This window comes from Triticum urartu, chromosome 4 (genome assembly GCF_003073215.2).
Source record: "Triticum urartu cultivar G1812 chromosome 4, Tu2.1, whole genome shotgun sequence".
NCBI classification, from domain to species: Eukaryota; Viridiplantae; Streptophyta; class Magnoliopsida; order Poales; family Poaceae; genus Triticum; species Triticum urartu.
In genome coordinates this window covers 180,187,468-180,259,556 of record NC_053025.1, presented here as the reverse complement: position 1 = coordinate 180,259,556, position 72,089 = coordinate 180,187,468, and the positions used below count along the sequence as shown (strand labels likewise).

General features: G+C 46.8%; 2 protein-coding genes across 2 annotated transcripts; one reads left to right on the top strand and one right to left on the bottom strand.

Moving 5' to 3' along the window:
- The first annotated feature begins 50,666 nt into the window (after positions 1–50,666).
- On the top strand, positions 50,667–61,015 carry LOC125551244. The gene is made up of 28 exons (XM_048714399.1): positions 50,667–50,932; positions 51,014–51,191; positions 51,290–51,441; positions 51,963–52,082; positions 52,179–52,310; positions 52,482–52,668; positions 52,745–52,922; positions 53,266–53,387; positions 53,491–53,582; positions 53,803–53,839; positions 53,999–54,059; positions 54,332–54,480; positions 54,627–54,697; positions 54,782–54,952; positions 55,058–55,126; positions 56,330–56,428; positions 56,516–56,605; positions 57,115–57,190; positions 57,271–57,376; positions 57,474–57,549; positions 57,965–58,144; positions 58,823–58,945; positions 59,037–59,120; positions 59,249–59,433; positions 59,526–59,664; positions 59,746–59,805; positions 60,219–60,323; positions 60,468–61,015. Exons 1-28 carry the CDS (start codon positions 50,789–50,791, stop codon positions 60,579–60,581), a joined length of 3,300 nt encoding a protein of 1,099 aa, XP_048570356.1. The 5' UTR covers positions 50,667–50,788; the 3' UTR covers positions 60,582–61,015.
- A 1,655-nt stretch (positions 61,016–62,670) lies between these two features.
- Positions 62,671–63,811, bottom strand: LOC125551245 (protein LURP-one-related 11-like). Its single transcript, XM_048714401.1, has one exon. The coding sequence runs from the start codon at positions 63,637–63,639 to the stop codon at positions 62,908–62,910; it is 732 nt and encodes a 243-aa protein (XP_048570358.1). The 5' UTR covers positions 63,640–63,811; the 3' UTR covers positions 62,671–62,907.
- Between the last annotated feature and the right edge of the window lie 8,278 nt (positions 63,812–72,089).

The window sequence follows — 72,089 nt, the reverse complement described above, 5'->3', positions numbered from 1 at the left end:
GGCAAGCTTTACATCGACGATGCAGGCTGGAGCCCCGAGGCCGGCTCAGTTGAGTACGGGTACCGGGTCCCCTTTGGTGGCATACACGTTTTCATCGGCAAGATCGGAGAACCGGGCCCTGAGCCAGATATCTGCACCGACCTCGTCGAAACGGCTCAGCGTGCGTGATCTGCCCAGGTTATACCGGCCATGAAGCGTGCCTTCGTGGGAGTCATCCATGGAGGAGGTCATGAGGATGGATCGGGATCTGGCGGCGAGACCGTCATTTACTCCGGCGATGAGTCATCAACCGGAGAAACCGAATCTCTATATCAGCTACAAGATGGCCGGATTGGGGGCTGTTCCAACGGCGACAGTATTCCGGACCCCTCTGATCTGCCCAACCGAGTTGGAATATTCATGGCCGGCACACAAGCAGCGCTTCATTCTTCGACCGCTGCGGCAACAACCTCCGATTCAGCAGCGGCGACGACTGCCGGGGCAGGAGGCCCTGTGCGCCCACCGGCTCAAGTTCTATCAGAGCTATTTGATGCATTGGCTGTGCTTATGGCGAAAGCTCATCTGGCGGATCAGGACGTCCACAATGCGGAGATTGCAAAGGTAAGGGAACAGATCACCCAGGCCAAGGCGGACCTGGAAGCTGAGGATACCAGGATGGCCATAGAGCGGGCCGCTCTAGACGCACAAGCCTACAGGCTCATGTTGGACCAGAACGCGTCGCATGAAGTCATGAGGAGGAAGTACCGATCCCGTTTGCCTCCGGTTTTCGAGGCCATAGACCTTTTCAACAGCCCGGGAGCAGGAACCAGTAATCCGCTGGAGGGAAACCGGGCGGAAGCTCCTGGGACCGGTGCGCCGGTTCAGCCTCGTCGGATGGATCCGCCTCGTCAAAACACCGTTATACCTCAGGCTGTTTCAACACCTCCGGGTCACTACTCCAACCCAATGGACAATCTCGTCACCGCTGCTGCATGGATGGAGGCCATTCCAATTGAAGGTGACTCACCGCAGGCGATAGAGACGCGACGGGTCAAGGAGCTTCTTAGGACAGCTTTGGACCAACAGGAAGCATACTCGTATAGCCGTGACCGAATCAACTCGACCCCTCTCCCAAGCCGGAGCTATAGCAGGCGTATGGAGGAACCGGAAGTGTCAAGTAATGAACGACGTGGAGCACCCCGCGGCAACAACCCGGCGGGTGGTGCTGATAATGCTCAGGAAGTGGTGGACCGGGACCGAGCACGCAGGGAGGCCGAGTTAGCCGCATAATATCAGGCTCGGCAGCTTACGCCGGTTTGTCCAACTATTTTGGTCGAACCCGGTGTTACTTCTAGCTCTTTGGGGGTGCCTTGCCTTGTCCCCGCTTTACGCAATGTGCGCCTACCCAAGGATTTCAAGGGCCCGCGCAAGGTACCAAATTACACGGCGGATCAACCCCCAGAGACATGGGTGGAGAGCTATGAGATGGCCATGGAGATGCTGGAGGCATGTGTGAAATACTTCACCATGATGCTTGAAGGAACGGCCCGCACTTGGTTAAAAAGCGTACCGGCCAATTCTATCAGTTCATGGGCCCAATTACGAACCCGGTTTATCAATAATTTCAAGGATACATGTAAGCAGCCCATGTCGATAGTAGACTTAGCTGCCTGTGTCCAGGAGGAAGGAGAACCGATGACTCATTGGGTGCGCCGGGTCTCACAAGTGTTGCATTCATCAGACCGCATCAACGCTGACACCGCAGTCTTAACCATAGAAGGCAACTGTCTGTTTGGGCCCCTAAAGCTGAAGTTGGGACGGATGAAGCGCCATTGCACTGACATTGGGACCCTCATGGCTGCTTTGGTAAAGTATGCTGATTCTGATAGTACCAAGGATCCTGAATCTGATGATGACAAGGCAGGGAAGGGAAAGAGGAACAGCAACTCCAAAGGTCAGCAGCATCACTGGGCAGGCAATGGTGGTGGAGGCAAGCGTAAAGCGGATGGTAACATGGACTTTGTGGCTAATACCAGCGCGCAGGACAATGGCCAGCGACACAAGGGTAAACCGAAAAATCGCAGTGGGGCACCCAACCCTAACCCGGACCGCCTAAATTATCTACTGAGCCAGCCTTGTCCAAGACATGGGACGAAGGAGGTGCCAGCAAACCACCTTTGGAAGGATTGCTTCATTATGCAGGAGTTCAAGAATTCTAATGATTTCCGGTATGATCACGGCTCCGGCGGTGGCTCAGGATCCGGGCCGGGTTACGGTGGAGGAAATTCCGGTTCAGGATTTAATGGTAATCTGGGCGGACATAACAGTCAAAATAATCAGAACAACCAGGGTGGTTACAACCAGCAGCAGCAACAGTCAGGTTACCAGAGCAACCCAAAGCAATTGAATAGTGGGCAGTACCATGTCTTTACCACTAGCTTGGACAAGCGAGACCGGAAGGTTCACAGGCGGGCAGTCAACTCTGTTGAACCGGCCATGCCCCGTTATCTACGCTGGTCTGAACAGCCAATCATATGGAGCAGAGAGGATCACCCTCCCCAGGTTGATAATCCGGGTCAGTTGGCTCTGGTGGTGGCGCCTCGGGTGGGAGGTTACAAGTTCACCAAAGTGCTCATGGATGGAGGGAGCAGCATTAATATCTTGTACTATGAGACCTTCCGTCGTATGGGACTAACAGATAAAAATCTCAAACCGTCTAATACGGTGTTCCACGGTGTGGTACCTGGCAAGTCAGCATATCATGTTGGTAAGATAGCTCTGGAAGTGGCCTTTGGAGACGATCATGATTCCAGGTCAGAAACATTGACGTTTGAAGTGGTGAAAATCCAAAGTCCATATCACGCCCTGTTTGGGCGACCGGCCTACGCCAAGTTTATGGCACGGCCCTGTTATGTGTATTTGCAGCTCAAGATGCCGGGTCACAAGGGGACAATAACGGTTCACGAAAGCCGTAAAATTGCTTTGGAGTGCGAGGAAGGAGATGCGGCCTACGCAGAGTCGGTTTGTGCCACCGAGGAGCTGAAGCATTATAAGGACAATGTTGATCCGGCGGACATGACTCCATTAAAGAAGCCAACTACGGAGCATGATCCGGCCTTGAAGTTCAAATCGGCAGCAGAAACTAAGCTTGTTGACTTCGTACCTGGCGATTCGTCCAAGCAGTTCAGCATCAGTGCCAACTTGTATCCGAAATAGGAAAGCGCGCTCATCGAGTTCATCCATGAGAATCGGGACATTTTTGCATGGAAGCCCTCTAACATGCCAGGTGTACCGAGGCAACTCGCTGAGCACACCCTTAATGTCGATCCTAAATACAAACCGGTGAAATAGTTCCTCCACCGGTTTAACAAAGAAAGACGCAAGGCGATTGGAGAAGAGGTAGCCAGGCTCTTAGCAGCTGGTTTTATTGTTGAAGTTTTTCACCCTGAGTGGCTTGCCAATCCGGTGCTAGTCCTTAAGAAAAACGGCACCTGGCGCATGTGTGTGGATTACACGGATCTTAATAAGGCTTGTCCAGCAGATCCTTTTGCCCTCCCCCATATTGATCAAATCATTGATGCTACGGCGGGTTGTGAGCATTTAAGTTTTTTGGATGCATATTCTGGCTATCATCAGATCAAAATGGCAGTTAAGGACCAGGAGAAGACGGCATTCATAACTCCCTTTGGAGCCTTCTGCTATGTGTCTATGCCCTTTGGGCTCAAAAGTGCCCAGGCAACTTATCAACGGTGTGTACAAAATTGTCTTCACAAGCAGATTGGCCGTAATGTACATGCTTACATGGATGATATCGTGGTTCAGTCCAGGGAGAAGGAGACTCTGGTTGATGATTTGAAGGAAACCTTTGATAACCTAAGGACGTACAAGATGATGCTTAATCCGGACAAGTGTGTCTTTGGTGTACCGGCAGGCAAGTTATTGGGTTTTCTGGTGTCCAACAGGGGAATTGAGGCTAATCCGGAGAAGATCACAGCCATCACCTCCCTGGCTAAACCGAAGTGTATCAATGATGTTCAACGCCTGGCAGGCCGGATTGCCGTGTTAAGCCGGTTTATCAGCCGCCTTGGTGAGAAGGCAATCCCTTTGTATCAGATGTTGAAGAAGACGGATCAGTTCGTCTGGAGTTCTGCTGTTGATGAAGCATTTGAGGACTTAAAGAGGCAATTGGCCAATCCGCCTGTGCTCGCCGCTCCCATTGACAAGGAGCTGTTACTGCTATATGTTGCTGCTAATGCTCATGCGGTCAGCGTGGCTATTGTGGTGGAGCGAAAGGAGGCAGGTAAGGAGCATCCGGTTCAACGTCCGGTCTATTATATCAGCGAGGTACTCATTGAGTCCAAGCAAAGGTATCCGCATTGGCAGAAGCTGGTGTACGGAGTTTTTATGGCAAGACGGAAGCTTAAGCAATACTTCCAAGGGCACCCAATTACGATGGTCAGTTCTGCTCCTTTGGGGGATATCATCCAGAACCGGGAAGCGACTAGCCGGATTGCCAAGTGGGCTATAGAGCTTGGGCCGCACGGATTGAAGTATGTGCCTCGGACAGCGGTGAAGTCTCAAGCACTGGTTGATTTCATCAATGATTGGACGGAAATGCAAGCACCTGAGGAAAAGCCAGATCACACATATTGGACCATCCATTTTGACGGATCCAGGCAATTGGAAGGCTCGGGGGCTGGAGTCGTATTAACTTCCCCACGAGGTGATAAGTTTTGTTACGTTCTCCGCTTAATGTTTCCTTGTACTAACAATGCAGCTGAGTATGAAGCCTTGCTCCATGGTCTCCGGATGGCTAAGGAGATGAACCTAAGTCGAGTTAAGTGCTTCAGTGACTCGGACCTCGTGGCTCAACAAGTGTCTGGCACTTGGGACTCCAAGGACCCACTCATGGCAGCATATCTTCGTGAGGTGGATATTGTTGCAGGTCATTTTAAAGGATATTAGGTGGACCACGTGGACTGACGGAAGAATGAAGCGGCGGACGCTTTAAGCCGGCTGGGCTCTCAGCGCAAACCGGTCCCGCCCAATGTTTTTCTGGATGTGCTGCACAACCCGTCAGTCAAGCTCCCTGGTGAAGCGGATTTGGCTATTCCTGATCCAGAGGCTCAATTGGTGGCAGCTCTTCATGTCATTCCGGATTGGAAGCTTCCTTACCTGGCGTACATGAACCGGGGCGAGTTACCAGAGGATGAGATTCTGGCCCGACAGATCGTAAGGCGGTCCAAGTCCATGACTATTGTCAATGGCGAGTTGCATCATTGCAGTATATCAGGGGCGTTTCAACGCTGTGTGTCTCCTGAAGAAGGCTGTGAAATTTTGCGTGAGATCCACGAAGGAGATTGTGGTCACCACGCCGGTTCAAAATCTTTGGTAGCTAAAGCGTTTCGCCATGGCTTCTATTGGTTAACTGCTCATGCTGATGCGGAGGATCTGGTCAGACGATGTGACGGTTGCCAAAAGTTTTCAAGACGTGCTCATGTGCCGGCTCAAGAATTGAGACTGATTCCAATTACTTGGCTGTTTGCGACTTGGGGGCTGGATATGGTTGGGCCTTTCAAAAGGTCCAAAGATAAGAAGACCCACCTCCTGGTGGCGGTTGACAAGTTCACAAAGTGGGTGGAGGCAGAACTGGTTAGCAACTGTGATGCGGCCACGGCGGTTCAGTTTATCAAAAAGGTGATTTTCCGATTTGGCTTTCCACACAGTATCATCACAATGGTACCAATTTGTCCAAGGGTTCCATGAAGGAGTTCTGCGAACGGGAGCACATCCAGCTTGACGTTTCATCAGTGGCACACCCACAGTCCAATGGTCAAGCAGAAAGGGCTAATCAAGAGATCTTGAGAGGCATCAAGCCCCGGCTCATGGTTCCTTTGCAGAGAACGCCGGGTTGTTGGGTAGAATAAAGTCAACCTCTCCCTGGATCTGACCGGGGTGGAACCGGTTCGACGCAGAGGAGATCGGGCGGCGTCGGCGGCACCTCCAGTGAGCTCGTCGCCAGCGAGGACGGCGCGGAGGAGCGCGGAGACAGGCGGAGGCGGGCGGCTGCGCGCGGCCTCGGGGAAGGTGCGGCGTCTTCGGTCGCCGGTGCCCCGGGTCCGGCGAGGCGCGGGGTCGCGTGAGGGGTGGGAGGAGCAGCAGCTCCGGCGGATGGCAGCGGTGAACTCCGGCGAAGGTGCTCACGGCGAGGAGAGGCGCGGGCAGGCGGCGACCTTTCTCGGGCGGCGATGTTCAGATCCGGGCCGGACGGGCCCCTCCTGGGCTCCGCGAGCCGGCGCGGACGCGGTGCAGAGGTGGTGGTCACTGGTTGGGCGAGGGCGGCGGCCGGCTGACGTGGCACACCATGATTGGTTGGAGTGAGGTGGCTGCGGGCGGCGGACATGTCCGGCCGGTGGCGGAGATGCGTCCGGTGGCGCGAGGTAGAGGAGGACTAGGGTTTCGTCCGCGAATTTGGAAGGGTTGCACATATATATATAGGTAGAGGGAGCTAGGAGAGTCCAAATGAGGTGCGGTTTTTGGCCACGCGATCGTGATCGAACGCTCTAGATGATGGAGAGGGTTTTGGGCCACTTTGTAAGGGTGTTGGGCTGCAACACACACGAGGCCTTTTTGGTCCCTCGGTTAACCGTTGGAGCATCAAACGAAGTCCAAATGGTACGAAACTTGACAAGCAGTCTACGGTAGTAAACCAAGGCCGCTTGGCAAGTCTCGGTCCAATCCGGAAATGTTTAATCCCCACACACGAGAAGAAGGTAGAAATGACCATCGGAGGAGAACGGAGCGCCGGAATGCAAAACGGACAACGGGGAAAATGCTCGGATGCATGAGACGAACACGTATGCAAATGAAATGCACATGATGACATGATATGCAATGCATGACACGCAAGCAAAGACAAGGCAACAACAGCGAATAACTGGAGAACACCCGGCACATCGGTCTCGGGGCGTTACATATGCTATGAGTTACTCTGGTATCCGAATACTTACGACTTCGCCAGGGGCTTGGCCCTGAGCAGCCACTCGTCTTCGCCATCGGCGGCGGTGGTGGTGCAGTCCGGAAGGAGAGTCCTTCCATTTTCGGACCCTTCGGCCTCCCCGGTTGGGGCGGCCTTCCTTTTCTTGTCTCCCCCGGCTAGAGGGGGAGAATCTTCATCTTCCTTCTCCTCGTTTTCACGGGAGGAGTGCGTCTCGGAGTTATCGGACGATGTGTCCGATACCACCTGGCGCCGGGAACTCTTTTGGGTTCTCGTGGCCTTCTTCTTGGTCTTCTCCAGCACCTCATAAGGAGCCGGAGTCCGCATCTCCGTCAGGAGAGCGTCTGCAGGGTCTTCGGGCAGAGGGGCCGGACAGTTAATCTGCTCCGATGTCTCCACCCAGTCCTGTCAAAGGCATGGGAGCTCAGACCCCGCACATGGTTAAGCTATGGGAAATAAATACCCTACCCGGTGTACAGAGCTTACCGGATTCGCAGCACGCTTCGCGCTTAACCCACGGTCCTCGGTAAGAGAAGGGGGGACCTCGGCGCCTTTGAACAGCACCTTCCAGACGTCCTTATGCATCGTGTCGAAGAGCTCGTGCAGAGTCTGGTGCTGGGCCGGGTCGAACTCCCATAAGTTGAAAGCCCATTGTTGACACGAGAGGATTCGGCGGAAGAGCATGACCTGGACTATGTTGACAAGCTTAAGTTTCTTGCTTGTCATGTTCCGGATACACTTCTGGAGTTCGTCCAGCTCCACCGATGAGCCCCAAGACAGGCCCTTCTCCTTCCAGGAAGTGAGCCACGTGGGGATTCCAGATCGAAACTCGGGGGCCGCCACCCAGTTGGTGTCGCGCGGCTCGGTGATGTAGAACCACCCCGATTGCCACCCCTTTATGGTCTCCACAAAGGAGCCCTCGAGCCATGTAACGTTGGGCATTTTTCCCACCATGGCTCCGCCGCATTCCGCTTGTTGGCCGCCTACTACCTTCGGCTTGATATTGAAGGTATTCAGCCATAGGCCGAAGTGGGGCCGGATGCGGAGGAAAGCCTCGCACACGACAATGAACGCTGAGATGTTGAGGATGAAATTCGGGGCCAGATCATGAAAGTCCAGCCCATAATAGAACATAAGGCCGTGGACTAATGGATGGAGGGGAAACCCCAGTCCGCGGACAAAGTGGGGGAGGAAAACCACCCTTTCGTGAGGTTCCGGGGTAGGGACGATCTGCCCCGCGGCTGGCAGCCGGTGCACGATATCCGTGGCTAAGTATCCGGCTCCATGTAGTTTTTGATGTGTCCCTCCGTAACGGAGGAGGCCATCCACTTGCCTCCCGCTCCGGACATGTTTGGAGAGAGTTGAGGAAAAGGATGTGGACTTGGGCGCTGGAGCTCGAGTGCGCGAGAATGGATGGGCAAGGAGGAAGAAGGCGTGGGTAGAAAAAGGTGAGACCTTATCCCTTTATAAGGGTGGACAAAACTATGCGCCCCCACCAGCCTGGTAAAACTTGCTTATCCCCCAAGCATCGTAATTGATGGCGCGGTTGGGCTACCCACGTCCGTCTTAATGGGAATCCCGTAATAAGGGGACACGATCTCTGCTTCGACAAGACGTGCCAAGGAAACCGCCTCACGAAACATGCTGAGACAGGTCATGAAAAATGATTCGAATAAAGACCTGGCTGTGGTGTGATGTCACACTACGGGGAATGTCAGCAGATTAGACTTGTGTAAATATTATTCCCTCTACGGTGGTATGTGGAACTTAATTTGCAGAGCCGGACACGATCCTCATGTTCAAAATCTTCTATGAAGTATTCGGAGGAGGAACCCGCCTTGCAATGTCGAAGACAATCTGCGCGCCGGACTCATCGTCATTGAAGCCTGGTTCAGGGGCTACTGAGGGAGTCCTGGATTAGGGGGTATCCGGAGAGCCGAATTATATCCTTTGGCCGGACTGTTGGACTACGGAGATACAAGATTGAAGACTTCGTCCCGTGTCCGGATGGGACTCTCCTTGGCGTGGAAGGCAAGCTTGGCAATACGGATATGTAGATCTCCTTCCTTGTAACCGACTCTGTGTAACCCTAGCCCCCTCCGGTGTCTATATAAACCGGAGGGTTTTAGTCCGTAGGACAACATACAATCATACCATAGGCTAGCTTCTAGGGTTTAGCCTCTCTGCTCTCGTGGTAGATCAACTCTTGTACTACTCATATTATCAAGAATAATCAAGTAGGACGTAGGGTTTTACCTCCATCAAGAGGGCCCGAACCTGGGTAAAACATCGTGTCCCCTGCCTCCTGTTACCATCCGCCTTAGACGCATAGTTCACGACCCCCTACCCGAGATCCGCCGGTTTTGACACCGACAAGTTGGCTTACAATCGCCACTTCACACAATACATAAATATAGCATTACATCATCCAGAATACAATCAAGGTCCAACTACGAAACCAAATAAAGAAAGAAAACCCTAAATGCATAGATCCCCGATCGCCCCGAGTGGGCTCCACTACTGATCAACTAGAAACGAAACAACACAACGAACACGGCCTCCATCTAGCTCCCATCTGAGCTCAGTTGCGTCACCTGCACTGGTATCATCGGCACCTGCAACTGTTTGGAAGCATCTATGAGCCACGAGGACTCAGCAATCTCACACCCTCGCGATCAAGACTATTTAAGCTTAAAGGTAGGAAAGGGTAGTGAGGTGGAGCTGCAGCAAGCACTAAGCATATATGGTGGCTAACTTACGCAAATCAGAGCGAGAAGAGAAGTGAAGCAACGGTCGTGAACTAGAAGTGATCAAGAAGTGATCCTGAAACTACTTACGTTCAAACATAACTCCAAAACCGTGTTCACTTCCCGGACTCCCCCGGAAAGAGACCATCACGGCTACACACGCGGTAGATTCATTTTAGTTAAGTTAAGTTTCAAGTTATCTACAACCGGACATTAACAAATTCCCATCTTCCCATAACCGCGGGCACGGCTTTCGAAAGTTCAAAACCCTACAGGGGTGTCCCAACTTAGCCCATCACAAGCTCTCACGGTCAACGAAGGATATTCCTTCTCCCAGGAAGACCCGATCAGACTCGGAATCTCGGTTACAAGACATTTCGACAATGGTAAAACAAGACCAGCAAAGCCGCCCGAATGTGTCGACAAATCTCGATAGCAGCTGCACATATCTCGTTCTCAGGGCACACCGGATTGTCCAAGATTCCGGTAGGCCAACCCAAAGTTTCCCCTAGTGGCCACCAGCTGCTGACAGGTTGGACCAACACTCAGACGAGCACTGGCCCGGGGGTTTAAAATAAAGATGACCCTTGAGTCTGCAGAACCCAAGGGAAAAAGGCTTAGGTGGCAAATGGTAAAACCAAGGTTGGGCCTTGCTGGAGGAGTTTTATTCAAGGCAAACTGTCAAGGGGTTCCCATTATAACCCAACCGCGTAAGGAACGCAAAATCAAGGAACATAACACCGGTATGACGGAAACTAGGGCGGCAAGAGTGGAACAAAACACCAGGCATAAGGCCGAGCCTTCCGCCCTTTACCAAGTATATAGGTGCATTAAAGTAAACAAGATATAATAATGATATCCCGACAATAATCATGTTCCAACATGGAACAAACTCCATCTTCACCTGCAACTAGCAACGCTATAAGAGGGGCTGAGCAAAAGCGGTAACATAGCCAAACAACGGTTTGCTAAGAAAGGTGGGTTAGAGGCTTGACATGGAAAAATGGGAGGCATGATATAGCAAGTGGTAGGTATTGCGGCATAGCAATAGAGCGAGCAACTAGTAAGCAAAGATAGAAGTGATTTCGAGGGTATGGTCATCTTTCCTGAGATCCTGCAAGGAAGAAGAACGAGTCCATGAAGAAGACAAATAGACGTAGTCGAACGGATCCTCACAACTCCGGAACGGAACCGAAGCTAATGAGAGAAGCAACCCAGAAAGAAGCAAACAACATAGTAAACAACCATCACATAAACATGACATGATGCACAGTCAAGTATGATGCATGTCCGGTTTAATGAGGCATGGCATGGCAAAGTGCACAAACAACACTACAAGTTAAGTGGAGCTCAATATGCAACGAGTTGCATATTGACGGAACACCACATTCAAGTTATTTAGTTCGATCTCGTTTATGTACCCAACAATATTAAATGTTGTTACACATGGTAAGAGGTGAAGCAAATGAAAACTACCTATCTAGGCAAGTTTAAATGAGGCCGGAACAACAAGCAACAAGTCCGGAAACTCCTCATGTGCATATATTAGGTTTGGTACTGTTCTGCCCTAAACATAATTTTAGAGTTGTTAAACATGCAAAGTAATGCCACCAAGATAATCTATTCATTTTTCTACCCCATTTACATATAAAGTTTATTAAATTTGGATCTACGGTTATTTAGTTATGAAATAAATCATTTTAACATGGCAATATGGCAAATTAATGCAAACAGCAATTTAGACATTTTAAACATGCATGAAAGTTGCAAATTATTAATCTACACAAAATTATAAGCATTTTACATATATAACTCATTTTAAAAAGATGCACGGTTCGTGAGTTATTAAATGCATGATGTATGAGGGCTTTTCTGAAAAACAACAAACTCCTGGATTATTAGCAAAATCACCTAGAGGAAAAAAAAGATAACACGGGCCAAAACTGAGATCTGGCCCAACATGCACAAGGGGCTGGAGGGGGATCTGCTCACCCATGGGCCATGGCCCGTTCGGAGGTGAGGGGAGGCCGGAAGGGTTGCTGGGCCTGGCGCGGCCGACGCGCTGGCGCGGGTCAACGGGAGCGGGGCAGCGCTGCGAGCATCTCAGACGAGGGCGACACAGGGAGCAGATTGGGTCGGCCGATGGCGGAGCTGGTCGGGGAGATGCCAGGCGATGAGGCAGGGACATGGAGGTCCAGATCCGGCGGCAGAGGAGCCTGGCAGCGCCGGCAGTGGAGCTTGGACGAGGCGCGGACGCGGTCACCGATGAAGGAGAGCTCGACACCGGCGTTCCTGGCGGCAGCGACTTGCTGCGAGGTAGAGAGAGAGCCAGTGAGAGGAAGGAAAATGGGAAGGGAGAGAGAGGGAGGCGAGGGCGGCACTGGCCTGCTGTCGAGGTGGCTGGCGCGAGCATGCTCCGGCGGGCTTGCCGGCAGCGAGGAGATGGTGCGGCGGGGGTAGACTCCCTCGATCCAGGCCGGGATCGAGGAGGCTGCGGGAGGCCGGGCTCGCGCGGGCGCGCATGGGCTGCGGCGGATGGGCTCCGCGGGCCCCTCTCGGGCCTGGTGGGCCGGCGGCGGTGGGAGGCGCTAGGAGATGAGGTGGCGCACGGGGATTGGGTGAGGAGGCGGCTGGCGGCGGCGCTGACTAGTGGGGATGCGCCAAGTGGCGTTGGAGGGGTGGATCTCACCAGAATTTGAGAAGGGGGGGGGTTGGCTGTGGCTGGAGGCGGCAGATCCGAGGAGGAGTGGGTCTAGGGGTAGGGGAAGACTAGGGTAGCCCATTTTGGAAGGGGATGTCTATATATATACATGAGATAGGGTTAGGGGGTTTGGGGGGCTTTCAGAGCCCTCCGATCGAGATCCGAAGGTTCCGGACAAAGGGGAACTAGACAGGCTGTAGGTGGGTTGTGCAGAGTGCGATGGGCTGAGAAGAGAGAAGATAAGGCAGCCCGGCAACGGTTTCTGGAGACCGAAAACGTCCGACGAAAAGACCGGCTACTATTGCCGCTATATTTATCCGTTGGGGCATGAAACGATCTCTGAATGCGAAGAAATTTGACAGGCGGTCTATCTACACTATAATAAGATTGCAAGCCAACTTTCAACCCATTCTAAGAACATTTTCCGGCCACTTATAAAATACTATTTCGGACATGTCGCGGGCGCGTGCGAGTGTGTCTGAGCTCAGAACGGACAACGGAAAGAACGGGGAGACCCGGACGGATGCAAGTGTTGAAAACATGATGATGCAATGCACATGATGACATGATGAAATGCAACACGCAAGCAAATGACAAGGCAACAACAACGAATAACTAGAAGACACCTAGCGCATCGGTCTTGGGGCGTCACACAAATGCTGCACTTTCTCCGTTTGAGCTGAAACCTTATGCACCTTGGATTATGAGATTCCTCAGGACAAGGTCTTCACTCAACTACAAGGCTGATTTTCAGAATTACCTTAGCTATCTGCCCCCAATTGAAGTCCTCAAGCAGGCTTTTACTTCAACTGATGAAAAGGGTAGGGCTCCTACAGTCATTGATGAAGGCATTCGTCTATTTGATGGTTAGTTTCGCAAAGCTGCATCTTATTCCACCAATGATGACTCTGCCACATATGACTCTGCTGCCAATGCACCCAAGTCTACTTCTCAAGCCACTGCTCCTCGTGTGGTGACTGACCGTGAGCTTATGCTTAGTCTTCACCAGAAGGTGGATCAAAACCATAAATGGGTTAAGCGCCAGTTTGGTTCATTTCTTCACAACATGACTGCTACACGCAATGCAGTGAAGAAAAACCATTACTACCTCCATGAAGTCTTCTGTCGCACCTGGGCCATTCTATCACATCTGTATGGTGAAGAAGATCTCAAGAAAATGGATCTCAAGGAAGATTTTGACTGGTTTGCACCTCCACCGAAGAAATTCAAGAAGGTCAAGGTTCCTTCTTTGGTGTCCAGCTCATATTCTTCATCACGTGATACCGACGAGTATGAAGACTTGGATGACACTGCGACAGGCCCTTCCACGACAAACGACCCCAACAACGCTGGTGCTCCTTCATCAACTTGATATTCTTCAGGGGCGTTAGTCCTCATTTTCGATCCTTTTGGTCATTCGATGACAAAGGGGGAGAATTTTGAGTTAGTCTTCAAGCGGGTCTGTATATATGGGCGTTTTTTGCTAAGTTACAACTCTCGTTCTTCTGAAACTTTATTGGATCAACTTGTAAACTTACACCCGATGGTGCTCTGATACTTTTGATGTGTTTTTCTGCATGTTTATTCCTCATATATGTTAATGCACGCATGCTGAATTACATCAGTCACCATATTTCATCATGCATTTCAAATTCCTCATTATGATATGTCAAATGCGTGTATGAATTACAAGAAATAGGTGGGTATCTCCGTGATTCTACTCTTCAAGTGTGCAATGCTTCAAAAGCAAATTCCTCATCATGCACATCTTCACGGGAGTTCTTCTATATCTTGCAATCAAATTCCTCAATATCAGTATTTACACTTCATATGTTTATCCCCGTTGAAAACTTAACCTATATTGTCATCAATCACCAAAAAGGGGGAGATTGTAAGTGCCTCTAGTGCCCCTTAGTGATTTTGATGTATTGAAGACTTATAGGTTAAGGGACTAATGTGTTTTTGAGTTTACAGAGGTCTATAAGTCTATGAGGAGTTTGATATTTACAGAGAAAGTCGACCCCGAAAAATGAGGTTCTTTGACTGAAGACTTTGGATTTCTGAAGACTTTGAAAGTGAAGAAATTGGTGCAATCCTGAAGACTTGGTATTCATTCGAGGAACATGAAGCATGAAGACTTTTGTTTTCGTAGTTTCATTTTCTCTTTCTTGAGTCATAGGAAACACCGTACTGTTAAAGGGGGTCGAGGAAATACTAAGGAAAACTTTCCATGTGATGCTCAACTCAAAACCCTACACCTACCAATCCCTTCGAGTGAAGCCATTGGAAATCTCATACAGTTCAGTCATATTCTTCAGTGATAGAGACGAAGTTCTTCTGGCCTCTGAGGAATTTGTTCTGACTAAGGAGTTAGCAATTCACCAGTGCGGATTGCCTACACAGTGAGGAACATGATATCCCTGAGGATTTTGCTACTCAAAATTCCGACCGTTGCTGTGCTATGCGCCAGCTGTCCCAAAATATCTACTCACCTAACGGTCATATCATTGAAGGGCATTTATGTCTTATCATGTCGGGCTGCTTCCTAGGCTATAAATAGCCGCCCCCTACAACCACTAGCTGGTTGGTTGCTCCAAGAGAAACCGACACTTGTCATTTGAGAGCATCCCATCCTTCGAGGACTTTGAGCAAAAATCATCAAGTGAGGAAAACCCAAACCCAAACACCTACAAACCCCAAGTGATTGAGAATCACTGAAGAGATTGATCCTGCGTGGATCCGACGCTTATTACCTTTGAAGACTGTGCTTCTTCCAGACGGTTAGGCGTCAAGGTCTAGAGCATCCAAGAGGAATTGTGGATCACCGAGTGACAAAGTTTGTGAAGGTTCGGAAGTCACCTGAAGACTTACCACGAGTGATTGGGTGAGGTCTGTGTGACCTAGCTCAAGGAGAATATGGTGAGGACTGTGTGTCCGGAACTGTGTGTCCTCAGGTTTAAATACCTAGCCGCTCCAACCAGATGTACAACTGAGACAGCAGTTGGAACTGGTCTACCAAATCATTATCTTCACCAAGCTCACTGGTTCTATTTCCTCAACTCTTTCATTTCCTCATAACTGTGTTGAGTGCTTGTTCGTATCTGTGTTTGAAGACTTTGACTGAAGACTTTCTCAATTTCCTCAGTTCAATTTCTTCAGTCTGTTTGTCTTCATCCTGTGTTATCCTATGTTTACGCTTTCTGTACTCTATGCTTGTCTTCATTTTATCATGATGACTATGCTTGTGTTCTGTTATGTTTATTTTTGAGTACTTATTCCGCTGCTAGTAGTTCTTCGCTAAGGAATTTCCTCACCAGCAAATTCCTCAATGAAGAATTTATAAAAATTGATATAACGCACTTTCAATATTTTGAAGCATGGAGCTGGAGGACTTCAAAACAGGCCCAAACTTGCCATAGCAAAATATGCATCTTTCATTAATTGTAAATAAGAAATTCAATTCACCGTTATCTCTCTGAGGTAGTGGTAACCTTCTCATTTTCCAATCAGATATATAATACGCCATCATCTCTTGGAGTATGTGAGGACATTTTCATGTATCTCAAATCATATGAATAGTAATAGGAAAAAAGATGCCCTTTCATTCATATTATTGGATTTTTTCCATTAAGTCTAAGTTAATATTATTTTCATATGAAATGTGAAGGATAGGAAGATTTTGTCCATATGAATATGATTCTATTCTTACAAACCAAAAGACTTTAAATATATTTTTCTATAAAAATCCTATCCTATAGAATTCCTACAAATTTTCTTCAAATCAAAGGAGACCTCAAAGGCCCGTAGCAACGCACGGGCATTGTACTAGTAGTACTAGAAGAACGCCCGTGCGTTACAACGGGGTCACATTAACTTTAAGAGTTCAATATCAATTATGTTAATATTACATTTAATATTCTCATACATATTAAGTGACATTGATGACCTTTTTACCATCAAATTCTCACACACACACACTCTCCCTCCCTCTTCCTCCTCTCTCCCCCTCTCCCTCTCTCTCTCTAACACACACACATATCCATCTTATTGGGTACGGGACCATAATTCATCTATTTCACATGCACACGCACTAGTGCATAACATATTGGATTATGTGTATTATATTTGCCACCACAACTGAGGGAATTAATTTCATGTAATCGGCAGCCACGGCTCCATGACAAACAATACATCTAAATTCCCAGCGTTATTTTTATGTAACATTGGCGAGAGGTAAACGATGGTGGTTGTTTCCTTTGTTTGGAGATTGATTACCATCTGTGAGTTAAGCTGGGTACTAAAGAAGAATCTGATTGTGATACATGAATTGATTGTTGCCTTATACGTTTGGTTTTCGTATTTGAAGATTGATTACCAGCCGTTAGTTGGGTTACCAAAGAAGAAATCAATCACCATATGTAGAAAAAGGAACTACATTGCACATGCTTACAACTCATCTACTCGTGAGAATATATAGAATTGGAGCAAACAAAATAAGTGCAGACGAGAGATAAAACATCAATGAGGATCCCTAATGTCTTGACTAATATGTTGTCCTCCAGCTTGAGAAGCACCTACAAGAAATTGGGAGGTGGGAGGGAGGACGAAAAAAACCAGGGGAGGTGGAACGAAAATAAACCCGGAACAGAGACTACCAACTGAGACATTAGGAGTAGAGATCATTTAGTTGATAAGAATAAATAGAAAATGGTGTTAAAAAGAAGAAACAGATTAGAATACATTGAAAAGCCAAAAGGACGATGTAAAAGGGAATTTGCCTTGCCCCCCGGGCCTTGCCACCGAACCGGCTCAGCGGTCCATCCAGTCCCCGCGCCTCGAGCCGCGTCGCTACAGAGACGGGCTCCCGCCCGACCACCTCGCTGGCATCGAAGGGGAATGGATAAGGGTGACGCCTTGCCTTACCTGCCCCCATGGCCTCACTCCTCCTCGACGCCCCCTCCCAAATCCACTTCTCCTCCTTGCTCGCTCGATCCCGTTGATCCGGACGAAGTCAGACGCCACAACCACCATGACCGACCCCATCCACACGGCCACTGCCCTCCCTGCAGGCTAGGAGCTTGTCGAGGAGCTCCGAACGCCTTCGCTACTTCGTCTGCGCTAACGAGATCAAGTCCAGCACCCCCGCATTGACGTCATTGCCGTCTTCCTCAACTTTGGGCCACCGCGACATTGTCGTTCGATCCGCGTCGCCCCGAGCTCCCATGTCTTCCCCTAGGGCGCCATTGACACCACCATGATCTCCTCTTGCCTTTTCCCTGTTTTCCCTCTCGTTTGCTCTTGTTAGATATTTCACCGTGGCCGAGAACCGCCGTCCGCCATGGCCATTGCAGGGGTAGCCACCGAGATCCTCGGATTGACCCCGTGGCACATGCCCGCTCCTATGCACGCACATGCCCGAGCCTGCCGCTCTTCTTCCGCGCCCGCGGGGCCACTCCCTCTCCATGCCCACGCCCGTGCTACACCGCGTCGATCGCGCCCGCCGCAGCCACCGCACTACTGTGCCCCGCGCGAGACACACCCTGGCCGCGCGCCACACTCTCACTGGATGCGCTCGCCCTGTCTGCTGCCGCCTATCCTTCGCTCGCACCGCTGTCGCGCCCCTGTCTCGTGCCGCCTCCAGTCGTGGCCATCTTCTGCCGGCCGCCCCCTCAAACACGCCGGCCGCATCTCTGCCGCCCATCGTCGGCCGCTCGCCTCGCCTGCTGCGTGCTGCTTCCTGCTGCTATGCACTGCTCTACCGCTGGTACGTTGTTGCGCCATGCCCTCGACACCGCGGTGAACAAATGTGGCGGAGGGATTGTTAATGGAGTACGAGAAGGAGGTGGCGGAGAAGGTGTGGAGAGGTAGGAGGTCTGGGGTGGTGTCACCTGGTTGTGGTGGAGGTGTTTATGCGAGAAGGAGCCGGAGTGGAAGGAGAGGTCACAATTGGAAAGAATCGCAAAAAAAATCATAACCCGGAGATCTCATTCCAAAAAAAATGCTAATATCGATGGAGGGGTGATTTCCTTTAATAGGTGAAAAACATAGGAAAATATTGGTTGTTATCAAGGAAAGGGAAAAATTTAGGAAATTCAGATTTTTCAAAACTGATTTCTATGCAAATGGGGTTTTATTGTTTGGTAACGTGATATCAGTACCTGCCCGTTTGTGACGTGTCTGATTAGGAAAGTTTGCAAATGTTAAGAAACTATTTATTGGGAGGAAAGTTGTAACGTGTCTGTTATTTGTTTTCTAAAACAAATTCACTAATAATAGAAATCGATTGATTTAGATAAGTTAGGAAAGTTAGATAAAAATGTATTATTTGTTTCCTAAAAATCTGTTATTTGTTTCCTAAGACAATTGAATCAATAAAAGGAATCGATTGATTTGCATAATTTAAGAAAGTTAGATCCGTGATTTGTTATACGTTAGGAAAGTTCTGGTTGTAATAAAGAGTGGAAAGAAGTTCACCCGCAAAAAAAGAAAAGTGGAAAGAAAAATAAACCGATGGACCAGGGTAGGAGGGGTGGTGGGAGGAGAGACAAAAACCCATCAAAAATGAACTGCGGAGACTATTCCGAGGTTCGTTCCAAAAAAAAGCAAAGAGAGCCGAGGTCAACGTCCGTAAACGGGCAGGGTGCCAAAACGAGAGCCCCTAAAACCAAACCGAATTGAATCGAATCACTTAACTTTCCCGTTCTAACATTAGAAACCCCCTTCCCCTAAAAACCGGAAATGTTAACGCCCACACGTGTGGGCGTTTACCATCCCGACCACACGCAAGCATCTCCGTTGGCAACTTTGTGCACGAATCTTGGAACAAACCGGCCGGTTTTCTGCGCCACGTAGGACGAGGCGTGTGTGCGGTGTGCGAGTCAGTTCGCCCACACGTTGGTTGCCATCCCGTGGTCAGCGGTTGCCACTCGGAGGCTTGCGGTGGAACTGCTATGCGCCCGCACGCCACGCTCCGACCGCGGTTGACGTCAAACACGTCGCACACCTCTGCCCCCTCTCCCTCATGGTTCCATTTACTCACCCGCACCGCAGTTACTGGCACAACCCACTCGCATTTCAAACCATTGGAGGAGAAGGCAAGGGGAGAAGGCGACGGAGGAGGCGGAAGAATCGACGGTGTTCGCGGCCGTCGGTGGTGCTCGCTGGAACGGAGCGGCTTCGCCGGAGCGCCTGCGGGTTGAAGGTAATGCTCGCTACAACTCTCGCAATCCCTTCCTGCATTTTCCCCCCTTCCCTCCCTGTTCGATTCCTCGATCGAGATTCATAGAGATTAAGGCGATTCGGCGATGCGTCGGCGTTCCAGCCGGCGCCGAAGTCGTCTGCTAGCCATTTTTGGTGGCACTGGGCAGTTTCATCGCGGCCGCGGCCGCGGCATCGTCGGTGTGGTTATGCCTGTTCGGAGGCACGCACTGGTCTTGCCTATGGATTGGGAAGGTGTCTCTCGGTTTGTTTGATACGCATTGGTTCGAATTTGTGTTTGCAGTCAGTTCGTGGGAGAATTTTGAGGGTGAATTTGAAGTCGCGGTAGTTGCCATTGAACCCTAGATCTAGTTAGTTGGGTTTTGAAACTGTAGTATGAGGCGAACTTGATAGTTTCATTAACTATCATGATTGTGTGGCAACTAACTCCTTGAACAAATGTGATAGTTGCCACAAACGTGTTTCCCCTTGCGGCAACAAATTACTGAAATGACTGTGTTAGTTGCCACATATAAGCTTTCGCATGGGGCAACTATTTTTATTGAATGACTATGATAGTTGCCACACACACGCTCTTCCATGTGGCAACTAAATTTGCTGAATTACTGTGATAGTAGCCACAAACATGCTTTTTCATTGTGGAATATATTTTTCTGAATGATTTGTGATAGTTACCACACTGTGATAGTTGCCACAATCGGTAGTCAATGCAGTTTCAGGAGCCAACTGCACTGGACGGCAACTAATGTGCACATCAAGTGTGCCTGTTGCCACTTGGATAGTATATTCATGTGGCAAATAGAATGTGAACACACTGTCTGTTGCCATTCTGCCGATAAGACAGTGTGGCAAATTGGCTGCATAATGTGGCAACCAAATTTGCATATCAATTGTGTCTGTCGTGGAATTGTCACGGCAGATGTCCTTTTGCAAGGACTTAGTCATGGAGCCATCGCAACTAGGAAGCTTAAAGGGGTTAATCGGGACAAGGACACGCGAGGTTTATACTAGTTCAGCCCCTTACGGTGAAGGAAGGCCTACGTCTAGTTGGGTTGAAATTGCTTGAGGTTTCGATGACCAGGGAGCGAGATACGCTATGCCTGGCTCTCGATCAGTTATTTCTTGCCCTAAGCCGCTGGCGGGTCGTCCCCTTATATACACGGGTTGATGCCCTGCGGCCTACAGAGTCTCGGCCGGCTCATAAACAGTGTCCGGCTCGGCGACTAGTTACTTCTACCTTACAGTACAAGTTATACCATCATGGCGGTTTATCTTTACGGGCCTCAGAGTCGCCTGTGGGCCTTTAAGCCTTTTAGTGAACCGCCATCTTCATGCCTTGGTCTTGGGCTTCTGATGAACCTCTATTTGCGTAACCCGGCCCCTCCTGGATGGCTTACACAAATAGTCATATCCCCAACATTAGGCCCCAGATTGATTTGAACCAGTTCATGTCAATCTTTGAAAACCTTATGAACTGGCCTTTAGTCTTCTGTCTTGCGTGAAAATTGTAACCCGCGGTGACGTCATCCTCTGGCTCTGGGTTAAATCATCGTGACGTCATCTTCAATAAAACTTATATTTTAATTCATCATATCTTCAACGGATCTTTGCCTTTACTGACCCTCCCGAAATCGAGGCGTCGGGGCCGCTAGATAATGATGTCTTGGTCTCCTCATTTCTCGCGCCGTCTCAGTCGGTCCTCCTTATAAATAGGCGCGACCTAGGTCTTTTTCATTTCCTCCGGTCGTCTTCTTCCTCACACTCCCTCTTCTGCTGCTCGAGCTCCGCCGCCGCCACCGTCGGAAACCTCGTCTTCACCAACTCAGGACGCTGCATCACCCTGTTTTTTGACCAGAGAACAACGGCAACTGTAGGATCGAAAGTATGTCTAGAGGGGGGTGATTAGACTACTTGACCAAATAAAAACTTAACCTTTTCCCAATTTTAGTTCTTGGCAGATTTTAGCTATTTTGGAACAAGTCAAGCAATCATCACACAATTCAAGCAAGAATGCAAAGAGTTTATGGGCAGCGGAAAGTAAAGCATGCAACTTGCGAGAATATAAAGGGAAGGGTTTGGAGAATTCAAACGCTATTGGAGACACGGATGTTTTTCCCGTGGTTCGGATAGGTGGTGCTATCCTACATCCACGTTGATGGAGACTTCAACCCACGAAGGGTAACGGTTGCGCGAGTCCACACAGGGCTCCACCCAAGGGCAACGGTTGCGCGAGTCCACAAAGGGCTCCACCCACAAAGGGTCCACGAAGAAGCAACCACCCACAAAGGGTCCACGAAGAAGCAACCTTGTCTATCCCACCATGGCCATCGCCCACGAAGGACTTGCCTCACTAGCGGTAGATCTTCACGAAGTAGGCGATCTCCTTGCCCTTACAAACTCCTTGGTTCAACTCCACAATCTTGTCGGAGGCTCCCAAGTGACACCTAGCCAATATAGGAGACACCACTCTCCAAGAAGTAACAAATGGTGTGTAGATAATGAACTCCTTGCTCTTGTGCTTCAAATGATAGTCTCCCCAACACTCAACTCTCTCTCATAGGATTTGGATTTGGTGGAAAGAAGATTTGAGTGGAAAGCAACTTGGGAAGGCTAGAGATCAAGATTCATATGGTAGGACTGGAATGTCTTGGTCTCAACACATGAGTAGGTGGTTCTCTCTCAGAACAAATGAGTTGGAATGATGTGTGTGTTCTGGTGGCTCTCTCATCAATTGAGAAGGAGGTGGAGGGGTATATATAGCCTCCACACAAAATCCAACCGTTACACAGTTTTCCAATCTCGGTGGGACCGAATCAATAAACTCGGTCGGACCGAAAATGTAAACCTAGTGACCGTTAGGAATTTCGGTGGGACTGACATGCAACTCGGTAGGACCGATTCGGTTAGGGTTTGGGCATAACGTAATCTCGGTGAGACCGATTACACAAACTCGGTGAGACCGAGTTTGGTAATTAGCTAACCAGAGAGTTGGTCAGGCAAACTCGGTGGGACCGATTTGATCTTTCGGTGGGACCGAGTGGAACTCGGTGAGACTGAAAAGTTACGAAGGGGAAACACTGAGTTTACATTGCAATCTCGGTGGGACCGATTCGCTCTTTCGGTGGGACCGAAAAGTTACGAAAGGGAAACAGAGAGTTTGCAACCCCATCTCGGTGGGACCGAGATCCTTATCGGTAGAACCGAATTGCTAGGGTTTGGCAGTGGCTAATGACAATTGAAACTCGGTGGCGCCGGATAGGAAGAATTGGTAGGACCGAGTTTGGCTTAGAGTTTAGGTCATATGTGGATATGGGAAAGTAGTTGAGGGTTTTGGAGCATATCATTAAGCACATGAAGCAAGAGGCTCATTAAGCAACACCTCATCCCTCCTTGATAGTATTGGCTTTTCCTATGGACTCAATGTGATCTTGGATCACTAAAATATAAAATGAAGAGTCTTGAGCTTTTGAGCTTGAGCCAATCCTTTGTCCTTAACATTTTGAGGGTTCCACTTTCACATCCATGCCATGCCAATCATTGAGCTTTCCTGAAATAATCATCTTGGAATAGCATTAGCTCAATGAGTTATATGTTGTTATGAATTACCAAAACCACCTAGGGATAGTTGCACTTTCAGCAACCCTCCGCAGTTCTTCCACATCGGTGAGTTCTCTTTCCCCCTTTTCTCAGATCTGCATTAGTACTGTCTTGAGTTCTTCGACGTTCATCGTCGCCCGACGCAACCTCCATTAGTTCTTACCTCTAATACCTTGTTCAGATCGTAAAAACCACATAGAACTGCCGTGGAGGATGTTGTGTGCTTATTCTATATGAAAACAGATCTCATTTCCTTGTTTTGGAAGCCCTCCTTGAGTATATGAACTTCCCTGTACTGTTTTAGGTCTAGAAATTTTTCCTTTCCAGAGCATCCTTTGATCCAAAATAATAATTGCAATTTGTCAAACCTGTTTGCTCCACACTTAGCCAAAAACTGTGTCTGTTGACTCTGTTTCAGCCATAGTAGTCCGTGTAACCGGTTTAAGATAATACCGGCTGTCGGCACCGCTTGCCTCTGGCGACTTAAGAAAACCTTAATCATCTTTAATACTTGCAGTTGTTAAACATTATCACATAGTTACCTGTATGTCATTAGGCCCCTTCTTAAGCCGCCATCTTAAATAACCCAATAATGTTTATTCTCCGGGTTATAATAAACCGGAAAATTTCCTTTATCTTGTTGTAGGCTTCAATTTACCCAATGGCACCCAAAGCTGCTAAACCTCCGGTTACCTGCAACTGGGTTCCATCCATTGTTACAGAGAGCAAACTGTCCGAGTTTGTAAAGTCTGGCCATCTGCCCAAGAAGGATGTCATGTCTTATCGTTCTCCTGACCCGTCTGAAGAGAAACCTCAACCCAAGGAAGGGGAGGTGATCATTTTTACCGATCACATGAGCCGGGGATTTGCTCCTCCCGGTTCAAAATTCTTTAGAGACGTTTTGCACTTCTTTGACTTAAGACCTCAAGACATCAGGCCCAATTCCGTGTCAAATATCTGCAACTTCCAAGTTTTCTGTGAGGTCTACCTTGGAGAAGAACCCAACCTACTTTTGTTCAGGGAATTGTTCTATTTGAACCGGCAGAATGAGCGGGCCAATGGGCCCAGTCTGGAGCTTGGTGGCATATCGATTCAAAGGCGGAGAGACTGCCTGTTCCCTTATGCTGAATTGCCGAGTCATCCAAAGGACTGGAACCAGACATGGTTCTACTGCCAAGATACTTCTCCGGCTGGTGAAAACCCGCTGCCCGGCTTCCGTGCATTGCGCCTTGAACCTACTCACCCGCTGCCGGATAAGTTGACTGCTATTGAACGTCTGCCACTCACCCCCAAGATCAAGAAGATTAAAGCTCTTTTAGGGAACGGCTTAGATGGCATTGACCTGGTCCGAGTCTGGGTTGCTTGGAGAATAATTCCATTAAGCCGCCGCCCCGGCTTAATGTGTAATTATTCAGGCGAGAAAGATGACCCTCAGCGTCATAGTCCTGACGACTTACCAGATGACGTAGTGGAAGCTACAACTCAGTCTTTGTTGAAAGAGGGCACAGCGGATAGTAACGCTTTCGGCTTACTACCTTTTTGCAAGAAGAAACCGGCCCCTACAGTAAGTTTCCAGCAGTCGGGTTATTTTTTATCATGTTATACTGTATTCTTACGCATAACCCTTTATAACCTTTTACATGCAAATGATAACTTCTGGAAAATCCAATATGATCATGAGGCGGCCAAGAAAGCCAGGGCGGCCAAGAGAGCCGAAAGGAAAACCGCCAAGCCCACCACTTCAAGGAAAAGGAAGCCAAGCGCTTCTGAGCTGTTTCAGCTTGATGATTCTGATGAAAATGAGGAAGAGGTAACTTTTTAATTTCCCTTCCTCCTTTATCACTACCTTACTGATATTAATCTTCTTTCAGGAAGAAACGGGCAACAGCCAACCCGTCGAGGAAGAGGTAACTATAATCTCCTCCGACTCCGAGCTTCGGCCGCGTCAGAAAATTCAAAGAGTAACCCGGAAAGTAAGATTTTCACACCCTTTGGCTTACCAAGATCCTGACTTTCTTTTGAAGCAACAGCAATTTGAAAACGGAGGCAGACCCAGACCAGCAAGGATGCAGAGCTATCCTCCGGCTTGCCTGACACAACCCGGAAGCGTCGGACTGAGGTTATCTCCAACTTATACCCTTTTTACCTTTGGCGGGTCTAATCCGTCAACCTCTCAATTCCTCTGACTCCAATTACCAGGATACCTCTCCTTCATTCGGCGAGTCCATGCAATCAAACATGTCGGCTTTTAAGACTGCCCCTGGGTAATATCAATTTATTCACCTTATGTTTTTCTTTATTCATGTTTCTTTACTTATTTCTCTACTTTGCCCACAGCGTGCAGGTTAAGCCCAGGAAGAAAACCAAGAAGGATAAACCGGCCCAAACCCCTGTGGTGACTGAACCGGAACAGGGTATAGCTGCTCCCGACTCTTCCACACATCAACCGCCGCCTGAGCCGGCTCAAGACATTGCAGCACCAACTTCTGACCCGCCTGCTGAAGATATTCTTGATGGTTCTGTTAACCCGGAGGCACCTAGCCCAGTCAAAACGGCTGACCCAGAAGTGGAATTTCTCAAGGCTCAATTCGTTGAGCCGGCCAGGCCCACCATCCTTGCCAAATGCTCGGCTAAAGAGGAGTTGCTAGAATGCCGTAAGGCCAAGATGGATATCACCGACTATACTCATTTGAGTATTGGAGAGATCGTCTTGGGCTATATCAACCAGGTGCAAAGCAGCCGTGACCTGGAAATTGACATGGTGAAGCAAATATAGCAAAAATTTGAGGTATGACTTATGCTTCCTTACTTTCAATCATACTTACTATACCATCCCCCAAGTCTATTGCTTATGAATAAATATGTTGTAGACTTAGAAAAATTGTTAGAACTGCTTGCCCGGCTTAAAGAAAAATATTTAAACCGGATGTAACACAATACCTTTAACTTGCGATACACATTAGCCCCCAAGTGCCAAGTATCTTTGCTTGCAAAGTATTTGGGACTTAATATCCAGGACCGTCTTAATAATTTAGAAATCTTCGGTATACATTAGCCCCCAAGTGTCAAGTATCTTTGCTTGCAAAGTGCTTGGGACTTAATATTATTTACCGTAATCTTGACTACTATCCGGTGTAATGCAGGCCACCATAAGTCAATTTGAATCGGAGATTGCTGACCTGAAGAACCGCCTGGCAGCCCAGGAGATTGAAATTCAAAAGGCTAACTCCAAATTTGAATTCAGCGTCTCTGAACAAGAGAAGCTGAAGAAAAATTTTGAGTCGGAGAAGAAAATTTGGACTGACGAAAAGGCCGGACTGGTGACCCGGGCCGAGACAGCAGAGGCGTCGCTGGCAAATGCAACGGCCGAACTGACCGGCTTACAACGCCAGATATCTCGGATGGTCTCAGCGATTTTTGGTAAGTTATCTTAAGCCAGCATTAAATATTGGAAATATTCCTTCAATTGTTACCTGAGGTTTACCTTATACTTACCAATACAGGCCCCAGGAGCACAAACCTCAAGCAGAATATGCTGATCAAATTGAAGGCGGTGTATACTCTAGTAGAGCAACTGTACATCGGGTCACAACGTGCCTTGGCCGTTGTAGCTTTATCAAATGATGTGCCCCACCTCTTGCAAGATGTGTTACAACAGCTTGCTGTACTTCCTCAGCGGATTCAAGAGTTGAGACGGGCCCAAGCAAGAGCCGGAGCAATAGCCGCTTTGAGTCGGGCCAAAGCCTGGTTACCAGAGCTAGACCCGGCCGACATCGCTCTTGGGTATCCAAGTTTAAAGGAGGATGGCACTCCATTTGATGAAAAGGATTTCACCACCTGCGTGAGGGATATACGCCCTGTGGCCACTCAAATTGGAAACGACACTGACCTCACCAAGTGTCAGCCGGGTTATGACAAGGAGAATCGGAGAATCTCCACGCCGCATTATGATGATGTCAGCTTGATCCCTCCAATCCGTAAGCACACCTTTGCCCCTGAAGTCGACCCAACCGGTTTAATAGATGATGAAGCTGAGTTTGAGGCCTTGAGTGGCATTAACTGGGCCTCATCATCCTTCCAGGACAAAGCAGTCGGCGGAGAGGCGGAGAAGGATAACCCGGAGGCTTCAAGTCAACCCCAAGAGTAGATTGCCAGGCGCCACCTACTTATGTCGTTGTAGAAAAACAATGCCGCATCATTCAGACTCGGGGAGTCTTGTAACAAAGTAGAAAATACTTTGAGTTTTGCTATGCCCTTGCGCATGCTTATGGCCCTTAATACTTGCATAAGCTGCCGTCACTATGCACTTTGTAGTTTGTATGAATCTGTTATGTCCTTTGCAGAAATGTCTTGCATTACCCTGTGATGCTTACGGCTGCTTTTCCGGCTTATATAAGCCAACCCCTGAGGGTAAGTTTAACTCCTGAAAATTGGCACATAAAAGTTCTCCTGGTACTTAACAACCTGATGTAACCAATATTAATCCTGGAGGATTGCAATGTATTCCGTTGTATTTTCAAGAGGGTCGCAAGATATCCAATGTTGATACTTGTAAAATATGATGAACAAAATTTCAAGGGTTTCTGATTCGAATACGATCAGTGAACCGTTCCAAAGGGGTTGAGCTAAGATTCGGATACGATCTATTAGCCCCCAGTGGCTGTGGCGATGCCGATCAAGTGGGTATCGACAGCTATGTTCTCTTTGGTTCGAATACGACCTATGTTTGAACAGGAAGCCCCCAAGTGACCATAAGAGTTGTTTAATGACGCTGATTCGAATACGATCCACGTCAGACCCAAAGGGGTTAAGCTATGATTCAAATATGATCAAGAAGCCCCCAAGTGGGTTTGGCAGTATGCCGATCAAGTGGGTATCGACAGCTATGTTCTCTTTGGTTTGAATACGACCTATGTTTGAACAGGAAGCCCCCAAGTGATCACGGCTAGATTCAGATATGATCATAAGGCGGACCAAAGGAAAGCCGGATTCAGATATGATCCGCTTCTCCTTGGTTATCTCCACCACCTGACAAACAAAACACATAAACCTTTTTTGGGAGTGGAAAAAAGGACAGAGGTCCTGCTTTATTGCTTTATGTAATATACATAGTATAAGTATATACACATTAGAGCCGATGGCTCAAGTATAATAAGGCCGAACATGAGCGATATTCCACGGCCGACGGGTCTCCTCCTCCGACTTACGTGAGTCTGTGTGCTCCCGAACGTCGATAAGGTAGTATGATCCGTTGTTCAGATTCTTGCTGACCACAAAGGGTCCTTCCCAAGGAGGGGATAGCTTGTGCATGTCAGATTGATCCTGGATGAGTCGGAGCACTAAGTCGCCTTCCTGAAAGGTTCTGGACCTAACCGGCGGCTGTGGTAGCGGCGCAGGTCTTGCTGGTAAATCGTCGAGCGGGCTATTGCCAAGTCTCACTCTTCATCCAACAGGTCAAGTGCGTCTTGCCGAGCCTTTTCATTGTCTTCCTCAACATAAGCCGCCACACGGGGTGAGTCATGATGGATGTCACTTGGCAGGACCGCCTCTGCTCCATACACCATAAAGAAAGGCGTGTAACCCGTAGATCTGTTAGGTGTAGTTTGATGCTCCAAAGTACAGAAGGTAACTCCTCCACCCAACAACCCGGCGTCCGCTGCAATGGGACCAAGAGCCGGGGCTTGATACCCCTCAAGATCTCTTGATTAGCTCGTTCTGCTTGACCATTGGATTGAGGGTGAGCCACAGCTGAAACGTCAAGTCGGATATGCTCACATTGACAGAACTCTTCCATAGCTCCTTTGGAGAGGTTGGTGCCATTATCGGTTATGATGCTGTGTGGAAAACCAAAGCAAAAAATCACCTTTTTCATAAACTAGACCGTCGTGGCTGCATCACACTTACTGACTAGCTCCGCCTCCACCCACTTTGTGAACTTGTCAACCGCCACCAAGAGGTGTGTCTTTTTATCCTTAGACCTTTTGAAAGGCCCGACCATATCAAGCCCCCAGACTGCAAACGGCCAAGTAATTGGAATCATCCTCAATTCTTGAGCCGGCACATGGGCTCGTCGTGAGAATTTCTGACATCCGTCACATTTACTGACCAGGTCTTCTGCATCAGCATGAGCCGTCAGCCAATAAAACCCATGACGGAAAGCTTTGGCCACAAGAGATTTTGAGTCGGCGTGATGACCACAATCGCCTTCATGAATATCACGAAGGATCTCCTGACCCTCTGTAGGTGACACGCAACGTTGAAATGCTCCAGTGACGCTGCAATGATGTAATTCGCCATTGACAATTGTCATGGACTTGGACCGCCGGGCGATTTGTCTTGCCAAGGTCTCATCTTCAGGCAACTCTCCCCGGGTCATGTAAGCCAAATAAGGCATTGTCCAATCCGGGATAACGTGGAGAGCCGCCACCAGCTGTGCCTCTGGGTCTGGTATTGCCAGATCTTCCTCTGTAGGTAACTTAATAGAAGGATTATTCAAAACATCAAGAAAGCTGTTAGGCGGCACCGGCTTACGCTGAGATCCTAGCCGGCTTAAGGCATCAGTCGCCTCATTCTTCCTTCGATCAATGTGTTCCACCACATAACCCTTGAAATGTCCAGCCACACCATCGACTTCACGACGGTAAGCCGCCATAAGGGGATCTTTAGAATCCCACTTGCCTGACACCTGTTGATCCACAAGGTCTGAGTCTCCCAAGCATCTTACCCGGCTCAAGTTCATCTCTTTGGCCATCCGGAGACCATGGAGTAGGGCCTCGTACTCAGCTGCATTGTTAGTACAAGGAAACATAAGCCGGAGCACATAACAAAATTTGTCACCTCGAGGGGAAGTTAACACGACTCCAGCCCCTGAGCCTTCCAACTGTCTGGACCCATCAAAGTGAATAGTCTAATAAGTGTTATCGGGCTTCTCCTCAGGTGCCTGTAGCTCTGTCCAGTCGTTGATGAAATCCACCAAAGCTTGAGACTTAATGGCAGTGCGTGGTACGTACTTCAGACCATGAGGCCCGAGCTCGATGGCCCACTTGGCGACTCGTCCTGTAGCCTCTCTGTTCTGAATAATGTCTCCCAAGGGGGCAGAACTTACCACAGTGATAGGGTGACCTTGGAAGTATTGCTTCAGCTTCCGGCTTGCCATGAACACCCCGTAAATAAGTTTCTGCCAATGAGGATATCTTTGTTTTGACTCGATGAGTACCTCACTGACATAATAAACCGGCCGTTGAACCGGATGTTCCTTACCAGCCTCCTTGCGCTCTACCACAATTGCCACACTGACGGCTCGTGAATTAGCAACCACATATAACAGCAAAGGCTCTTTGTTAATGGGATCTGCAAGAACTGGCGGCTCAGATAACTGCCTCTTCAAATCCTCAAAAGCAGCATTAGCAACATTACTCCAGACAAAGGTGTCTGCCTTCTTCATCAGTTGGTACAGCGGTAGGGCCTTCTCACCTAACCGGCTTAAAGCGGCAACACGACCCGCCAATCGCTGAACATCCTTGATACATGCCGGTTTAGCCAAAGAAGTGATTGACTTAATCTTCTCCGGATTAGCCTCGATGCCCCTGTTTGAGACTAAGAATCCCAAAAGCTTGCCTGCAGGCACACCAAATACACACTTCTCCGGGTTAAGCATCATTTTGTAAACCCGGAGATTGTCAAAGGTTTCTCTGAGATCAGATATCAAGGTTTCCGCCTCTCTGGATTTCACCACTATGTCATCCACATAAGCATGAACATTGCGCCCAATCTGATTGTGGAGACAATTATGTACACACCGTTGATAAGTCGCCTGGGCACTCTTGAGCCCAAAAGGCATAGACACATAGCAGAAGGCTCCAAACGGAGTGATGAAAGCCGTCTTCTCCTGGTCCTTAACTGCCATCTTGATCTGATGATAACCAGAGTAAGCATCCAAAAAGCTCAAACGCGCACAACCCGCCGTAGCATCAATGATTTGATCAATACGGGGGAGAGCGAAAGGATCAGCCGGACAAGCCTTATTTAAGTCCGTGTAATCCACACACATCCGCCAGGTGCCGTTTTTCTTGAGCACGAGCACCGGGTTAGCCAACCACTCCGGGTGAAACACTTCGACAATGAACCCAGCCGCCAAGAGCCGGGCGACCTCTTCTCCTATAGCTTTTCGTCGTTCCTCATTGAATCGCCGCAGAAACTGCCTGACCGGCTTATACTTTGGATTAATATTAAGAGTGTGCTCAGCGAGTCCTCTCAGTACACCCGGCATGTCAGAAGGCTTCCATGCAAAGATGTCCCTGTTCTCACGGGTGAACTCGATGAGCGCGCTTTCCTATTTAGGATCCAAGTTGGCACTGATGCTGAATTGCTTAGATGAATCGCCCGGAGTAAAATCAACAAGCTTAGTCTCTGCAGCCGATTTAAACTTCATGGCCGGGTCATGCTCCGTACTCAGCTTCTTGAGGGAGGTCATATCCGCCGGGTCAACGTTATCTTGATAAAATTTGAGCTCCTCTGCTGCACAGACAGACTCGGCATAAGCTGCATCGCCTTCTTCGCATTCCAGGGCCACCTTTCGGCTTCCATGCACAGTGATGGTACCCTTGTAACCCGGCATCTTGAGCTGTAAATAAACATAACACGGTCGCGCCATGAACTTGGCATAAGCCGGCCGCCCGAACAAAGCGTGATATGGACTCTTGATTTTTACCACTTCAAAAGTTAACTTTTCCGCCCTAGAATCATGTCGTCTCCAAAGGCCACCTCTAGCTCAATCTTACCCACAGGATACGCGGACTTACCAGGCACCACTCCATGGAAGACGGTGTTGGAAGTCTTTAAATTCTTGTCAGTTAAGCCCATGCGCCGAAAGGTCTCGTAATAGAGGATGTTGATGCTGCTACCTCCATCCATGAGCAACTTAGTAAATTTATAACCACCAACCTGCGGTGCCACTACCAGGGCCAGTTGACCCGGATTATCAACCCGGGGAGGGTGATCCTCCCTGCTCCAGACAATAGGCTGTTCCGACCACCTCAAGTAACGAGGGACTGCCGGCTCAACAGAATTCACAGCCCTCTTATGAACTTTCTGATCACGTTTACACAAACTTGTGGTGAACACGTGATACTGCCCACTGTTTAGCTGTTTTGGATGACTCTGATAACCCGACTGCTGCTGCTGCTGACCTCCTTGACCAGACTGCTGTTGATTATAACCATCCTGGCTTCCCTGAAAACCGGATCCTGAACCGCCGCCCGGGCCATGAAAGCTGCCATCTCCTGAGCCGCCGCCTGGGCCTTGATTGCCATCAAACGTATTAGAATTCTTGAAAGCCTTCATGATTGCGCAATCCTTCCATAAATGAGTCGCTGGTCGTTCCCCGGTGCCGTGTTTCGGGCAGGGCTCATTGAGTAGTTTCTCAAGAGACGGACCTGACCCACCAAACCGAGGGGGTGGCTTTCCTTTGCGCTTCTGATTGTTACCCTGTGCATTGGCCACAAATTCCGGGTTACTGTCCACCTTACGCTTATTGCCTCCTTGACTCGCCGGGTTATGCTGCTGACCCTTTCCATTACCGTTCTTCTTTCCCTTCCCTGTCTTTTCCTCATCAGACGCGGGATCCTTGGTACTATCAGAATCGGCATACTTGACTAAAGCCGCCATCAGCGTCCCCATATCGTTGCAATCACGCTTAAGGCGCCCTAGTTTCTGTCTCAGAGGCTCAAAACGGCAATTCTTCTCCAGCATGAGAACTGCTGAGCCGCATCCATCTTGTCAGACGAATGTATTATCTCTTTGACCCGGCGCACCCAATGAGTCGTAGATTCACCTTCCTCCTGCTTACAATTTGTCAGGTCCACAATCGACATAGACTGCTTGCAAGTGTCCTTGAAGTTCTGGATGAAACGGACCTTTAGCTCCGCCCATGAACTAATGGAATTGGGTGGCAAACCCTTTAACCAAGAACAGGCCGTTCCGTCCAACATCATGGTGAAGTATTTAGCCACCGCTTCATCACTAACCTCCAGCAGCTCCATGGCCATCTCCTAACTTTCAATCCATGCCCCAGGCTGTAAATCGGCAGTATAATTCGGCACCTTTCGAGGTCCCTTGAAATCCTTGGGCAGATTACATTACGTAGAGCCGGCACCAGACAAGGAACTCCTCCGGTTCTAGTAGCAACACCTGCCTCAACGGAAGTCGTCGGGTAAGCCGGTGAGTCCTGTTGGGCTGCTAGCTGAGCCGCTAGCTGAGCCGCCCGCTCGTCCTCCTGACGTATCCGATCCTGAACCGGGTTATACCCGCCGGGCTGGTTCCGGCACTGAGCGCTACTTGACAAGGCCTCTGACTCCATGTGTCTACTGTAACTCGGGCTCCAGTTTTGACGAGGCAGAGCTAACCAGGGCGGAGGAGTTGAGTTAATCCTGTCCCGGCTGTAGGAGTAGGTTTCTTGCTGAGCCAGGGCTGTTTGGACAAGTTCCCTGATCCTCCAGGTTTCCACCGCTGTCGGATCATCACCATCTACTGGGAGAGCCGCCAAACGTGTTGATGCTGCAATTAATTTCTCCATGGGGTTGGAGAAGTGACCCTGTGGTATTGGTACGTAATGGGGCGGTGCCATATTGCTGTGAAGAGGCGCCGTCACCGGAGGCTGGACTGGGCCTCCTGCTCCGGATGTCATAAACTGATTTGCACCTGGCGGGTTACTTGGGCCGGCCCCGGGTGTAGCAAAGAGATTCCGAGGATCATAAATCTGAGGTAAACGGGACTGAGTTTTCTGATGTCTCCTCCTCATTACCTCTGTAAGTGCATCTAGTGCCACCCCTAGTTGGTTTTGGAGTATTGACGACAAACCTAGTTGAGGGGCTAATGTGTTTGTGAGAATTGCAGGATAACACAGGTAGAAGTCCCTCATTGATTCGGTTTTCCTACCAGAGATGACCCCTAAAAATGTATGAAGACATTGATGTCAAAGGTGGTATATGAAGATATTCACATTGAAGACTATGACAAGAGAAGACATCGCATGAAGCCTATGGAGCTCGAAGACTTAGATCTTTCATAGTTCTTTTTCTTCTTTGTTGAGTCATAGGAACCACCGTGCTGTTAAGTGAGGTCCAAGAGAACCAGTCAGAATGACTGAAGTGATGCTTAACCAAAACCTATGTCTTCGAGTGAAGACTATGAGAGCGAATCTTGTCCAGAGTCAGACAAGTCAGCTTTGCTTGTAGCCCAAGTAAAGTTGCCGTGTGAGTTTGAAATCTGACCGTTGGAACACGTGTCAGTTCCTTAGTGACCCAGGGTCATTTCAGACAAATCAGGTCGGGTTGCCTAGTGGCTATAAATAGCCCACCCCCTACAACCATAAACGGTTGGCTGCTCAGAGTTAGTGTACGGCTTTTGTCGTTTGAGAGCAACCCACCTCGAAGCCTTTGAGAGAGAATTCCTTGCGAGGATAAAGCCCTAACCACCCAGAGCCAAAGAGAATTAGGCATCACTTAAGTCTTCTTGTCTGTGTGATCTGAAGACTTATTACACTTGAGGACTTGAATCCTCCAGCCGGTTAGGCGTCGCGTTCTGAGCATCCAAGAGACATTGTGGATTGCCGGTGAACGAAGTCTGTGAAGGTTTGGGAGTCTACCTTGAAGACTTACCAGAGTGATTGGGTGAGGTCTGTGTGACCTTAGCTCAAGGGGAATACGGTGAGGACTGGGTGTCCTGAGCTGCGTGTTCAGGACTGGGTGTCCGGGACTGTGTGTCCTCAGGTTTAAATACCTAGCCGCCCTAACCAGACGTACAGTTGTCACAGCAACTGGAACTGGTCCAATAAATCATTGTCTTCAACGTGTCACTGGTTTCATCCTTTCCTTCCCTTTACTTACTGTTGGTCCTTGTGAAGTCATTGTATGATTGCACTATCTTTTATCTTCACTGAGTGACTGTGTGTTCTGTTTGGCTTCATAATATCTTCCTACCTGATCCTTACTACATTGCTGCTATTAGTCATTGTGTTTTCACTCCATTGAATACTTGACTATGGTTTGCCTAGTGTAGTCTACCTTCCGCTGCATGGTAATAGGTTTATTTCTGTCGTTTGTCTTCGAAACTTCCACGTTTTGAAGACTTTCATAAAAATCGCCTATTCACCCCCCCCTCTAGTCGATATAACGCACTTTCAACCTCATTAGATGCGTTCAAGCTCAACGTGAGCTGAAAGGCCTCTGCCTGAAGTTGTTGCGCCCGTTCGTCCAAAGCCGCCCGCTTTGTCGCTAATCTAGTATCTTCAGCTGCTAAGGTTTCCTTGGCCCGGGCGATCTCATCGCGAACCTGTGCCACCTCTGCCTCATGCTCAGATTGGTTCGCAGGGACGACTGTAGTAATTAACAAGGCCGTAAGTTTATCCATGAGATCCATCAGCACCTGAGCCGGTGAGCGCACAGGGCCTCCTGCCCCGGCTGCTCCTAACCCGGATGTTATCGCCGCTGAGGCCGTAGAATTTTGGTCAGATTGAGTACCAGCCATGAAGACTCCTGCCCAGTTTGGCGACTCTGAGGGGTCCGGAATAGTGCTGCCATCGGAACAGCCCCCAAGCACACCATCTTGAACTTGATACAGCGAATCTGTTGAGCCGGCGGACGAAACACCATCAGAGAGGACGGCTGGCTCACCATCACCTTCAGATCCTTCAGAAAGTTCACCTCCGTGGATGCAACCCACAAAGGCACGCTTCACGATGGGTTAAGCTCGGGCGGGTTTCGCACGCTGAGCCGTCTCGACAAGGTCGGTGCAGCTGTCCGGCTCAGGGCCCGGCTCACCAATCCGGCCGATGAAGACGTGAATTCCGCCAAAGGGGACCCGGTACCCGTACTCAATTGAGCCGGCATCGGGGCCCCAGCCTTCGTCGTCGATGTAGATCCTGCCGCGACGACTCTTGGTCATCCGGCCAACTGCGTATCCCTTGAGCCCTTTGAAGCTGCCCTTCAAGAACTCAAATCCACCGTGCGCTGGCCACACGGTGGGCGCCAACTGTCGTGGAATTGTCATGGCAGATGTCCTTTTGCAAGGACTTAGTCGTGGAGCCATCGCAACTAGGAAGCTTAAAGGGGTTAATCGGGACAAGGACATGCGAGGTTTATACTAGTTCAGCCCCTTACGGTGAAGGAAGGCCTACGTCTAGTTCGGTTGGAATTGCTTGAGGTTTCGATGACCAGGGAGCGAGATACGCTATGCCTGGCTCTCGATCAGTTGTTTCTTGCCCTAAGCCGCTGGCGGGTCGTCCCCTTATATACACTGGTTGACGCCTTGCGGCCTACAGAGTCCTGGCCGGCTCATAAACAGTGTCCGGCTCGGCGACTAGTTACTTCTACCTTACAGTACAAGTTATACCATCATGGCGGTTTATCTTTACGGGCCTCAGAGTCGCCTGTGGGCCTTTAAGCCTTTTAGTGAACCGCCATCTTCATGCCTTGGCCTTGGGCTTCTGATGAACCTCTATTTGCGTAACCCGGCCCCTCCTGGATGGCTTACACAAATAGTCATATCCCCAACAGTGTCAGATGCCATACATATGCTTTGCATGTGGCAAGTTTTTGGCTGACCACATCATGTCTGTTGCCATGCCGCAGTCAGTACAATATGGCAAATTCATTGTACTGTAGGCGCAATTTTTTTTGTTTTGCCACAATGACTTTGTGATATTTGATCACACTGTGGCAATTTTCAAGTTCTTGGTTAGATGTGGTTTCATCGATTTGTTCTAGTATGTGTTGCATTTCAGCACGGCAATTTCACCCTAGCACATTTCTGCTGCTGAACAAGTGGCATTTGATTGGTGTATTTTTAGGACAGTGTGTTAGCTGCCACATCTTAGTTTTTGTGATGTGGAGGATTCTGTGACTCTCTATCGTACTATCTTGGGCTAACATGGCAACTTCAACATTTTTTGTTTTCAAGTGCATTTACCATATGTACACTTTTTTACTTGATAATGCAACCAACGTGCTTACTTGCCACGTTTATGTTTTCGACAATCATAGGAGGGGTGCGTGTGTGTTCATGTTATTTTTTCTGCATTCACTAGTTGACATTTTCTGTTAGGTGGCAACTGCTTACCTCTTGCATTTACATTTCCACCATGACAATTTGGTTTGTTCCTATCTCAGCAGAATGGCTCGTGGCGATCATCAAAACAATGATGATGATTTCATGGATCCACCACAGCGTAATCGGGCAACTGGACGGAGAAAAGAGGGTGATGAGGTAAATGTTCACACATCCCCCCTTCCTCCTGCTTTATGTTACTGGTTGACACCTCGAGCTTGCAGTCGTCTGACACGAACTAAAATTTCATGACATTGCAAAACATGGCAACAACTGATCACTTTTTGCAAAAACATGGCAACAACTGATCACTTTTTATCTGTTTTTTGCAGAAGAAGAAACGTATTCGCAACAAAGCCTCCCAAGAAGACTGACTGCGTTGACTGACAAATTCACCGACGATCAGAAGGGGGCTGCTGCTGAGATGGGTATGCAGTCTATGATGGATGTCCGATGCACGAACCTTGTCAACCCTGTATGCGACTGGCTTGGTGAGATCTACGACCCCGCCTCCAGGGAATTCGTGATTCCGGGACGTGGAAGACTACCGTTGAACGAGGAATCCGTGTTCTGCACTTTGGGTGTGCCTCGTGGACATATCAAAGTCCCGTACGAGGTCAACAATGAGATCGAGGAAGCGTTGTTCCCCCGTTTGTTTCCTGGGTTAGAATCCATGCCGAACACGTCTGCAGTGGCAGATTCGCTGCAGGCCATGACAACGCATGGAGATGTTTTCAAGATGAAGCTACTCATGTACCTCATCTTAGCTGTTTTCGCGCCGACCACCTCTCTTCGCCCAAGCAACAAATGCTTCCCCATCCTGGTGAATGATCCATCTTTACTACTTTATTTTCCTTTGATCTTTTTGGCTCCGATGTCATGTGTAAAGCTAGTGACTGCCAGCGTTTTCTGATGTTTTTTCCATTTGATTTCTGATGCGGCAACCTTTTTTGTCCTGAAATTTTGTGTGGTGCAGGCGGATCTGGAAAATGTGAAGAACATGAATTGGTGTAAGTTTATTGCCGACTTCCTGCACGATGCATTCTCAAGCAAGATGTACCAAAAGGGTTGTCGACTGCATTTAATGGTATTTTTTACCAGTTCTTTCTGTGAACACTATTTTTAACACACTTTTATTCATGCATGGCAACCTGATCATAACAAGATGGCAACCTGATCATATCAAGATGGCAACTGCCATAATGACAATATGGCAACTGGCATAATGACAATATGGCAACTCCCATCATATTAGTATGGCAACTGTCATCATACTATGATGGCAACTGCCATCATAACAACATGGCAACTGCTATCACACTATGATGGCAATTAGCACATGTAGATGGCATCTTCTTCTTTTTCTTCTCTTCTTTCATGCACCTCAACTTGATTATCATGGGAACATATATTATCCTGTTTTCCTCCACACAGTACCCATGATGGCAACTGATATTTCTTTCTTTTTAAAATTGTTTTGCATCAGCTCATGTACGTCGACTGTCTTGATCTGTCCACCGTGGATTTCACTGGGACAGGAGGCCCGCCACCTGCGCACAAGTTTTCTATTTCTGCATGGACTATCAACACTGTCAAGGCTGTGCTTGCCGCAGACAAGGCTACTGACACCACATATGGAAAACTGCAGGTTAGTTCTGGTTTCTTTGCCCACACGGCATGCCTACAAATTGGCATGAGGCAACCGTCTGTGGGTCATAAGAGATGACTACCTTTGTTATCCATGGCTGTCTGAGTACTGTATCCATGTCTCATTCCACATGGCAACTCTTTTCATTCGTGCTTAAACTTACATTCTCTCTCTTACGTCCTAGCTTTTTTTCTTTTTTTTGTTCTTTCCAGCTGATGGCCAAGCATGCTATAGACTACAGTGTGTTTGGGGGGCCTCAAAACTTTGGAAAGTGGATGGACGTGCACTCAGCTCTGTCTTGCCCTGCCGAGGTAATCAAAAGATCTACATCTATGGTTTGCCGTGGAGTATTTTTTAATGTCATGCAAGTGATTGCAATACGGGTGGTCATTGATGCTTCTTTGTTTCATGCACAGGCGAGGGCACCTGTTGAGCATCTAATAGGGCAGTTTGCATCTGGAATGACCGGCTTGCTCGGGAAGTTGGTTGAGGGGTGGACGTCCCTTAGTGGCTCTGACAGCGACGCGGTTGCGAGGCAGTTCACTTCATTTGTCCCGGAACGTACACACCGGCCAACCGGTTGCCGTGGCCGGTATGACTACAACAGTTCCCAAGAGCCTGCTGACACACAAGATGAACTAGGTGGAGATGTTGGTATCAGCAAGGATGACGACGATGTCATGGAGAATGTGCAAGAGGACACCGATGATGATGATCATGTTGAAGTTCGCGCAGGTGGTAACAAGGGCAAGGATGCAACAGATGTCCCCCAACCGGAGAAAGTCAAACAACATACGGCTGCGAGAGGCGAGGGGGTTTTGCCATCAAAGAGGGGGAGGGCTCCAGAGGGTGTTGGGCAGGGTTCTGCTGGCAAGAGGTCTAGGACCGACCCCGTAGCTGCCAGGAAGAGGTTCGACTTTTATTTTAGTTTTTTGCTTTGTCTATTTTCTTCGAACAGACTCATCCTTTTTTTTGCACTTGTTTTTGTCAAGCGCGGCAACGAGTTTGCTGTCTGACAATTGCCACCTTTTTTCCTCCATCTCATACGTGCAGCGAGCCGACAGCTGGTGGACGAGCAGTTACAAAGAATCAGGCGCCAATGCCAACCCGTGTTTCTGCTCGGTTGAACAAAGGCGCCCCCATTACCGGTGACACCCCTTCCACCAGGTCATCTCCTCGCACGACGACGACCAACACCGGGGATCCTGTCATGTTGCCAGACCCGAGGAAGGCAGTCAAGAAGTAGGTTTTTTTATCCGCTTTCATTGACATAGCGCTATATTTTCTTGATTTTCCAATGCATCCATTTAGCTTGTCACATTGTCTTCTGTCATCGCCCCCCACGTGGCAACTGCTGTTCTCCAAATGATTTTTTCCTTCCTTTTTAAGTGTATGGCAACTCCTATTGTTTTTTACATGGCAACTGGAATCTAGGCCAAATGGTAACTTTAATGTACCTAATGGCAACTGCCATCTTTATCGTTGGCTTGTGAGCTCATCCCACACCTAGGTTTGAAATTGCATTCATGGCAGATCAGACATTTTTATCATTCTTCAAGTTGACTAACATGGCAACTGCTGCTGGATGGCAACTGCTAATTATGACACATGGCAACTCACGTTCCCCTTACATGGCAACTACCAGCTTTTCCACTTGTTTTTCATTTTTTTAAGATTTCTACCAAGGAAAACATATTTTTGTTCATTTTTAATACCTTTTTCATGTGCTTTATTTTTTTTTGCAGGGTGAAGAAGACTACTACGCGCGGGGCCAAGCATATCAGTAAGGACCCGCTCGAACGCCTGCATTCAAAGTTGTCAACAGGGGGCAACTCAGATGTACATGAGGCACCAGGCGACAATACTGCTGCTGCACCGTTAACCGCTCCCACCAACTCTGATGCAAGTGGCCGACCATCTCCATCGGCTGCAGATGTGCAGGCTAGAACAACAGGCATCCGTACATCGGGGAGTGATGAGTCGGTATCTGCCAGGACAGCTGAAATATTGCCAACTCTTCTGGCAATGAAGGATGCTGCTGTGAGCCATGCCACCCCATCAGCAAGCGTTGAAGTGGACGCTCCCGAGATGAACCTAAGCAAGGAAGATTCCCGCTCATCTGACACTGATTCCAAGCGCGTGCGTGGTGGCACTCCTGTGTCCACGACAGAAGCGGCTGAGGCGGCAGTTCACAAGGATATGCCATCTACAGGTGAGAGTCCTGGCACAACAGCTCCAGCTCCTGTCGGTGCAGATACTGCTAAGGCGACTGTTTCGCATGCTGGTCTTCCACCTAGGTGTCGTAGCCCCCGCAAGCAACCAACAGACATACCCAACGCACCGGCTGTAGCTAGGAGCAGGAGAGACGAGTCTGGTTATGTTCCTGCGTCCACACTGTTCCCGCCACCTGCCAAAAGCAATGTGATGGAGAAACCGGAAGACCGGAGCACAACTGATGCAGGTGTCAAGCCGGGCACGAGTGACGCAGGTGAAAAACCGGAGCAGACTGCGCCTTTACCCGCAGTGGAAATCCCTAGCATAAATCTGAGCACTTCCAGGCTCCCAGTCAATGTCGGTGTCCCCTACAGCCCAAACAAGAAGATTGTCATGAAAGATGCGGCTGATACCGCTAACAACACGCCCCGCCCTGCAAATAAGGCCGATCATTCTGTAGCGGCCGATTCAGATATGTTTGTCGATCTTTCACCCTTGGATTCTGCCTCGCAAGTCGTTCGTGGTCCGGCCAGTAGGAATGAGAGGCACCCAATGGCCTTTACCCCACCGAGCTTCAGCCTTGGCATCAGTCAAGATCAACCGGTGGTGCAAGATCTTATGCCAGTTGCCTTTGCTTTCCCAGGAGGCATGCCCGCAATGATGGCGCAGCCAATGGTCGAGGGCAGGAAGGTTGTCAAGTTCGCAGAGCCGATTGTGCAAGGTACACTTGTCATGTCCTTATGATTTTTCTTGTATACATCTTTGTAGTTTGATTTTTGTCTCAATCATATTTTTTGGGGGTTCTCACTTGTGATGGCAACTGACATGTGATGACATGGCAACTGGATTTGATGCACCATGTCACCTACATTTTTTGCTACCATGCTGCATTTGACATTTGCGCAACCACGTGGCAACTGAAGTTGATTCAACATGGCAACTGTAGTTGCTGTCACATGGCAAATACAGTGCATTACACATGGCAACTGGATTTGCCACACCATGTCACCTGCATTTTTTGTTTCCATGCTGTATTTTTTCATACGGCAATCACATGGCAAGTGGAGTTGACACAACATGGCAACTGTAGTTGCTATGACATGGCAACTACAGTCCAACTAGATGGCAACTACAGTGCAACTACATGGCAATTGTAGTTGCTATGACATGGCCACTGTAGTTGGACCACACATGGCAACTGCCCCACTTTTTCTACCTACATCTCACATCATGCACCCTATCTTCTCACAATTCATCTGTTTTTGATTTTCTAGGTATCCTAACCCACTTTTTTTTATCATTGCAGCCACCCTTGAGGAGATTTCACCATCACTTGACGAAGCTTACTGCATGATTGAGGAGGCAGCATTGCAGAGGAGGTCCTCACGAGGGCAAGGGCAATCAAGTTCCAACGTGCCTGCAGATATGGTATCTGAGGATACCATTAGGAGTGCCACTCCTGGTTCTGTGAGGCAGCAGAGGGTAGTTCACCCACCTCCCGCGGAAGACTACGAGCCCGAATTCAGGGCCACTAAGGAACATACCCAGCTGTACGATATCGTCAAGCGGTTTGGAAATGCGAGGGCCAGCAGCAAGCACATGAAGGAGCTGAAAGCGTAAATGACCACACCCCATAATCTCTCATTTTGCTTTGCTCCTTTTTTACCATTCATCTTCTTCGTACTTTCTATACACGATCCGCTTACGTTTTAGTTCTTTCATTCTTTTTACTTGGTAGGCATGATTCTTCCATGTTATATCGTTTTCATACAACTCATGTTTGGACAAAACCAAAGTCATTCAATGCGGAGCGACGTACGTCGACCTGGGTGATCTTGCCGAGTCCGTGAGGCCAAACGGTAAAATGTCGACGAATGTAGTTGCATGCGGGATCGACTACATCAACAATCACACCGATGTGTGTGCCGACAAGATAATCATGCATTATAGTGTGACCTGCAAAATATGGGATGGTGACTTCCACCACAAAATCCTGAGGAAGAATTTTGCTCAACACGGTGAATTCAAGCTCACACTGAAGAAATATGTGAGTACTCCTTCCCTGTCTGCACTGTTTTTTCACATGGTGTGGTTTTTTGCCATCATCTGCACTTGTGTTTATGTGGCAAATGTTTTCATGTGGCAACAGCTGCCGTGCACACTGACTTCTTGATTTTTGCATCCCGTGCAAACTATGTGGCAACTTGATAGTAAAATACACGGCACATTTTGTTCATACATGGACGGCAACTTTCTTTCAACTACCCCCACCCATAACCAAACATTCTACGTGATTCTAATTTTTTTGTCCCTCTGCTGTTCTTTATGTGAACTCTGCTTCTCATTTCTTCACTTTTAAATGCAGGTCATGTTCCCCATGTTCCAGGAGCTTGCACCACATGACCCACACGACAAGTGTGGTCACCACTATGCGATCTGTCTTGACCTGAAGAACCAACGTTTTGAGGTGCTTGATTCAATCCGTTCGGAAGCTGATGCAGACCTTACTACGCATGCCGAATTCTTCATTAACAACCTCAAAGAGACATGGAACCGTCACTATGAACATTCAAAGGTCCAGATCAGACATTTCCAGACTAAGTATGTGGCGACTGCGAAGCAAGGGAACACGTAATTTCTTCCTTCCTTCATGTGCCATTTACATTATTCCAACCCCTCTTTTGTTGTCACATCTGAATTGAAGTCTATCTTTGTTACGTCTGTCCTTTTTGCGTGTTCACCTGACTCTTTTCCTCGTGCAGGACAGACTGTGGCTTTCACGCGCTGGAATACTTTGCAAAGTGGGAAGGCAGAATTGTCCCTGCTATCACAGCTGCAACGGTCGTTGAGCTCCGAAAAATCTACACATGGAACTGGTTGACGAATGAAGATTTCAACAAGCGGTCCGGAGCACGCGAGTTCGTGGAGGAAGCTATCAAGAAAGTCATCAAGAAGTACAAGTGATCACGTGGCGTTACACACCAAACGCATACCTTACATTCTGTTGCCGAGGAATATAAGGTACTATCTCTTTGTTCTCGTCGAAAACTATGTTTGTGTGCTATGTTATGACTGCAACCCCGCGTAGCCTACTATGTAGTGGTGGTGTGTGAGCGACATTTGAATAGTTTCTGTAATATATGTGTGGACGTGAACCTATTTTAGGTGTTACAGCATATATGTTTTTATGTTTATCATTATTACAATGGTTTCATCGTTTCTAGCACCGATTTGCTGTTTCGAATGCGTCTACGATGTTTTTAAAAAAGATGACAAATGTAGTTCATCAGACATGGGTAGTGAAAGTCATCGTCGTTTTTCATTTTGACTGTTTTGCTTCTTCTTTTTCATCGCTAACTGCACCGGCTAGCATGGGTAGGTTGATCATGTAGCCACAACCTTTGCTGCGGTTTATACACGTTACGCTTTTTCCAACTTGTTTCCCATACATTGCACACAACACACTATGTGTCTCTAAACCGCGTCGTATTGTCATGGAAATATATGCCATGCAGAGTCATTACAAATACCATGGCATATTTTCAGTACAGCTAACATGGCAGATACAGTACAAACAATATGGCAGATCCAACATAATTAACATGGCAGATACAGTACAAACAACATGGCAGATCCAACATAATTAACATGGCAGATACGGTACAATTAACATGGCAGATCCAGTACAACTAGCATGGCATATTTAGTATAAAATAGCATGGCATATTTAGTATAAAATAGCATGGCAGACTAACTACACATAACATGGCAGATTAACTACACATAACATGGCAGATTAAGTACCCATAACATGGCAACTGCATTTATCCATTCAATGAATTTTCCTTCCACTTCTGATGCCCCTCAAAAGTCATTCTCCCAATTTTTTAAAAAAAATTATCATCATCTAGGGTACAAAACAAAATGTCCACAAGGACCATGTCACATCGCCTCAATTTTTGCTCATGGATTGCCCGCCCCTTTCTTCGTTTTCTTGTGTTTTGCTTGGATCTTCAATCTCGACTTGTACCTTATCTCTCTTGGACGACCCTTTGTGATGGAACGGGGTGGGTTCCTGACCTGGGTGTGTGTGCTTGCTGTTCCAGATCCTATCTCCGAGTTTTCAGATGATGGCCCCGTGGATGAAGGCACACTTGATGTGCGGGGGAACCGGTGTAAGGCTTCCTCAGCTTTCCTCTTCTTGATCTCATCAAGCTCTCTTTTCAGTGCCTTCCTGTGTTTTTCTGCGACTCTCGCTGTCTCATCACTCTTGCACGCTTCATCAATTAGCTCAGCATAGTTCTTTGTCAGCACAACGTGCCTCACGGCTTCCATGGTTGACTCAAGTCTCTCGTCATGCACAGCCAGAACTGCGTGTGTTGTCTGCGGCGCCAACGCGTTCAGCGTCCCAAGTCCATCGCCGCCTTATGAAATGGCGGGGCATCCGTGTCACAGTGTTCATGTCCATTACTTTTAGTATGTGACAGTACACAATGCCGTCCCGTTCGAACTTGCAGCATTGGCAGTAGTACTCGCCTTCGCCTATCGAGGCTTTGACGAAGTAGTTCCTTCCTTTGTCCGGGTCTTCAGGTTCTGAATCTGACATGCCCAAAATAGAACACACCTTGAACATATGTTCGTCCACCTGGAAAGTCATGAACATGCTGGCACGCTTTATTTCTTCCTGAAATCTGCAAGTTTTGTGTGTTTTCTATTAAACTATCATGCGCTCTTTTCTTGTACCGCCTTATGTTGTCATGAAAATAGAAATACATTTTGTTTGAACATGGCAAACATAGTTCATTGAACATGGCAAACATAGTTCATTGAACATGGCAAATATAGTACGTTGAACATGGCAAATACAGTACACTAGACATGGCAAATGCAGTACACTAGACATGGCAACTGTAGTACACTAGACATGGCAACTGTAGTACATTTTCAACTGGATATCGTCATTTTTCCACACCAACATCCCCCAATGGAAGCACATTGCATAAAACATGGCAACTGCCCTTTTATTTAAACATGACATCTACAGTTGAGTAAACATGGCAATTGCATTTCAACAAACATGGCAGATGCATTTTATTAAACATGGCAACTGCATTTCAGCATATGTGTCGCCAATATAACATTTTTTCCAGTTGACATTGGCATTTGCATGCCAACATGCCCCAATGGAAGCACAGTGCATTAAACATGGCAACTGCACTTCATTCAACAAGGAAAATGCACCCGAGCAAGCATGGCAAAACAAAATTTTCATTGAACATGGCAACATGCAGCTGAGTAAGCATGGCAAACAGTATTTCATTAAACATGGCAACTGCATATCATGGCAACTGCATTGCACTCTATAAGGCACCTACTGACTTGGTGCTTTTTCTGCAAATAAGACTGTAACGCAACTGACTTACTTGTTAAAGATCTTGTTGGTGTATATCTTGCTCATTTGCCTCTCTATCGATAAATACGTTAGCAATTTTGGCTGCTTTAGTGCCGTGGTCGCTTCTTGCTGTAGCTCAGATCCCAGAATTTTTTGTTGCAAAGTTGTGTACTGCTTGGCAAACTGTAGCAATGAGTTGCCAGGGCTGACGTACCGCTTCAAAACAGCATTGAACCCCTCGCTGCGCTACGTAGTCTGCAGAAAGGGGAAGAAGCACTGCATGAAGTAGGCCGACACCCAGTACATTCGCTTCTCCCACAGGCTAACAAGAGTCTCGTTGTCTTGGACTTGATGTGTTTCAGTCATGGCCATCCAGCTCCTTTCAAACTCCTCCACCGTCAAGTTGTGGTCCACGCACAGCTCAAATGCCTTGTGCAGCTCTGGACGGTCAGCAAAGAACGGTCCTAGTGTCTCCTCAGCCTTCTTTATAATGTGCCACCTGCAGTGCCTGTGCACTGCCAACGGAAAGACCTCCTCTATGCCTGCACGCATGCTGAAATCTTGGTCTGTTATTACGTTCATCGGATCAAGTCCATCCATGCACTCCAAGAAGGTCTTGAACAGCCAAACGTACCCATCCGTGTCTTCGTTCTGGACGAGCCCGCAGCCGAACTGCAACGACTGATTGTGGTTATTTATTTCTATGAACGGAGCGCATGGCATCTTGTACATATTGGTGAGGTACATCGCGTCGAATGAAATGCAATCTCGGAAATGTTTGTAGGCTCTCCTTGCAGCACCATCCACCCAATACATGTTCCTAACACGGTCCTCATCGTCCAACCTTATCCTGTAGAAGAAATCTGGATCTTCCTTCGCTTTCTCATCGAAGTAGGCCATTGTGGCCTCTATGTCTGCCAACTTGCTCTCTCTACGGTACTTGGCCTGTAGGTTTGTGACGTCAGCTGGTATGTACGGCATGCTACTCAGAGTCCCCTTTTTACTGTGGATGAGAGATAGTATCTGTACCATTCTTGATGGACCGACGTTACAATCATGTAGCAGCTTTACGAATTGCCTTTCGACGGGGGTGAACCCTCTATGGGCGGTCAGAAATTTTACCAGGTCGAAATTCTTTATGAGTTGGTGGTTGTGCTCGTCAAAATATTCATTGACCACCCATTGTGCTCCATCTACGTTTAGCTTACACCGGATAGGGCACTCGGTCTTGAGAATGATACTTTTCTTTCGTTCCGGAACAACAGGCGCAACACCTTTCCCCTTCTTGTTCCTCCGTGCCTTGTGGCACCTCATCTCGCCTCTGCTGTACTCGTTAGTTTTCTTAATTTTCCTATGGTACTCGGTGTTGACCGCAAATCCATGGAACTTTGCATATGTCTGGTAGTATTCCTTTGCTTCTTCGAACGATTCAAATCTCTGCCCAATGTACGGTGGCTGAGGTACCACGATCTCTGATTACCCACCATCTTCATCCCCTTGTGCGTCGTCGTCAGTTTCATCATTCACTTCAGTATCGGCGGCAGTTCCATCTACTTGAGTGTTGCCAGTGCTTGTGTTCAAAGGGGTGCTTGTCGGCATTGCTGGAATGATTGCCATTCCCGACTCTGACTCGAAATTGTTTGCGGCATGATTGTCTGCTGGCTGGTGGAACACGTCTTCCGTGCGCTCAGAGCTCCCCGCAGTAGATGTCCCCGCGCCGCTGTTCAGTGTAGTTGTAGGCCCTGTAATAGAAAAAACAGGTACGAGAGTAAGATTTTTGTTTGGATAACATGTGTATCGCAACGGATCACACCATCTTCGAGTGATTTGGCATGACATCATTTCAAACAGCAAGCCGTGAGTCTGCGCGTGGACATGTATGGCAACTGTAGCTGTCCAGTCATGGCAGCTACTGTTCAACAAACATGGCAACTATTGTTTTTCCTACAAATAACTACAAATAACAAATGTAGCGTTGTTTTTTGTGGTTCAGTTTTTTTCCTTACCTTGTTGTGCTGCATTTGACCATCTTGTGTGGTCTGTGACACCATAATGACGTGCTCCATCTGCAATTTGTGAAGCTTGCCACAAGACGTTTGCCGGGTTACCACCAGCGTAATAACCTGTAAGCATGGTAGTGGTTGGTCAATTCATGGCAAATGCAGTTTGTGCTAGCACGGCAACTGCAGTTTTACTGGCATGGCAACTGTAGTTGCATCGGTATGGCAACCGCAGTTGTTCCTTCATGGCAACTGCAGTTGCCATGGCATGGCAAATGTAGTTGCACTGGCATGGCAACTGCAGTTGTTCCTCCATGGTAACTGCAGGTGTCCAGGGATGGCAACAACAGTTGTCCAGGGATGACAAGTGTAGTTTTTAATTCATGGCAATTGTAGATGTCCAGTCATGGCAATTGTAGTTGTCAACTATGCTCCTTCTGCTAATTGAGTATCCGCAACTTCACTTTTTTATGGACTCACCTATGTATGACGTCGATGGCAGGTACATGGGTGCTGCCTGATGCCATGTGCTGCATGAAGGCTCTGCATTTTCACCCGTGATAACTCGTGGGTCCTTTTGCCAGTTTTTTTGCATGTTCATTTTTCATGTCCACAGCAGTATGTGCTCTTTTTTCGTTTTGCATTACCTTGATTAGCCATACTAGCTAGTTGAAGTTGGCTGCCCGTATATTTGTGAGTGTTAGTGCCTTGTGACTGAACTTGTCACGGGGGCCCCCTAAGAGTGTTTTGGTCATAAGAACCTGCGAAAAAATGATAGTGTATAACATAAGTAGAATGTCATCTTCATCGTTGCGAAGATGGCAACTGTTCTCCTCTTTTGTTATCACGCATCATACCTACGCCTGCATACTATTCTAGTAGTGGCAGCAACGGCCCTGCAGAGATGAGTTGACTGTACTCTGATGCATCCCAAGGGGGTGTTTCTGGCCTTTGAGAACCCCAAGCATCAACGTCATCTTCGTGATTCATTCTTTCCGTGTCTCGCTTCTTTCCGATGTGTTCTCAATCACTGGATGAACAAGAAGGCATCAACAATCCACAAGAATTGTATTCTTCTGCTGCTTGCACATAGAAGATAGGGATGGCAAGCAACAGGTCAAATAGGTGGCAGCTACTGACAACGAAAGGTGGCAACTGTCGTTATACACAAGTGGCAATTAATTTTTCCCACCCCCTTCATTTCAAAAATTGTCCTTCCTGCCCCTTTTTAGGGATTCCTACTCATCCATTTCATACCCAACTACTTGCGTCAATTAAACTATGAACTTAAGTTAATCTCAAACGTAGTACATGACAGATCTGGTGTATTCTGCCTGGCAGTTGCGAATATACACTGAACCATGCAGTGTTCTATCCCTATAGCATGGACCCAGTACAAGATCGGGAGATTTTCAGCTTTAAGGATGAGAAGGATGAGATCGGGAGATTTCACCTGGTTTTAGATGATCGTCTCTGGAGGGCTGGGTTGGAGTGGGGGGCTGGGGCTGGGAAGGGTTGGGGTGTGGTTTGCGGTGGGAGCGCCCTACGGATCTGCCCTGGTTGCCATGGCAACCAGAGATGGCCGGCGACGGAGGTCGGGGTTCGAGAGGTGGGGGACAATGGCGGCAAACGAGAGAGGGGATGGATCGAAGGCCGGGAACGGCTGGGTCGTGCGGGCAGCGGGTCGTCTGGCCCGTACAAGACAGTGCGGGCGGGGTTGCCACACACCGGACGTGCGGGCCGTGTTTTTGTACGCGCGGACGTGGTCGTGCGGGCCGGTTCCCGTCCATGCCACACGAGACGTGCGGGCGGGTTCCCATCCATACCACACGTGTAGAAGTTATTCAGACCCTAAAAAAAAGACATTAGGCGGGACGGAACCGCCAATAACTCGGCACGCAATGCCCACGGACCCGACCCGTCCACCACCACCACCTTCCATGGACAGATAAAATTGGCCGGGAGCCCCCTGGGGATCAATCCTAATCGCTTGCCGACCCTCGACAGCACAGTCTAACCTGTCGCGCCGCTGCAGTATCATTGGTGGTCGCCGCGGCGCCGCCTATTATATTGCCCCCCCTTCGATTTCCTTTCTGCCTTCTTTTTCTCTCCGCGACGCAACAACGCCAACGTTTTGGTTCCTTCCTTCCTTCCTTCGTCTCCTCCCACGCCCGCCGATCCCACAGGCAACGATGGTCGACACCAGGCGGAGCGCAGCGGCCAAGCGCCCCTCGGACGACGACGACGACAAGGGCTCGCCGCCGCCGCCGTCCGACCAGGCGCCGGGGGCCGAGGCCCAGTCGTCGGGCGCCCGCAGGCCCGGCAAGCGCGCCAAGGTCCGGATCTCCCCCCTGCATGCGCCGCGCTCGCCTTGATCCCTTCTTGCTCTCATCACACGACGCTCTTGTTCTCCGCAGGCTACGGCGCCCGAGGATGATATCACCAAGACGGCGGCGCCGGCGACAGATGCGGCGGCTATCGCCACCGGTCCGCCGGTCGCACCGCCGGACACCACCGGCCTCCAGGCGCTCACCGGCGCCATGGACAGGCTGGAGGCCTTCCTGAGGTCAGGGGAGGCGGCGTCGAATTCGGACGGTACGAGCCTCACCTTTTGGGTTCTGGTGGCGCCCAAAGACGTCCCTTTTCGGCTGGGGCCTTTAGGTCTGATCTGATGATTTTTCTCGCTTGCGCAGGGCATAAGCGTGGCGCCACTGACAAAGATTTATCTGCAATGTTGAAGAGGGCCAAGGATTTGTCCGCCAAGGCCACATCCAACAAACGCCACGGCGCACTGGGCAGCAGGCGCCAGGAGCCCTGGTGCAGGCTAATCTCACAGTATGCCACGGTGCGTCTTCTTTCTCGTCTCTTTTTTTACTCATCAATCCAAGCAGATTGCTTCGACTTCCCTTTTTTCTATGCACTTGGAATATATATTTGTGCCAATAACATCAATAGCGCTTCTCTACTATTTATCCAAAACCCGTGCTGTTAAACCTCGTCTTCCCTCTCAGGATAGGTTGTTTTGGCAAACAATCTTTTTAGTGAAAGCATTTCATTTCAGTCTGAAGTCTGTATTTCTACACTGTTACATGAAACCCTTGATTTTCCAACCAATATGTTTGCTGAATTGCTCGCTCCTTTTTCATCACTTTGGGATGAAACCCTTGATTTTCCAAGTAGTGATGTTATTGACTTATATTGTAGTACAATTTTACATAACTGTGATTCAAGTCTAACCTTAAAGGTTAATTGACTAAATATTTTTATTTCATTATTTTGATTGGAAGAGACTACATAATAATTAACAAATTCATCAGATACTAGCAGCTCTTCATTTAGTTGACTGCATTTCTATTCGTTTTGCAGGATCCTTCCCTTCCCATTCATTCCTCCTATTTTACTGTTGGTTATGGAGCACAATATGATTTGAGACTGGGCGAGTCATCTACTAGCTCACTTGTTTGTAAACTGAAGCTTGCTACTAAGGTATAAATTTTCCGGAAAATTTAGGAGTTCCAGTGTTATGCACTTGGTTTACCTCCTATTTACCCCTCTTTTTTTATGTTGACCTTTTGATATCAGCGAGGTGCTCTACTTGAAATACACGAGCCCAAAGTTGTTCGTGTAAATGGCAAGACTTTGGACAAGAATGCTAAAGTTACCTTAAATGGAGGGGATGAAATTGTCTTCAGTTCACCTTTGAGGCGTGCTTACGTATCCTTTTTTTTATTGCCTGCCGTCTATATGCAGCAGATAGGTTGCTGGTTCTGTTTGTGGTCTACACTGATGAAGGAGCTTTGGTTCTATTGTTCAGTTGAAGTAGTATGCAATGGTTAGGCAAGTAAAGTTGTTACTGTTTGATGTCCTTAATTAATGTGATGATAGATATTTCAGCAACACCAGCAGGATAAATCAAGCACTTCAGCGTTTTCCTCTACTTGCAGTAGTATCCATCAGGGGCAACATTCACTTATCAAAGATATTCAAGATCATCTGTCATCTAAAGGACCCAAATTACCATCCTTTTACTTTGGTAAAAGCCGACCTCCATTGACTCCATTGATGCCTATTGGTGAGACTAATGTATTTTATTTTAAATTTGCATTTTATTGTGGTAAAAAGGCCGCTAATGTAATCACCTTTTGCAGGATCATCAGCGGATCCAGATATATTTGGTAGTTTCTGTAAAACAAGGGAGGACCAGTCTAACTCTGAAGAAAGTGCACAGTCTGCCCGGTCTCAACTATCAAAGGAGGATCTAAAAAATGCAACAAATGATGCTAGTGACATATCTGAGTCATTTGATAATTTTCCATATTATCTAAGGTAAATTCTTATGATATCTTGTAAATATACTTAGTTATTACTGTCATATTGGTCTGTCCTCATCTGGGGTATGGAGTTGGTAAATACATGGCTTCTGTGCATCATAATTTTGAACATGTGATAAGATGCTCGGTTGTTCGGCATATGTATTACTAATTGCGTGATCAAATAGGATACCTGGATAATCTGTATGATGATCTCTTGTTAGCACTAATTGCGTGATCAAATAGGATACCTGGATAATCTGTATGATGATCTCTTGTTAGCGATCACAGATGTAATGTGTTGGTTTAATTTTGTCCCATGATTAAGAACAGTGTCCTGATACTAGTTGTCTTTGCAGCGAGGATACCAAATGTGCTCTTCTGTCATCAGCATTTGTGCATTTACAATGCAAAGACTATATTGAGTTTACCAGACACATTTCTTCTCTCGGTCAACGAGCATTGCTATCCGGTTCGGCAGGTATCTACCGTGCACTTGTTGTAAGCTTGGTATTGTATTGTAGCTTTGCTAATTTTACAAAGATCTGTACTAGTATATTAAGTGCAGCAACCTATCTTGACAGGGACTGAGATCTACCAACAATATCTGGTGAAGGCACTTGCAGAACATTTCGGTGCAAGGTTGCTCACAGTCGATTCTTCAATGCTGTTCGGTGTAAGCTTCTTAGCAATTACCCATGTTTTCTTATCGACATTACTGCTTGTTCTCTATTTTCTTTATCAACTCATTGACATAAATGGTTTACTCATCTTCCTGTAGTTTGTTTTGCAAAAAAGACAAAAAAAACCTTGCTTTTGTGTGATTCTAGACCGTAAGAGTAGTCTGTATTTTGTTTGGTAATTGAGAAACTCAAAACATATATTTCTTGTTTCAGGGGCAGACTTCCAAGGAATTAGAGTCATACAAAAAAGGTAAGAACATTGATATTTTGTGATATTTTGTAGGCCATCGTCTTTTTCTGGTGCAAGTTTATGGCTGATCAGTAGTATCAATGATACTCTGGAACGTGGTTCAAATGTTTTGGTATATCTGTAAAATAAATGTCATTGATAATCTGATATTTTGTTCAGGTGATAGAGTGAGGTACATTGGTTCATTACTGCCGACAAACGTTATCCTTGACGGACATAGGTATTCATTGTCTTGGCACTATTTGCACTTCCTGCAACTATTTGCGGTCATTCTATTTTCAATGAAATTGTTTGATGTTTTGGTTCAACGAACAAAATAAAGTGGGTGCTATTATTTTGATTTGTCTACTGTCTTTCGTTGCTTCCTGAGGTTTATGAAGATGTGGATATCTCGTCCTGGGAAAGCATACAAACTTCTCATTGTTGTTATTACCTGCAACTTAATGTCCTGTAATGCTGCCTCTGGCTGATGTTAGATTGTTTGATCTGTAGTCCTCCAGAATTTGGCTCGCTAGGTCAAATATGTCTTCCTTTCGAAGAAAATAGATCATCAAAGGTTGGGGTAAGGTTTGATGAACAAATCCCAGGAGGTATTGATCTTGGAGGCAGTTGTGAAGTTGATCATGGCTTATTTTGTTCAGGTTAGTCTTTGGTGTGTTCATTTTTTTCTAAAGAAATGACGATAAATTGAGTGTTGCTAGTTGTGCTTAAATTTTATGGTTACTGCAACAGTGAAGTTCAGTTCAGTTCAGTTGCTTATTTGAATTCCAATCTACTGTCATTCCAGTTGATTCTTTATGCCTCGACAGTCCAGGATGGGAAAATAGATCCAAGCACCCATTTGATGTGATCATTCAGGTATGTACATCTATGCATTAATTTTAGTCATGATCTGCATCAATGTTGTTTTTGCTTTCCTTATTAACTGTGTGTGTTCCACAGTTTATCTCTGAAGAAATACAGCATGGCCCTATGGTCCTATTTCTGAAGGACACAGAAAAAATATGTGGGAATAATGATTCCTATTATGGTCTGAAGAGCAAGCTCGAACATTTCCCGGCAGGTGTTTTTATTGTTGGTTCTCATATCCAGCCTGACAGTCGCAAAGAGAAGGTACTGTTTGTAGAGTTTGTTTATTGTGATCTATGAATGCTCGTTCTAAATCTTTTGCGTGGCTAACTCGTCACTTATAGCTAACAGAGATACTTGTACATGCAGGCAAATGCGGGGTCTCTTTTCCTTTCAAAGTTCCCTTATAGCCAAGCAATTCTTGACCTTGCATTGCAGGTAGCTTTTAATTGTACTGTACCAAATATTACCATTTCTTGTGAAAATAGTTTATGTTTATGACCTATATTAGTTTTTTCAGAACTTCAATTAGCTAGCAACAGGGGTACAATCAGCGTTTAACGTCATTTCAATTTCCCTTGGGTAGTTTCACAGCCAAACTTTAGTTCTACCTCGCACCCTACCTTGCTTAGCTAACTCATGACTAATGGCTATCCTGCACACACACACATCCATTTCCCTCATCATCTCACATATAACAGTGAAACACACCTATATTAGTTAACTGTGTTGGAAATAATGTTTCTCGTTCGGGAATTCCTTTCGGAGGAAATATGTGGGACCTCAGTTCAACCTTGGACCAATTTTTTTTTCCTTTTTATGTATCTTCCTTTGGCATTGTCAGGCCAGATTTTTTCTGTGAGTTGCACATTTGACAATTAATACACATAATTTTATAGTCTCGCATGATGGTTTCATACCATCACAAATCCAACATTAAGTTTGAAATTTGCCAATAGTACCATACAAGTGGACCCATGGGTTGTGTTTCACGATGATGAATAGTGGATGCCTGAAGGGCTGATTCCTTGAAGTTCTTCGAAATTTTGGGTGTGCCGGTGCATACACAGCATTCCCCTAGTACGGCTTCTCTTTTTCCGGTGTCATCATTGGCATAGGACAACAATCTTAAGAGTAATACGTAAACCTAAGAAGATACTTAGCCTTTTTTTTGACGAGTCTGTTAGTGTTTGGTTCCCAGCCACAGTTTGTCACGCCTAACCTTGTGGGCGCAAGTGACACTATTTCTTAGGTATGTGTTCCTGACCACAGCTGTGGCTTGCCACTTTATTACTCACGTAGTGCATGTGTCATGCATATAACCTTTTGCCAACTTTTGCTACACTTGTGCCTCCATTATTGCCAGCGACACTTTTGTGGCGAACTAGTGCGACATCATGCATTTAGGAACAGCGTTTTTTTAAAATTCTCTGTGGCTTCTTTGGCCTACCCCAACTTGTTTGGTACTAAAGGCTTTTTGTTGTTGTTGTTGTTGTTCTGTGGCTTCTTTTGTAGATCTTTTCCATCATTTGACTTCTAATTGTTAAAAGAACTAGGTGACGTGCACGTTATGATTTCAGAAGTCTTCATTCTCCACCACATTGGTGCTTTCTTGTTACAAACTGACACAAGGAAATGCAGGACTTGGATCGGGTACATGATAAAAGTAAGGAAATGTCAAAGGGGATGAGGCATCTAACAAAGATTTTCCCAAATAAAGTGACGATCCAACCACCACAAGTATGTTACTCGAGTTAATCTGAGAGAATAGTTCATCTTGTGTGTAGTCCCTTCTGTCATCTTAACATCTGGAAGAACTGTTTACAGGATGAAGTTGAGCTTTCACGGTGGAACCAGATGTTAGATCAAGATATTGAAATTCTTAAAGCAAATGATAACACTTCAAAAATACGCTCTGTAAGTCACAGTTCTAAAAACATTTCTCACCTAAGTATGTTTGCAATTATTTGTTTACGAGTATACTCTGTTGTTTTCATTAAATGTTCTGGGTACTGTTTATCTTTCTTTAATCTGTTATTTTGTTTGAACTAGTACTCTTTGTGTTTTGTAATAAATTATAAATAAAGATAAGCATATAGCGCCGGTCTTGGCTTTGACATCTGTTCATGTTGCATACCTTGAAGCTTATGGTGCTGTACTATTTTATTATTCTTATTCATCTCTAGATTTGTGTCAAAGCATGTAACAGTTTCAGAAGTTCTGTGAGTAACTAGAGAAATATAGCTTCTCTTTTACCATCTACAGGGAGCTAAGCAAGTGGGTGTGTTTTGTTAGGATTATCATTGACTTTGCTATAATGTTTCCAGTTTGGTTACTTAATGGACTCGTTACTCCCATGAACTTATTTGTTATTCTTAATTAGAATTTTATTGGTTTTGTTAATATCCGTGTGCAATTCCCTTCAGTTTCTAACGCGGATTGGCTTGGAATGCTCTGATCTTGAGACAATATATGTCAAGGATCGCACCCTTACAAATGAGTGTGAGTAGCATTTCTATTCAAGTTTCTGCCAAGTTACAATTTTGTCCAATTGCATGATGTGTTCATTATTTATTTTTCAGGTATTGATACAATAGTTGGTTTTGCTTTGAGCCATCAACTAAAGCACTTAACAGCTACAAACCCTGACCCTTCAATTGATTTGCAATTTTCCCTATCTAGTGAAAGGTTCCCCATCTATTTTTTTGTTTTCCACCAAGTTGACTACACAATTTATTCTGGTTCCTCGTGAACTTAATCATTCAACCTTTATTGACCATTCCAGTCTGAAGCATGGAGTTGATATGTTGGAAAGTATCCAGTCTGGCCCTAAGACCAGCAACAAAAGGAAGTCACTTAAGGTATGCCTTCTTTTAGTATATCCGCTTTCTTAAGCATTTGTACTGTTTTATGCATACTGTTCATGAAGGGGCAGGCCTGGTGCAGTGGTGAGGTACTCCCCACTTGTGCCAAGAGGTCCTGAGTTCAACGCAACCTCTTTGCATTGCACTGTGCAGGGGTAAGGCTTGCCTTGTATAATCCTTCCCCAGACTCCACCTGATGTGGGAGCTCTAGCACTGGGCCTGTCCATTTTTTTAAGCATACTGTTCATACAGCTCACTTGTATAGTTATGCTATGCACCTTCATGACTATTTCATCTATAGTAGCTGAGAGGAAACCATTACTACTTCTGAGCGCTGATTATGCTACAGTGCTATAACTATATGAAGTCATTACAAATGAATAGAGCTAACTGTTCTTTCCAACAATGCCAGGACATTGGTACGGAAAACGAATTTGAAAAGAGGCTTCTTGCCGATGTTATCCCTCCAGATGAAATAGGAGTTACATTTGAGGACATCGGAGCACTGGAAAGTGTCAAGGAAACTCTGAAGGAGTTAGTGATGCTGCCCTTGCAAAGGCCTGAATTGTTTTCCAAAGGACAACTTATGAAGGTATATATTATTTATATACTTTAAAAGCTGTTTGAAAAAATGGCATTTCTTGGTAAGGTTTCCGTATTGAAGTCAAATATTAATTAAACGCCAAAACTTTACCAAGAAATACTCCTCAAAAAGCAGGCTCTTAGGAACTTCTGTGTTTTTGTAGATATGCTATATAGTATGAACGTATCACTTCTCTTGCCTTTTGTCATTTAATATAAAAACTAGCAAAGTGAAGCAAGTTTAATCCCTTGGTGGTCAGTTGATCATAACTTAAAGTTTATGCCTTTCACCTTCTGGTTTTGGGAGTTGCCCAATAAATAAGGCACCTAATGAACATGGTGAAAGAAGTAATATATGCCAATCTGAATAGCAAAATATAGCTACCACTCCCTCCGTTCCTTTATATAAGGTGTATTTGTTTTTTCAAATATCAAATGAGTGCATGTTTGACCGAGTTTTTACCATTTGATCCATCATAAAAAGTAGTTCCATATTTTATCTACTAGGTATTGCAGATGTTTTTATTTTATTCAATAATCTTGGTCAAACATTGCATGGAAATCAATACACCTTATATTCTGGAACGGAGGGAGTATCATTTAGCAAAGTTATGATCATTTGTTCTGTTTATGAAATAGTGGAACCTTTTTATTTCTAAGCTGACTATTGTTACTTTTGTTACGCTAGCCATGTAAAGGAATATTACTTTTTGGTCCGCCTGGTACGGGGAAGACGATGCTTGCGAAAGCTGTGGCAACAGAGGCTGGTGCTAATTTCATAAACATATCAATGTCAAGTATATCCTCAAAGGTATTCCATTTGATAGGATTGGCTGATGTCTTGCCTTATTTCTGCATTCCGGGTGTTTGCGTCATCAGCTCTAAATCACATGTTGTTGCAGTGGTTTGGTGAAGGAGAGAAGTACGTGAAAGCTGTGTTTTCACTGGCAAGCAAAATTGCTCCAAGTGTCATTTTCGTAGATGAGGTAAGCTAATGCAACTGTGACTATTCAATATCGATAATTTTGTTGCACTGTATGGGCACATACTTGCTAAGTTTGTTGTTAATCCTGAAGGGTGGTGCTTATTTTCTTGCTGTTTTTGCATTTCTTAGGTTGATGGCATGTTGGGTAGACGTGAGAACCCTGGAGAGCATGAAGCCATGCGCAAGATGAAAAACGAGTTTATGGTGAACTGGGATGGGCTAAGAACAAAAAATAAAGAACGAGTATTGGTCCTTGCTGCGACTAATAGGCCATTTGACCTTGATGAAGCTGTTATTAGGAGGCTTCCAAGGAGGTGATTTTTCAGTTCTTTCTTAGGATTCATATTTTGATACTCAGAAATTATAGTTTATTGACTGATCATTTTATGGAAATTGTTTTCTTTAGGTTGATGGTGAATTTGCCTGATGCATCAAATAGAAGAAAAATTATTAGCGTCATACTAGCCAAAGAAGATTTGGCAGATGACCTTGATCTTGAAGCCATTGCTAACTTGACGGTAGGATACTCAGGCAGTGATCTTAAGGTATTGTACTACTATAATGAGTCCTGTGGCAAACGTGTTTCTTTTCTACCATGCTTATGCTCTTTTGCAATTATTTTTCAGAATCTTTGTGTGACTGCTGCTCATCTTCCTATTAGAGAGCTCCTTGAAAAGGAGAAAAAGGTTTACTTCTATCCTCCCAAACTTGTATAGTTTCTTTGTTATGTAGCCTTATGGTTGTAAATTGTAATATATCCCCCTCCGTTCCAAAATATAGGGCGTAGTTTGACTGTCCGTACTTGACCTTTGACCATAAACCTCTGATGAAGTATTAATGCAAAACCTATTCATTATTGGACTAACTATTGGTCAAATCTTGAATCTGTGCGTCCAAAACTATGCCTTATATTTTGCAAAAGAGGTACTCCCTCTGTCCCAAAATAAATGTCTCAACTTGACACTTATTTTGGGACAGAGGAAGTAGTATATAGATTAGTAATGAAATCAATGGAACATGACCATCTTCTGTATTTATTTATATTTGACAGTGATGGATGATGTGAAATGGATTTGACCTTTTGTGTGTCCACTCGCAGGAGAGAGCTTTGGCAGAAGTAGAAAACAGACCATTGCCCCAATCGTGTTCTAGCAATGATGTCCGTGCCTTGAGAATAAGTGATTTCAAACATGCACATGAACAGGTAAGTTATCGTGACTATGCGTTTGTGCTGTGGGTTGGTAGCTATGCTGTATCATGCTAAGTATTTTTAAACCCTGATACAGAAGAAAGAAATTGTGCTGCCTGATAGAATAATGTCCTGACCTTGTATGTCACTTGCTTGTAGGTTTGTGCAAGTGTATCTTCTGATTCAACGAATATGAACGAGCTTGTTCAGTGGAATGATCTCTACGGAGAAGGTGGGTCGAGGAAAACGACAACGCTAAGCTACTTCATGTAGCAATGTTGAGAGCATGTACATACATGATAAACCTTAGCACAGAGCAATGGCTGCGACTGGAGGGGGCTACAGTAAAAAGAAGTGTAGGCATCTGTTGCTAGTCATCAGATCAAGAAGGGACCGTCATAGTGAGAGCAACGGAGGGATGCAAATCTGGTTGATGCCTTGTCAACAACAGCACAGCTGACATGGCCTACTCCAGCGCATCACCATCCAAAGGAGATAGATTTGTATTTGTAGCACCATCATGCTTGGGTCAGGCCGGTTCATGCTGGCCATCGTTTTTCGTCGGTTATTATTGAGAATCTTTGTTTAGATTGCAAGTTGTAGAGCCTGTGCAAGTGTACAGCATGAATGAGCAGGTCAGGTCAATTAACTTGTTATTGTGGTCAGTTCAGGGAAATATTCATTTTATTAACCAGATTAATTTATTACTTGGTGTCGTAATCATCTTTGACGCCCGGGAGAGATTTTCTTTTCTTTTTTGTCATTATTATTGGAGATGAGTGTTTCATTTAGCCCCTTGGTGGCGCCTGCGTGCAGGATCACGCTACTGGGCTTGGTGTCGCAATCTTTGACGGTTCAATGTCTCATTATTGGAGATGATTGTTTCCTTTTGGCCCCGCCTGCGTGTATAATCACGCTACTGGGCGAATTGTATTGAGTCAGAATTGTGCAGGTGTATCCAGAAAGCTTAAAAAAATGGTTTTCTAACAAGAGAGTTCTTGCATTTTCGTTCTAGGCCTAGTAAACAATTTTTAGTATATATTGTTGGTCTTTCAGTTTAGAGAGAAGTACATATTACACCCCTCAACTCTAGCCCTAGTCTAATATACAACCCCCAACTTCAAAACCGTCTAATCTGCAACCTCTAACTCTTAAAAAAAAATGCAGGATTTATTATGTTTTAAGAGTTGGAAGTTACAGATTAGACAGTTTTGGAGTCTTCAGTTTATGCAGGATTCATTATGTTTTGATACTTCACTGTGGATGTTGGGCACCAGAAATAAATTTGCATTTTTTTCCTTTTGTCCAAGAAATCACACATTTAGTAACCTACATGTTTGTTGAGCTGATAAATATCCAGAACGGAAAAGAATTCTATGAGACCAGATCTCACGTGAGTAAATAAGTCCTGTGCATAAACAAGTTTGGGCATTTCATGGAAATCTGCGTGCATATAATTTTTTGGAAAAAAAATATTCATACACCCGGGGCACTGGTTTCCAAGAGCCAAAAGGCTGTGTGCATGATCTTTTCTGTGTCTTATTCCTCTGGTCTCTGGTTTTCGAGTCTTTGCCAATATTTCTTTTTTGGAAAACGAGAATTCTTCGTCCGGACTTGCCGACATTTAGATGATCAAGTGGATGAGATCATTCCAGCAGTCTTGCGATGGATCTGCACGTCTCATATTATTGTGGACTGAAGAATAGTCTAGTCGTCTCTCTCACAAATGATGGTACATACACATTCCTATGGACGTGGTGAAGAAGTCGAAGTAGCTGGATCGAGGACGATGAGTGATGACAGCGACACTTGTGGGCGTGTTTGTAACATTTTTGTGCCTGACGAACTAACTGCACAATCCTGCTCCTCCTCCTCCTCTTCTTCTTCTTCTTCTTCTTCTTCTTCTTCTTCTTCTTCTTCTTAAATGATGAAAATGAAAGTCTTTTGTCTTGTTGAAAAAACGAAACGCTTTCTTGCAAAAAAGGAAAAAGGAAAAAAAAGGAAGCGCTTACTGAACCTCCAGAAGTTGAGCAGGAACCCTGATTGGTTTTGTCGTGCATGAATAGACAGCACATCAAGTCTCCATTCAGCTAACTAGGCAAGAAGAAAACACGGTTCTGCTGCCATGACTGCTGGGTGCATGAAGCAGCTCCTCTCCTCTCCTGCTACAAGAATCGCTCCATGAACATAAACGAGGTAAGGTGCACTGCAAATTTCTGAAGAAAATACACGAGGCCAAGGATCTCCAGCTAGAAGAAGAAGAAGACAACCATTTCGGTGAGTTTCACCTTTCTCATCGATCGATCGGTGGCCTCCTTAAGCGCATGCAGCGTGCTTTCGATGGACATTTCCAAGGACATGATTGAACATAAACTTATTCTTGCTTAATTGATTGGCAGACCTCATGCCTAAACAAATACTGTATAATCACGCCACAAGGTTTTCCAAAGAAAGAAGAAACCTTATCGAAAAAAGAAAGAAAGAAAGAAAGAAGAAACAGCAGTGCAAGAAAGAAATTACACTGATCTGCAGGATGCATCTGAGCATGCATCTAACAAGATAATTACACCCTGTCCCTGCTGCACGTACGGTGCGATGCTCACATGGAGTGGTTTATGAGGCCATGCACCACAAGGAGCCCCATGATGAGCGAGTGGTCCACGTTGGGCTCCACCACCAGCGTCAGCACGTCCTCGCCCAGGGACACCCCCGTCGCCGTCAGCTTCCTCTTCACCTCCGCCACCGCCAGCCCGGTGGCGTCGTCCACGATCCACGAGGCGCGCGCCGCCTGCTGCCGCCGCCTGCCGCCGTCCATCTTGTAGCGCACCGCGTGGCCGTCGCTCCTGAACTCGCAGCGCGGGCCGCGGCCCCACTTGTTGCTTACCACCGTGAACCACGGCGCACTCTGGTCGGGCTCCTCCCACCCGCCGCACCTGTACCCCTCCCACCTCCGGAACTTCTTGAGGACCTGGAGCACCACGCTCCCCGTGATGTCCATGAGGCACACGTCCACGGAGCGGTGGGAGCCGTAGTTGTCGACGCGGTAGACGATGCGGCCGCGGGAGTCGAAGACCGTGCAGCCGCTCCCGTTGAGCACCAGCGACTTCATCCAGATGGTGAACACCTCCCTCTGCTGGCTCCTGTGCTCTTCCCCTTCCCCTTGGTCTTTGACGACTTGGCCTTCGCCGGCCGCCGCCGCAGCCGGAGGAGCACCGGCGGCCGGCGTGTCTTGTAGGAGTAGCCGCTGCTGCGACGAACAGGAGGCCGAGGAGTGTACCTTGACCTTGGGCGTCCAGAGTTCAGCACCAAGGCACCACCTTGCGCCTCCCATGAGTCGCGCGCGCGCAGATTAACTCTTCCACTACTTGATTATGGCAAGTATGGGGGTTTCTGTAACTCTTCCACTACCTTCACCTTCCCTTGTGTAGTTGCGTGTGTATAAATATACACACACACACTCAGACCTCAGACGAGACCGGCTTTTCTACCACGGGAGGTACCGTGCATGCATAGCTGAGCTGTTTATGCTTTTATGGGAACCCTGCCACTTTGTCCACTATGATATTTCTTTTTACCTCCATGCTCTCATAATCATTTAGTGTTGTGTCAGAAATGTTACAGTTATTTTTTCAAAAAAAAAATGTTACAGTTACGTGCGTGATTATGGAACTTGCACAGTGCAAATATTCATCTATTCTCTCCTTCCACAAACACATGCTTTACACTATAAAGGTACTAATTAATTCAAATGTTTTATTATGTTTCAAAAAGAACAATCACACTATTTCACTGTGGTTCATTTGTTCGAAATTGTACCATAATGTTTCGTTCCGTGTCAATACACTTAATAGGGAAAGTAGTGGCTGAGCCTCAACTTAATAGGCATTCGTTCTCATGAATTTTTATTAGGTTTTATCGTGTTCTAGATTGCATCATTATGTTCATACAGTTTCATCATGTTTCAAAATACGAATTTAGAACTTGTGAAAATATATTTAGAAGTGGTCTTGTTTCAAAGTCCTAATCGCAAGGAAATCAAATATTTAAATGAATAATAAATTGGAATTGTGATTCAAAAAATAAAATATATTGAAGCTTGGAAATCATATGAAAATGTATGGATGGGTGAGGTACTATTGTGTCAGGGGGATATAGAACAGAGGTTGCTAGTGGTCAATGTATAACATAATTTAACCGAAAAAAGTTATGGCTTAATTTGTGACTCATTAAGGTATGGCTTAATTTGTGACTCATTAATGTGTGTGGACCAGCATGCATGGATCCATCTTCAAGAGAATGGACAGCTAAGCCATGCACAGGATCTCCCATGCATGGTAGAATCTCTTTTCTCAGGTCGCAAACTCCCTTTTACCGGTGTGAAGGTCAAGATCGGAGAGAGAGAGAGTTTAGCTTAAACGCATGGGGGATGGAGATAGGTAGTAGTAGTAGATGCGCGCGGAGGTCGTCAGCCGTACTCCACTTACCGCATTTGATTTATGTGATGCTTATCAAGTTGGCACACAATAGTAGCTGATGCGGAGACCTTTTCTGTAATCGCTTACTGCTAGTACGTACGTATGGCGGTCTTGTACCGCATTTAATAGATGGAGGACTGTCCATCCTACAATACGCTGATGATATTATCATTTTTATGGAGCATGATTTGGCAAAAGCAAGAAACATAAAGTTTGTGTTATGCTTATTTAAACAGTTGTCGGGGTTAAAGATTAACTTTCATAAAAGTGAATTGTTTTGCTTTGAAAGAGCTAAAGACGAATAAGAAGCTTACAAACAATTGTTCGGGTGCGAATTGGGGTCTTTTCCCTTCACGTATTTGGGTATATCAATTCACCATCGCAAGCTTTCCAACAAAGAATGGAAGTGCATTGATGATCGATCTGAAAAGAAACTAAGCTCCTGGAAGGGCAAACTTATGTCATACGGAGGCCGACTAATTCTCATTAATTCGGTATTGTTAGAAATAGTTTAAACCTGCTATTGTAATCTCATCTGTATCTATCTCTACTCCCTCTTTCTCTTGTATTCATCCTGGTCTTCTGTACGACAGTTGTATCCTAGCGATCGACTGCTTCTTGTACCTCACGGCATATTACACCTAGATCAATAAATACCCACGCAGCTCTTCTCCTGGAAAGTAGGAACGCTTCCAACTTACATGGTATACAGAGCCTATTCTCTTCCCGATCTAGCTACCAGAAGCAATCCCCATCGCCATGTCTTCCAGCTCGGCCCCGATCGTCCTCAACCTCGGACCTCCGCCAGCCGAAAAGCTTACCAAGGGGAGCTACCTCTTGTGGAAGGCCCAGGTCATGCCCAGCCTGCGAGGAGCGTAGGTCATGGGGCTCCTGGATGGAACCGACGCAGCGCCCCCAGCCACGGTGGAGCAACATAAGTCGGACAAGACCATGGAAGTGGTACCCAATCCACTTTATGGGTCATGGCTATCAAAGGACCAGCAGGTCCTCAGCTACCTGATGAACTCCCTCTCCAAGGAAGTCCTGGCGCAGTTCGTCGGTAAGGAAAACACCTATGATCTGTGGACCGGGATTACCACTCTGTTTGCATCGCAGTCTCAGTCCCGCATCACGAACTTGATGATCGCCGTCACCACAACGAAGAAGGGCACTATGTCCAGTACCGCCTACATCTCCAAGATGAAGAGCCTCGGGGATGAACTCGCGGCGGCAGGGCGTCCCGTCTCCGATCCAGAGATGGTGGACTATGTACTCGCTGGATTAGATCGTGACTACGACCCTGTAGTGGAGGCCATTGGCGCTGTCAAGACCTCCATCAACGCTGACGAGCTCTTCACTCAGATCACCGCCTTCAACCAGCGCATGGAGATGCTGGGAGATGGAGGTGAGGCCGACTTCAACACCTCGGCCAATCTGGCGTACAGGGGTCGTGGCCAGTACAGGCCCAGGGGTCGTGCTCGCGGAACCAGGGGGCGCGGGCGAGGAAGGCACTCTCCGTCTGCCCCAAACAACAGCAACAGGGGGGCTCGAGGTGGGCGTCCTCAACAACAACAACAGCAACGCCCACCGCACCGGGACTATCCCGAGTGTCAAATCTGTCTCAAGCATCACCGAGGAGGTGCTCGTGCATGCTGGGATCGATACGAAGATGATGAGTATGAGGAGAAGGAGGCAAATGCCGTAACCGAGTCCTATGACATTGATACGAACTGGTATGCGGATACCGGAGCAAAAAATCACATCACGGATGAGCTCGACAAGTTGACAATCAGAGACAAGTACCGAGGACATGATCAAGTTCACACTGCAAGTGGTTCTGGTATGGATATTACTCATGTTGGTAGTTCAATTGTCAAAACCCCCGTGAAAAACTTTCATCTAAACAGAATTCTCTATGTGCCCGAAACATAAAAAAAATCTTCTTTTTGTTCATAGATTTACCCTTGATAATCGTGTTCTCATTGAATTTTATCGTTATTTCTTTTTGGTTAAGGACTTGGACACGAGGAGGGTTCTTCTTAGAGGCAAGTGCGTGGGAGGTCTCTACCCAATCATATCGTCATCATCATCATCAAATAAACATGCTTTAGTTGCTGTCAAGCCTTCTTCAGCAAAGTGGCACAGTAGATTAGGTCATCCTTCATCAGTTATTGTTAAGCTCGTTCTTAGTAAGAATAAACTTCCCCACTCTCATGAGTCCAACGTTGAGTCAATTTGTGATCCATGTCAACAAGCTAAAAGTCATCAGTTTCCATACACTATTTCTATCAGCAGTTCCACTGCATTACAACTTGTATTCTCAGATGTTTGGGGGCCAGCTCCTACCTCTGTTGGTAGACATTCCTATTAAGCTTCATTGATGATTATAGCAAATTTACTTGGATCTATCTTCTTAAGAAACGATCTGAAGTGTTTCAAGTTTTCAAGAATTTTCAGAATCTTGTTGAACGAAAACTAAACACTAAGATCATTGCCATGCAAACCGACTGGGGAGGTGAATACAAGAAGCTTAATCTCTTTTTTCAACAACTTGGTATCTCTCATCATGTTTCGTGTCCCCATGGACATCAACAGAACGGTTATACCGAGAGAAAACATCGCCATGTTGTTGAGGTAGGGTTAGCCCTGCTAGCAAATGCACCCATGCCATTGAAATTTTGGGATGAAGCTTTTTTGACTGCCACATATCTCATAAATTTGCTTCCTAGCAAAGTCATCAAATTCGAAACTCCCATCATACGTCTTTTTGGTACTACTCCTGATTATAAATCTCTCCGTGTGTTTAGTTGTGCTTGCTGGCCCAACCTTCGTCCATACAATACACGAAAACTTGTGTTTCGTTCCAAGAAGTGTGTATTCTTTGGATATAGTCCCATTCACAAAGGCGTTAAATGCTTAGATGTTTCCACCGGCAGGGTGTATATTTCTCGAGATGTTGTGTTCGATGAATCCGTATATCCTTTTGAGTCTCTTCATACCAACACCGGAGCACTTCTTAGGAAAGAAATTCTCCTCCTTCCATCCAATCTCCAAAACCTTGATCAAGGGGGCGACGATTGTACTAACCCAACTGATGATCGTACTAGTACTTCTCATGTGTAGGGTCATGCAGTAGACAGTGCAGCAAACGGTGCAGAAAATGATCAAATTTTTGAAGAAAATTGTGCTATATTTCATGTGGCGGAAGAAGATGTAGCCGGCGCGGAAGACGATGGAGATCTGGCGTCACCTGGAACTCATGTGCGCCAGGATTTATCGAATCGCGTGTGCCTCAGATCTTCCCAGGATCGCATGCCTGGCAGAGGCGTGTCGCGCCAGCCATCAGCCGCCACGTCACCGCATGCCACCCCGCGTCTCACACGCGGGCCTGCGACCGCGACTGAGCTGCCAGAAAGCGCGTCGCTAGGCGCGTCTGGTGCGGGATCTGAGTTGCATGCCCATGTGCGGGGCCCTCCACGGGATCTGCTATGGATATTGAAGTGAGTGCAGCCTCTCCTTCCGCCACACAGCAGACCACATAATCTGTTGTGCAAAGCAACTCCAGATTCTCTTCAAGATCCTCTGCGGGTGATTCATCTACACCACCTCTTGTACAGTGAATTCAACCACAACCAATTTCACGTGTTATGACTCGACTACAAAAAGGTATAAAAAAGCCAAAGATTAGAACTGATGACACTGTATGATATGGCATGTTGTGTGTTGCAGGAGAACCAACAAAATTAGAGGACGCACTGAAAGATTCAAAGTGGAAAAATGCAATGGATGAAGAATACATGGCACTTATGAGGAACAAGACACGGAATCTTGTACCGGAGCCAAGAGAGAAAAATATTATTGACTGTAAGTGGGTTTACAGAATCAAAAAGAAGTCAGATGGCTCAATTGACAGGTACACAGCATGGTTAGTTGCAAAAGGTTTCAAACAACGTTATGGTTTATATTATGAAGATACTTTCAATCCTGTTGTTAAAGCTGCAACCATTAGGCTTGTACTATCTATTGCTGTGTCTAGGGGGTGGAGCTTGAGACAGCTAGATGTTCAGAATGCGTTTTTACATGGTGTTTTGGAAGAGGAGGTTTACATGAGACAACCACCTGGGTATGCAGAAAAGAAGGCACCTCATTATGTGTGTAAACTTGATAAGTCACTTTATGGTTTGAAACAAGCACCAAGAGCATGGTACTCAAGGTTAAGCTCTCAATTAAGGCGCCTTGGTTTTACTGCATCTAAAGCTGACACATCGCTCTTTATTTATAACAAGGCAAACACAATTATTTTTGTGCTGGTATATGTTGATGATATTATAGTTGCAAGCTCTTCACAAAGTGCTACTAATGCTCTCTTGCATGATTTGAGTTCAGAATTTGCTTTGAAAGGTCTTGGTGATCTACACTTCTTCCTAGGCATTGAAGTAAAAAGGATTCAAGATGGTATAGTACTTAATCAAGAGAAATATGCTACTGAACTATTGGTTCGTATGGGGATGAAGGACTATAAGCCTTCTCCCACACCATTGTCTTCTTTAGAAAAACTTTCAGCCTTTGATGGAGAGCCACTTAAGGAAGAAGAAAGCACAAAGAATAGAAGTGCTGTGGGAGCCTTGCAGTACTTAACGTTGACAAGACCAGATATATCCTTTGCTGTCAACAAGGTTTGTCAGTATCTTCATGCACCTACCACTGTACATTGGACAACCGTTAAAAGAATTATACGGTATATAAAACACACTGTGAGCTTGGGCCTTCACTTCAGACGTTCTAATTCCACCCTTGTTAGTGCTTTCTCTGATGCTGACTGGGCAGGATGTAGTGATGACAGAAAGTCAACTGGAGGATTTTTAGTATTCTTTGGCTCTAATCTTATTTGTTGGATTGCTAGAAAACAAGCTACAGTGTCAAGGTCAAGTACTGAGGCTGAATACAAGTCATTGGCAAATGCTACTGCTGAGATCATTTGGTTGGAATCATTGCTTAGTGAACTGGGAATCGAGCAGCATCGTGTGTCATGTTTATGGTGTGATAATTTGGGAGCTACCTTTCTCTCTTCAAACCCACTTTTTCATGGCAGAACCAAACATATTGAAAATAGACTTTCACTTTGTGCGAGAAATAGTTGCAGAGAAGAAGTTGGACATACGGTTCATTCCTTCCAAAGATCAGGTAGCAGATGGGTTCACTAAAGCTCTTCCAAGCAAACCATTTGAATAATTCAAGAGAGATCTTAATGTAGGATAGTTGAGATTAAGGGAGGGTGTTAGAAATAATTTAAACCTGCTATTGTAATCTATCTGTATCTATCTCTACTCCCTCTTTCTCTCGTATTCATCCTAGTCTCTTGTACGATAGTTGTATCCTAGCGATCGACTGCTTCTTGTACCTCACGGCATATTACGCCCAGATCAATAAATACCCACGCGGCTCTCCTCCTAGAGAGTAGGAATGCTTCCAACTTACACTCACCAGTATGCCTATGTTTCTGCTATCCTTTTTTGAGGTACCAGTTGGAGTTCGGAAAAGACTAGATTTCTATCGATCGCGCTTCTTCTGGCAGAGTGATGAGTTAAAACGAAAGTACAGACTCGCGAAATGGGATATTATCTGTAGGCCAAAAGATCAAGGGGGCCTCGGCATAGAAAATTTAGAGGCGAAGAACAAATGTCTTCTCAGCAAGTGGCTGTACAAGCTATCTGTAGAGACTGATGCCACATGGGCCCAGATTCTGCGTAATAAGTACCTCCATTACAAGGATATTATTTGTAGGCCAAAAGATCAAGGGGGCCTTGTCGGTGTCAAAACCGGGCGATCTTGGGTAGGGGGTCCCGAACTGTGCGTCGAAGGATCGAAGGTAACAGGAGACAAGGGGGCACGATGTTTACCCAGGTTCAGGCCCTCTTAATGGAGGTAATACCCTACTTCCTGCTTGATTGACCTTGATGAATATAGGGGTTACAAGAGTTGATCTACCTCGAGATCGTAATCGCTAAACCCTAACTGTCTAGCCTATGAAAATTCTGATAGCCTCTACGGACCAAACCCTCCAGTTTATATAGACACAAGAGGAGCCTAGGGTTATACAGAGTCGGTTTACAGAGAAAGGAAACTACACATCCGGATGTCAAGCTTGCCATCCACGCAAAGGAGAGTCCCATCCGGACATGGGGGAAGGCCTCCTACCTTGTATCTTCACGGCCCACCAGTCTGGCCCATAGCTCGGACACTCGAGGACCCCTTAATCCAGGACTCCCTCAGTAGCCCCTGAACCAGTCTTCAATGGCGATGTATTCAGCACACATATTTGTCTTGGGCATTGCAAGGTGGGTTCCTCCTTCGAATAGCTTTAAAGTAGTCTTCTGAGTAAGGGAATTGTATCCGGCTCTGTATAATAGTTACAACCCTCAACCGCAAGGGCACAATACTTAATCAAGATAAGGCATGTCCACTGACAGCTTTTTCGGCGAAACGTTACGTCCGACCTTTTTATTAGTTTGAACCATTTTTTGGCCTCCCGCTTTCGCACTTCGAGGCGTAGCCTTTGTTGACACGTCTTGCCAAAGCAGAGATCGTGTCCCCTTATCGCGGGATTCTCATCAATACGAGTTTGGGTAATCCATCCATGTCGTTCGCACGACCCTTTGGGAATAGGTGAGTTTTAAGGCTAGTGGGGCGGGCGCTGGGTATTCACGGCCTATATAAGCGGATAAAGATCCCTCTTTTTTACCCCACGCCTTCTTCCTTCCTCAGCCTTCCCATCCTCGAGCTCCAGCGCCCAAGCTTCGATCTTCACCACCACCACCAACCTCTCCAGCCATTTCTGGATCCGGCTCTCAAGGCAAGTGGGTGGCCTCCTCCGTGACAGAGAAGGACATCAAGGAGCTCTGGGGGGCGGGGTGCCTGAGTGCGGACGTTGCACACAGGATGCCTGCCAAGAAGCAGGTCATCCCCACTTCGGAGCCCGGTGAAAGGGTGGTATTTATCCCCACTTCCTCCGCGGACTAGGGTTTCCACTTCACCCTTTTGTCCGCGGCCTCATGTTCTATTACGGGCTAGATTTCCACAATCTAGCCCCAAACTCCTTCCTCCACATCTCGGCGTCTATCATCGTGTGCGAGGCGCTCCTTCGCATCCCCCCCCCCCACTTCGGCCTATGGCTCAAAGTCTTCAACGTGAAGCTGAATGTGGTTGACGGGCAGCACACCGACTGTGGAGGTGCTATGGTGAGCAAGCTCCCCAATGTTACCTGGCCCAAAGGGGCCTTCGTGGAAACTGTCAAGATATGGCAGCA

Coding starts and splice junctions, on each gene's coding strand:
- LOC125551244 (XM_048714399.1), top strand. CDS start 50,789: ATGGTCGACACCAGGCGGAGCGCAGCGGCCAAGCGCCCCTCGGACGAC. Junction 54,481..54,626: donor TCATGGCTTATTTTGTTCAG/GTTAGTCTTTGG, acceptor CTGTCATTCCAG/TTGATTCTTTATGCCTCGAC. Junction 57,377..57,473: donor TTTTCCCTATCTAGTGAAAG/GTTCCCCATCTA, acceptor TGACCATTCCAG/TCTGAAGCATGGAGTTGATA.
- LOC125551245 (XM_048714401.1), bottom strand. CDS start 63,639: ATGGGAGGCGCAAGGTGGTGCCTTGGTGCTGAACTCTGGACGCCCAAG.